The sequence below is a fragment of the Sarcophilus harrisii genome, chromosome 4 (assembly GCF_902635505.1).
Source record: "Sarcophilus harrisii chromosome 4, mSarHar1.11, whole genome shotgun sequence".
In the NCBI taxonomy this organism is placed as follows: domain Eukaryota; kingdom Metazoa; phylum Chordata; class Mammalia; order Dasyuromorphia; family Dasyuridae; genus Sarcophilus; species Sarcophilus harrisii.
This window is the reverse complement of record NC_045429.1, coordinates 314,486,043-314,558,131: the sequence shown is the minus strand read 5'-3', so window position 1 is coordinate 314,558,131 and position 72,089 is coordinate 314,486,043.

Genomic DNA, 72,089 nt, shown 5'->3' with positions numbered 1-72,089 from the left:
AAAATCTGGGTTCACTTTTTGGCTTTGCCATTTACTATCTATCTCAGCTACTTTGGACAAATCACTTAACTCTCTGACTTTTAGTTTCATCTATAAAATAAGAGATTAAGACTAAATTATTCATGTATCCCTCTGAGCTCTAAATCTCTGTTCTCATTCGTCAGTACGATTAGTGTAGAAATAGTGAATAAAATAGATTAGAATTAGGAAAGGCTGCAGATATATAGAGTGGTTAAGAGGTTGTTAGAGTTGAAACAAAATGTATCAAGATAAATCAGGGTATTAGTATGGGGGGTGTAAAAGGAGAGATAAACACAAGAAGCATTGAGAATATAAAGTAAATGATTCAAGGGGAAGAAGTCAAAACTGAATCTAAGGTATTGCACCTTTGCTTATTGGGAGTACTAAAGAAGAGAAAGTAGACTGGGAAAGAAGATGACAAATTCAACTTTTTATATGGTTATGAGACAAATTATTATTTCTCACTTGTGTTAATCACATATTATTGAATCAGGACCCAAGTCCTCCCCCCTCCCCAACTCCCATCCCCCGCCCTTTTTCTACTCCCTCATCTAGAAATCACCAAGTATGGAAAATTTTCGCAAAGCCCTATCCAAGCTAGTATCTACTCACTCAGTAAAAGAAATTCTAAGTTTGAGATTAATTGGAGGATTTCTGATATTGCATTTACACAGACAGGTCTGGGAAAATGTACATTCTACCTTTTGTCAAACAAGTACTACTGAAATTGACAAATCTGTTTGACCTAGACTTGGATCAGCCAAGTCAGATACCCTCAAGACTATCATTGAAATATAGCTTACCCATCATTATAATATTAATTCTCTCATTTTTTAAAATCAGATTTCCTTTATTATCCCAAATTTTAATACCCAAATTCAAGATGTGTCTATAATGTAACCATATAAAAGAATAAAGAGCCACTATTCAAAATGGTGCACTTAAAATAGACCAATTCATCATTATTGGTTTTGTTGGTTTGATAACCAAATAGATCCAATGGCTTGTTTTCATGAGAGCAATTTTTGAACACTTACATATGCATAAATTTTCTTCACCAATATGAACCTTAATAAAGTAGTGTGTTCCAGCAACCAGGTAACTTTTAAATTCCTTAGTCTTAAAGATAGGAAATTTTCTATTCCCTTCTCTTCAAACTGTGTCTTTATCTGTTCTACAACTTATGCATTTCAGCCATGTCCGGTTTCACAGCTGAAATACCTTCCCACATCATTCTTGCATGTTCAGTGGCAAAGACAGAATCTCTTTCATTAATTGTTAACCAATATTTATTGCCAAACTCAGCAATACGTCTTCTTCCAAGGAAATATGTAATGTGAGTCCAATACCATAAGGGGTCTTTTGCATTCAAAAGTGACAATGACCTTTTTTTTTTATTAATAAGTATGTTAATCTTGGTAATAAAATGATTTAATTACTCAGAAACCATACTTCTTGATATTTGAAATATTAGTTTTATTTTTCTATTTCAAAATGTCATTGTCAATATAGAAACATATAAATGGATGACATCTTTGGGTGACTAGGTCAATTACCAAGAATCCACTTGCCACCCTTACAAAATGTACTACCAAAATAACAAGAACAATTGGCATCAAATGAAATCAAAAGTGATATCAATATTTCCCAAAGCAGAATCATATAATGTATTCTGGGCATATAGTATATATTTGATAAGTGCTTAATGAATAAGTAAATCTATAACTGAAATAATTTGGGCAAAAAAAGTTATTTTATTTATTCTTTGTGCAGTGCCAAGTGTTATGGTTGGGATACTATTTGGTAGTTACTGACATCCTAAAATGTTGTTTTTGCTAATTAACAATTTCATTGTTTTGAAATATTGTTTAATGCTTTCCTAAAAATCTTCCACTTGGCTCAGCTGTTCCATAGCACAAAATCATCTAAAATTCATTAAATATATGGGATATGATGCATTTAAATTCAGAAGAGGGTGTGGGCAGAGGAGGTGGTTCAGTGAATCTGACTGCAGGTCTTTACCTTGACCCAATAATTAATTTTCTGCCCCCCAAAATAAATAAAGCCTAGGGAAAACCCATAACAACCTGAGCATAAGAAGAGTGGGATACATTCGATACTCATAAAACTGAATTAAACACTTCCTGAATTAATGATGAAAGAGATTGGACTAAGCTATAGAAGACTATTTCTTATTATGTATCATAGAGTTTTGGGGAGAAAAATGAGATAATGTACATAAAACTGATTTGAAAAATCTAATGTACATGCAAATGGATGATACCTTTGGGTGACTAGGTCAAATATTTTATTCAAATTCTTCATTTTGAGTATCCTCTTCTCTGTCTCCTCTGAAACTTTTTATTTAACTATTTTCTGAAGTAAATTCAAAAACCAATTTTAGCTCTTACTCTTTGTAACCTGGGTATTCTCAGAACTCTGCTTCTTCAAATGTTAAGGAAACTGGGTAAACTTGTGGTGAGAAAATTGCTTTTAACCTCTCCTATTATACTGCTCTTTTCTATACAAATTATAAGGGGTTGGGTTAGATGAAGAAGATTGAACAGAGATTTAAATTTTGCTTCACTTTTTCCCAGTAGCAAATTAAAACCTGTTTTCTTTCTGGTTTCTCTGGGGAAAATATTTTATATACATACATACATACATATGTATGTATTACATATACATACATATGCATATATATATATATATATAATATGGATAGAATTTTTTAAAGTCAAGTAAACTTCAGATTAAAATTTCAAATAAAATATATTGTTCACCTTTCATTTGAACTGACAGGTTACTCAATCTGGAGTAATTAACCTTCCCCAAAACTTATGGAATATGTCTTACAAAGCAAAGAAAAGTGAAGCATTAGATAATTATCCAATTAACTCAATCACTTTAGACAATTGATGTGAATGATCCAGGAAAGAGGAATAGATATGCATATTTTAGGGTGTTTCTTTTGCTTTCAAATTCTGGATCCAATTGTTTCATCTTTTTCACTCAGAGAATTTTTTTTTTCAAATCTTATCTTTAGCTTACTTGTATAGACACAGCTTTAGAAAAAAAACAACAGAAACATTTGGTACCTATTAACATGTCCTAACCATTTGAAATGGCAGTGCCCCTGCAGATGTCATGTTGTTAGTCTAATAACTTCCTGTACTTACCCTTTTCTTTATCAGTTTCAAGGCTAATTAAAATGAGCTCAATTATTGGAAAATTTTAAAATGTTGTAGTTTTCATATGTAGAAGAATGATTTCAAGAAGTAACAACATGTAAAAACAAAAACAAAAACCATAAGCCTCTATCCTCTGTTTTCTTTCACTTCAGACAAATGAAACTAAACAGTAATATTTATGTTTTTGCAGTCTACTAGTAACAGTTTGAAAATAGACTGACATGTTGGTTATAAAGTAAAATCAATGGGAATTTGACTAGAAAAATTGTATAAAAACCCATCTGTACTACTATACCAAGTATAATACCAGCTAGAGGGCACAGTGATAAAGTACTGGGCCTAAAGTTAGGATTATTCATCTTCATGGATTCAAATCTGAACTGAAACACCAGACACCTGCCCAAGTCATTTGATCCTGATTACTTCAATTCCTTATCTTAAACAAAGAATGAATTGGAAGAGGAAATGACAGGTCAAGTGAATATAATAAGGATGACAATACTAATCTATTTATATAAGTATATATGCATATATATATATATATATATATATAATTATGACTAATCTATTTATTTAGTGCTATATCAATTAAACTCCCAAGAAACTATTTTACTGACTTAGAAAAAAAATAACAACAAAATTCATCTGGAAGAACAAAAAGTCAAGAATTTCAAGGGAACTAATGAAAAAAAAAAAATCAAATGAAAGCAGCCTAGCTGTACCAGATCTAAAACTACATTACAAAGCAGCGGTATTCAAAACCATTTGGTACTGGCTAATACACTAGTTGATCAGTGGAATAGGTTAGGTTCACAGGACAAAATAGCTAATAACTATAGCAATCTAGTGTTTGACAGACCCAAAGACCCCAGCTGATCAAGGCATAACGAATGATATTATAAATAAATTAGAAGAACATAGGATTGTTTATCTCTCATAGCTGTGGAAGAGGAAGAAATTTGTGACCAAAGAAGAATTAGAGATCATTATTGATCACAAAATAGATAATTTTGATCATATTAAAATTAAAATTTTTTTTACAAACAAAACTAATGCAGACAAGATTAGAAGGGAAGCAATAAAATAAGAAAACATTATTTACATTCAAAGGTTCTGCTAAAGACCTCATTTCCAAAATATTTAGAGAACTGAGAAAAACAATTGCCCTTAAAAATAGATCTAGGGGAGACAATCTAAGAATTACTGGACTACCTGAAAACCACGATGAAAAATAAAAGAGCCTAAACATCTTTGAAGAAATCATCAAGGAAAACTGCCTTGATGCCTTAGAACCAGAGGGTAAAAATAGCCATTGACAGAATTCACTAATTACCTCCTGAAAAAGACCCAAAAAGGAAACTCCAAGGAATATCATAGCTAAATATCAGAATTATCAAATCAAAGAAAAAATATTGCAAGCAGCCAGAAAGAATCAATTCAGATATCAAGGAGCCAAAATCAGAATTACAAGGGACCTAGCAGCTTCCACTTTAAAGGATCAAGGGACCTGGTATATGATATTCCAAAGAGTAAAGGAACTTGGATTGCAGTCAAGAAGCAACTATCCAGCAGAATTAAGCATTGTCTTTCAGAAAAAAGATGGAAATTTAAAGAAATAGTGAATTTAATTCATTTGTGATGAAAAGATCAAAGCTGAACAGGAAATTAGATATTCAAATGCAGCACTCAAGAGAAGCATAAAAATGTAAAAAAGGAAAGAAAAAAATAACTGTTTCTTTAAAAACTTATAAAGTTTATATCCCTATATAGGAAGATGATATATTTAACTCTTGAGAATTGTATCTCTGTTATGTATATACATAGAGAGTGTGGCTATAATTTGATTTTATGGTGCTATGAAAAAGAAACTATAGTTGGAAAGGGGATTGTACTGGAAGAAGAGGAAAATGGAGTTAAAGGGGAAAATTACATCTCATGAGAGGAAAAAAAAGAACTACTACAATTGAGGGAAAGAAAGGAGAAGGATAAGCATTCTGTGAAACTTACTCTCATCAGATTTATCTCAAAGAGAAAATATCAGTTATTTTTAGCTTCACAGAAAAACTTGCCTCACCCTATAGGGAAGTAGGAAAAAAGGGGGGGGAAAGGAAAGGGGGAAGCTTACAGAAGGGAGAACAGAAGTAGAAGAGGAAAGGGATAAGAAAGGGGAAAGAGCTGTCAAAGGGAATTACTAGGGAAAGAGGGAAAAAAGGTAAAGTATAACTTAGGGAAAATAAGATGGCAGCAAATGAAGTCAATAATTTTAATTGGGAATATAAAGGGGATGAACTCTCCCATAAAATGCAATGGATAGCAGACTACATTAAAAGCCAGAATCCTAATATGTTGTTTACTAGAAACACATTTTGAACGGGGTAAACTCCCCCATAAAGAGGAAGCGGTTAGCAGAATGGATTAAAAGCCTTCTGAATCCAATTCTCCCTGTGCAACAAGAGAACTGTTTGATTCTGCACATATATATTGTATCTAGGATATACTGTGACATATTCAACATATATAGGATTGCTTGCCATCTAGGGGAGGGAGTGGAGGGAGAGAGGGGAAAAATCAGAATAGAAGTGAGTGCAAGAGATAATGTTGTAAAAAATTACCCTGGCAGGGGTTCTGTCAATAAAAAGTTATTATAATAAATAAATTTTTTTAAAAAAGAGACTTGTCATTGCTGATTCACTTTTTTTTCCCTCTTCTGTCAGTTGTGGGTTTTTTCCTTTGAATGCTATATGTTTAGCTGTTAGAATTTTCATTTCTCATTTACACTTGATGAGGAAGACCCTGTGTATCCACAGGGTCTTCCTCATCAAGTGTTGAGCCTTTTTTTTTTTTTTTTTTCATTTTGAAGTGTTTTTTTTTTCATGAATGTCAAGTAATTTGCTATATTGAAAAACCATATTTTCTTCTGATATTGTTTATCAGCTTATACTCAAGAACACTGAGCTTTCATAATTCTGAGATTTAGGGTAATTTTGGTCTTTCAAGACTTCATTTTCCTCTATTGGTCACTTGCTGACTCTTTCCTCTCTAATGGTGATTTCCCTGCAGCTATATTTTAAAGTTTCTCAGTCTCCTTCTCATATTTCACCAGCCTAGATCTCTATCCAAAGTGACATATGGTGGAACAAAAATTACCACAGATAGCTGCTGTTTTTTTCCTCCTCAGATTTAGCCAGTTGGAATAGAATCCATTAGTGTCCAGTCTCATTGTTTCTCCTGTTATCTGGCCTGATATGTTAGACTGCTGCCACAGTGGTAATACTGAAGGCAGCTTGATTTCTGTCCTTTGAGATTTTGGTCTCAAAGGCTCTGAGCTTTGGGGCAAGACAATGTGTAGGGTTGAATGTTATTTCAGTACAAATAGTGTCCTATTCCATTCTTCTGTTCCTTTGTTCTCCTGTGGAGATCTTTTGCAAAACAGAATATTGCCATCTTACTGGCTATTGTAGCTTCAGCAAATTTCTATAATTTGAAAATTAGATTTCCATGATACTGGAAAGAGAGAGGAGATATAAGGGTATAGATTTTGCTTATGTTTGCAAGACAGTGGTTTGGGTGAGAGAGTGTAACCTTGCTACTATTAAGCAGTGGTTAGTGGTTAATCAGTGGTAGAAGGAGTGATGAGTGAGTATAAGTTAAGCATTAGTTAATTGAACTTAATGGCTTTTGGGGTTTCTGGAAACAGTTAAAATTCCTTAATTTTTCATATGTTTTTACTGGTTTTTGTTGAGAGTTTGTGTCTATAAGAGAAAATTTCTAGTCCTCCATTTTATTGTTCACATGATCTGGAATCATATATAAATTTAATGTCACATCAAATATTCTAGCAAAGGAATTTACAAAGCTAAGCAAATTAATAATATTAATTTAGAAATAAAATAACTAGAATATTTAATGAAATAATGTGAAATAATGAACAAAAAGAGAATAGTTCTTCCTGACTTAAAACTATATCAAAAAGCAACAATTGAGATTACCAACCAATATGGCTTCCTGAAGAGGGGAACGTGGTTCAGCTCCTACAACACCTGCTTCAGTAAACTCTTCAGCATCATGCTGCCTCAATAATGATCAATATACCCATTAAGAAGCTGTAATGACTTTTTCTATTCCAGAATATGCAAAAATTAATATTAAAATTCACATACAACAACAAAAACAAACAAACAAAAAAGAATGTGCCAGAAAAACCAGTCATTAAAGGCAAAATGTCATATATGGAAATGTTTTGCATAACATCACATGATGGATTCAATAATTGCTTGCTTTCTCAAGGAGTGAGGGAAAAATGGAAAAGAGGGAGAGAATTTGAAACTCAAAATATTTACAAATAAATATTTTTTTAAAGTATAATTGGTGGAAATTAGTATGGCAGAAACTAAGCATTGACCCACACTTAACACCATACATCAAGATAAGGTCAAAATGGATTCATGACCTAGGCATAAAAAATGAGATTATAAATAAATTAGAAGAACCTAGGATAGTTTACCTCTCAGACCTGTGCAAAAGGAAAGAATTTATGATGAAAAAAGAACTAGATATCATTATTGATCACAAAATAGAAAATTTTGATTATATCAAATTGAAAAGATTTTGTACAAACAAAACTAATGCAAACAAGATTAGAAGGGAAGCAATAAACTGGGAAAACATTTTTATAGTCAAAGGTTCTGGTAAAGGCCTCATTTCCAAAATAATAGAGAACTGACTCTAATTTATAAGAAATCAAGCCATTCTCCAATTGATAAATGGTCAAAGGATATAAACAGATAATTTTCAGACAAAGAAATTGAAACTATTTCTATCCATATGAAAAGATGCTTCAAGTCACTATTAATCAGAGAAATGCAAATTAAGACAACTCTGAGATACCACTACATACCTGTCAGATTGGCTAGAATGACAGGGAAAGATAATGATGAATGTTGGAGGGGATGTGGTAAAACAGGGACACTGATACATTGCTGGTGGAGTTGTGAACCAATCCAATCATTCTGGAGAGCAATCTGGAATTATGCCCAAAAAGTTATCAAACTGTGCATACCCTTTGACCCAGTAATGCTACTACTGGGTTTATACCCCAAAGAGATAGTAAAGAAGGGAAAGGGACCTGTATGTGCCAAAATGTTTGTGGCAACCCTGTTTATAGTGGCTAGAAAATGGAAAATGAATAGATGCCCATCAATTGGAGAATGGTTGGGTAAATTGTGGTATATGAATGTTATGGAATATCATTGTTCTGTAAGAAATGACCAGCAGGATGAATATAGAGAGGCCTGGAGAGACTTACATGAACTGATGCTAAGTGAAATGAGCAGAACCAGGAGATCAATATACACATCAATAACGGTAATGTATGAGAATGTATTCTGATGGAAGTGGATTTCTTCTACAAAGAGAAGATCTAACTCAGTTTCAATTGATCAATGATGGACAGAAGCAGCTACACCCAAAGAAGGAACACTGGGAAATGAATGTAAACTGCATTTCTGTTTTCTTCCCCAGTTATTTTTATCTTCTGAATCCAATTCTTCTTGTGAAATAAGAGAACTGTTTGGTTCTGCACACATATATTGTATCTAGGATATACTGTGACATATTTAACATGTATAAGACTGCTTGCCATTCAAGGGAGTGGGTGGAGGGAGGGAGGAGAAAAGTCAGAACAGAAGTTAGTGCAAGGGATAATGTTGTAAAAAATTACCCGGGCATGGGTTCTGTTAATTAAAAGCTATAATTATTAAAAAATAAAATAAATAAATAAACTTTTATAAGCCCCCCCCCAAAAAAAAGAAATGTAATAGGATACTATTGTTGTATAAGAAATGTAATAGGATACTGTTGTTTTATAATAAATGATGATCAGACTGAAAAAAAAAAGAAATAATATGGGACAGATACTGAAAAGAATAATAACAAGGTCATAACCAGAAATGGATGTCAAGAATGAGTCAGAAGGCAGGAATGGGAGATAACAGATCTGGGTAAAACCAGACATAGAATCCTAGAACAAAACAAAACTCATGTACTGGCTATTTATTGGTAATAATAATAATAATAAATGATAATAGTAGTAGTAACAAAAAAACCATGTAATTGGGAGTAGAAGAAAAAGTTGAATAAAAGAAAAGACAAACCAGAAGCTTCTCAGTATAACTAGTGAATTGTTAGAAGCATTAATTGCATTAACAAGGCCCTGTATCCCAAGGTTGTAAGAGTGGAAGTTTTCCTGAGAAATATTCAATGGGTTTGGAAAACTTAAAAGCAGTCAGGACTGGAAAGTTTGCCTGCAGTCAGTAGGTTCACATTGTAGTGCACAGAGTAGAACACACCTGAGTGAAGTGATTTAAAGTCCTTAAAATTCTTACTTGTAGTTGCAGTATTTTGAATCTCATAGATCCAGTAAAGCCAAATCCTATGAAGTAGAGATCCAGAATGAGATCAAATGGAACTAACTACTCCAATTTAAAAAAACAGAAAAAAGTCAAGTCTTGCCCTGGGAAAAGCTTTAGTTCTTAAACTAAGCCAGGATAGATGATTAAACACACACACACACACACACACACACACACACACACACACATCAATATAAAGAATTAGAAAACATTTAAAGATACTACCAAATCCAACCTAGAAAGGGGAGAAAAGTAACTTTCTAACAAACACTGCAAGGGGGGAAAACAGATTTTCTACAAACATTATTTAAATGGTGAGAATAGATTAGGCAAGATTTTTTTTTTAATATTCTGGCAGGAAAAAGGAGGAGAACAAATAACATAATTAAAACAAAAAAAATCAATAAACCTTATGTCGGTGACACAGTATCTGAAATTTAGGATAGAATAAATAAAATCAAAGACTTGATTAGATACCAAAATATGCCAGTATAAAATGAAATAAAAAATTTAAGGAAATATAAGGTTTCTGATTTGTATGTGCATATGTGTATGAAAAATAATTTAATAATTTTAACATGTTCAAAACCATGATTTCAAAAATAATTAAGCTTGCTCCCTATATTCTTAGTCCAATCTGAAGAAAAAAAAATTATCAGTCATTTTTCAACAATCAATTCAGAGACACCCTGAAATGATTTTTTTTTTTTACATCAAACTTATCAAAGGCTTAATTAGTTTCTAAATGAAAAGGCTACTTTAGCTCAGGAATATATTTTCTATAAAACTAATTTAGTTAGTGATCAGATTAAGAAAAGTAAGAATATCTTGGATTAAATCAATTCATAGTGCTTCATTCTAGTTTGTCATTATGTGTTTAATAGAAACATAGAAATCATAGAAAAAAAGAAAAAAAGGAATAGTTAGAGAACATATTGAAAGGAGAATTTAGTGTTTTTAGGAAAATGATTCTTCCTGTTACAGAAAAAGTTAAGTGATTGTTATTTATGTGATGAGATAAAAATATTACCTGAGCTTTACAACTATGTTTTATCATATTGTATGATTTTTTTTCTTTCCAGTTAGAAGACTATTGAGACAGTTCAAACAAAAGATAATGTAGATTTAAACTAGAATGGTGTTTGAGTGAAAAGGAAGGGATGGATACAGCATATATTATGAAGGCAAAAATGACAAGATTTGACTCCTAATTTTATGGGGTGGAGTGAGTGGGGTAGCTTGTGTATATCCTTTAGGAAGTTTCACAAATGTCTGGACCAAATTATATTCTCAAGTACAAGCCCTGCTCTGTTAGATCATTGGCAGTATGGGAAAGAACAATTTAAAATTTCTTGAGTTAATGAGTCCGGGAGTCAATGAAAAATACAAAATTGAAAGTGAGGGAGAAAGGAACAAGTCTTCAGAACTTGTTTCCAGGAACAAACTCTTGGAAGAGACAGAAAGTGATGGGATTAGGAGAACAAACAGAAAAATTGTTCTTTGTAAGGAGAAGGTTAATATTTTCCTTATAAATTAGGGGGGTGGGTAGAAGAACATAATAAGGAATTACATGGAGATAAATTCAAAAGATCTGAGGTGTAGAGTATTGCAGGAGAGCATTTGGTTGAGAATCAGAGTGAGAATACTCACATAAGATTCTCTTTAAATCAAAGCTTTATTTTGTCAAAATGGGCAGCCAAATAACATGCGTAACTAATTGGCAATTAAAGTTAGGGAGGAGAAATCATATTGACCATAGTTAGGGTTCTAAGCCATGTTGGGAATATTAAGATTACTACAAAACAACAACAACAACAACAACAATAACAATATCATTTTACATAATAGCCTAGCCATAGGATCTATTGGAAACAGGAATAGTCAAGACATAGATGTGGTTGCCTGGGTTCAAGGAACATTTACTCAGGAATCTTATTTTCTATGGCCTTAACAAGTCTAAACCTGTTTATGTTAGTGATGGTAGAAAATGTTTATGTTAGTAATTTTCACAGGTTAGCCTATGGACCAGAGTCAGGGTCCAACATGCCCCCTAGAGAAGTTGTGAAGAAAAAAGTGTTTTCATTGATGACCTCAATTTTTTTCAGTTACATATTGGCTGAGATCCTTTCCTTTGAGGAAAATGATAGAGGGAGGTTTAATGCGTGACTTGTGCATGGTCACACAGGTAATAAGTAGAAGAATCAGGATTTGAACCCATGTCCTTTAGTTCTGGATCTATTGCTCTATTGATTGTACTATGATATAAAAAAAACTCTTTTAATTTGGCACTTGGTGGGTCTTTAAGATCTGATTTCAATTTAGTTTTTAAGCTTCCTATACATACAATCTTAAATTAGATCTCTAGAAATTGCCCCAAACTTAAGATAAAAACTCCTTCTCCTTGCATTCCTGAAGTTCATTCTCAATGCTTAGAATATATTTACCCTCCAGAATCCATTTCATTTTCCAAGGATCAAATCAGGTGCAATTTTTTAGAAATCTTCCCCAATTTCCTTGGTGAAAGTAAGCTTTCTCTCTTCAAATTAAGCCTTGAGCTAAAGTGAAAGATAGTTGAGTAAGAGTTTGTTAGGTCCATGAATTCCATTTTATCAAGGCCTACATCTAGAATGAAATCTAACCCCCTGTATTAAGCCAGGGTTTTAGAAAATTCTCATATCTGAAAATAAAAAACTCAACTGAAAATCTTTGGCAAAAAAAATCTATTTCATCCTTTCTTCTAACATAATTTAGGAGACATATTGAAGGGCCTATTCAGGAAAAGTAGAATAGGGAAGAAAAAGAGACCTTATCAGGGGGTCCTTAAACGTCCCTCTCCATGCTCTCAAGGGTCCTAAGACTATGACCCGTGGGCCAGATGCAGCAGCTGAGGACGTTTATCCCCCTCACCCAGGGCTATGAAGTTTCTTTATTTAAAGGCCCACAAAACAAAGTTTTTGTTTTTACTATAGTCTGGCCCTCCAACAATCTGAGGGATGGTGAACAATACCCCTATTTAAAAAGTTTGAGGACCCCTGCAGATCATTTGCCCTTATTTCATTTCATAATTAGTATAAGATTTTTATTTGTTTGGGGGCCATTGTTCTTATAGAATTCATCATCATATAAGTACACATACACACACACACACACACACACACACACGCACACACACACACACAATTTCTTTTCCTTGGTTTTTTCCAGACAAGAACTTGATACCAAACTTATTTAACAAAGTATAGGTTGAAGGTAATGCTTCACACAATTGTTAGGTTTATATTGTTGACCTCAAAGCTTCTTTTTTCTCTTCAGTGTCACTTATTTAACTCTAATTTCTTAACTTGTACTAATTATTATGCAGTCAATACTGTCTTCCAGTTAACTACCATTTAACAATGAACCTTAATACTGCAATTATATGGTCCAGATATATCCTATCCTGTTTTAGAATGTTTTAAATGGAAAGAGATTTCTTTAAGAAGTGAACTAATAATAATGTCTTTTTTGTCATCTTCCCACTCCCATTCCTTCCTATCCCCCCACAGATAGTCCTTTAAAGTTAGACTGGAATCATTGGAGAGACAGAGGTACTCAAACATTTCCTATTGCAAGCAAGGGAATGGATGAGAGGAAGGAAAATAATGTGGTGTTTTCAAATTTGAAACCCTTTCCTCTGGCTGACTTGTATTATATTGGCATTTGCAAAATATGTGCTGTCAAATGCTTCCAAAAAACAATCCAACAGAAAAGTTATAGGGGGGAAAAGCCTCTTTGCAATTGAGTATTTCAGAGTTACTGATGTCAGTAAATGTCAGGATCACTTCAGTCTTCTATTTTCTAGTTTATCAGGCCTTGGACTTGATAAAAGATTATGGCCAATGATAAGTCACACTTCAAAGAAACTTCATTCATCACTACAAGAAAGACAAGACAGATAACCCTCAACTTACAAACTGGTTGTGTTCTGAAATCCCATTTGCAAATGAGTTATTTAAAATTTTGAAATTGTCTTCCCTTAGGAAAAATATAACATAGGGTGGTTAAGTTTCCAAACCATATAATAAAACTCTACTTAACCCATAATAGACATTCCCTGAAGGAGATAAATTGAGAATATTTGTGAAAGGAAAACCCATTAAGTCAACTTGATAAGAACCATAGCCTTTCACATAAAAATGTTAAATTGAGACACAGACAATTCTGAATAACTAAGAATTGTCCTCACATAAATGTACTAACAGGGCCTGAATGAAGGTAAAACACTAATTGAGGTAAAGACACTTTCAAGATATTGTGCTCTAATAGTTTACTCCAATAGCAATATAGCTATTTTTCATATATAGCTGTCTGTGTAGCAGAAATTATGAAATTAAAAAACAAAACTATTGGGAAATCATAGGAAGATTATATAATGGTTATCATTCCTATAAGAATTTTGCATCCTTTTATTTTTATATTATAAGTTAGAAATGGCATATTTCTTATGGTGATGCCATAACTGAAAATATTGGAATATAGAAAGAATGGTAGAGTGTTAAGAGATAAGCATATGAGAGAAGCAAAAGATGATCAGCATAGTAAAACTTGATGACAGAAGCATGGGAGACAAAGAGGGGAGATCTTTATAAAGTTCAGAATAGTAGAGATTATTGTAGTTTATTTTTAAGAGAAATCAATTTAAAGGAAGAATTTAGCTGTTTCTAATGTGGATTGGAAAATATGCATTGATATTCTCAGTTGATTGTTCGAGGAAAGGCAGAATTACCCTGTTTCTGTATTTACAGCCCAAAAGAAGAGAAACCTTTCAAAGGTTTTCACCACTCTCTACACTCCCACCCTTCTAGCCCCCAGTCCTAGCCCTTTACAATCCTATCTTGTTTCTGATTTGAGAGGGAGAAATAAAGTTGGAAAGACAGGCTTGACATATTCTTTGCTATGAGAAGAAGCACGATTTGCCCGAGAGCTGATTAGAAAGAGCAAAGATCCCCAAATATGAATAATTGGCTGGATAAAGGTTCCATAGCCTAAACACTTTTTCAAATTATTGGGGTGGGGGAAGCCTTCTCAAAACCCCACATCAGATCTGAGAAACTTGGCATGCAACTTGTCCATGACTGATATCCTTATAAAGGTTGCCAGAACCCTTAAAAATAAAGTAACTTTTCCATGGTCACACAGCTAATATGTGTCAGAGAGAGGGTTTGCTCTATTCCTTGTAAACTACACATGACATTTCTGGATTTTTTTAATCAGTTCATGAATTCTTTATGTCTTAGGACCTGGTCAATTTTGTAAAATTGTCATGCAAAACCAAGAGGTATCCCTATTAAATATTCTATGAAGTAATAAACAGAGATCTAACATTTCTATGATTCTTTTCAGGTTCCTAACTACTTTATTTATCTTTCTCTTAAATGCTCTTAAATTTTTCTGGATTGTACAGAAATCCAAAATAGTTATTACTTTTTAATCTATTTCTCAATGGAGTATAAATAGTTTTTCTTTTAAGTAATCAATCCCACTTATACCACTCAATGCATACATATATATATATATATATATATATATGCTTTAATAAATATATTGTAATCTCCTTATCTCTTAACCATACATAATTTATCTCTTTGAACCATATTTATATTTATTGTTTTTTTGAGTTTTGATTTTTACTCCATTATCATCGCTATTCATAACTTTGTGTGTATACATATATAAAGTATGTATATATATATATATATATATATATATATATATATATATGCCAGGTAATTTGGGGGGAATTTTTTAGTGTAGGGGCACATAAATATATGTATGTTTTTATATAGATAACAGATAACATAAAGCTAAAGAAAAGGTAATTTAGGAGTTAGAAAAAATACTTTGGTTTTAGAGTCAGAATCACACCTTTGATATATTTCAGGCAACTGCTGGAGAATAGTTATTCTATATAGTTAATAGAGATTCCATACAGTTAAAGAGGTTTTACCAATAATATTTCCCTATATCATTAAAATCAAAGGTCTGAAATACGGAAATATTTTTAAAAGATTTTCACATACTTAAACTAAATCACATTTCTTGCTGTCTTGCAGAAGGAGGGAGGTAAGGAAGGAAAGAAAAAAAATTTGGAACACAAAGTCTCACAAAAATAAATTTTGAAAACTATTTTTAAAAGTATTTAAAAAAAACAAAACACTATTGAGCAAATAATAATAATAATAATAATAATAATCACAAGTCTGGACCAAATAATGTACACACACATATACAAACATGTAACAAAAACAGCAGAAGAAATCTTTGTATTAATGATTATTTTTCTCATTTTAAATTAGTTTTTTTTTTAATATCTCCAACAGCAAGCATTATATGTAATGGAAATAAACTAGAATCATTCCCAATAAGATAGGGGTGAAACAAGGCTGCCCAATATCATCACTATTATTCAATATTATATTAGAAATATTAGCTTTGGCAATGAGAAGAAAAAGAAATTAAATTAGAGTAGGTAATGACAAACCCATAAACAAATGAGGAGAACAAAGGATAAGTTATGTATCAGATCTTTGGAGAAGGGAAGAATTTATGACCAAAAAAGAACTAGAGAATATTATGAAAGGCAAATAGATAATTTTAATAACATTAAATTAAAAAGTTTTTACACATACAAACTGACAGAAAAAAAGATTAAAAGTAGAAAGCTGGGAAAAAATCTTTACATGGACACGTAGGTTGCACAATGGATAGAGCACCATCCATGAAGTCAGGAGGACCTGAGTTCAAATCTGTTCTCAGACACTTAACATTTCCTAGTGGTGTGACCCTGGGTAAATCACTTAACCCTAATTGCCTCGGGGGGGAAAAAAAGAAAAGAAAAGAAAAGAAAAGAAAAAAGTGGTAGTGTGGGGTGGGCAGAGGCAAGATGGCAAAGAGAACACATGTTTCTTTACGACCTTCTCCTACAGCCCACAGACTAATTAGCAGATCCTGCCTCTGAATTAGCTCTGGACTGTCAGAATCCACAAATATTGAGAGTGCAACAAATTACCAGCAGAATATAATTTCAAAGATCACAAAAAAGGTTTGTTTTAATCGGGAACAGAAGGATGCAGCCAAGTATAAAATGGCTGAGCACAAATGCCAGTGCCAGCAGCACAGAGTCCCAGGGTGGGGCGGACTCCATAGGGTAGTACAAACTCTGCATGGCAGAGAGTCTACAAGGGAAGAATGTATAGCACTATTGGCTACTCTGCCCTGGTTGCAAGCAAGTAGATCAGCAGAAAAGTTATAAAATATCCAACACAAATAAAAAAGCTAAATAGTGAAAGCCAAAGTGCCAGAATCTCACGGGACCTGGCCAAGACCACAAAGCACCAGGAGTGAGTCAGCACTGACCCAGCACAAGCATGGTTGCTTATAGAGGAAGCCAACAATTATAAAAGAACCTTGAAAAATCCCCCCTGCCCTAAAAGCAGATATTAACTTTTTGAAAAAAAAAATGAGTAAAAAAGCAAAAAGAACTCTGACAATAGACAATTTTTATGGTGAAACAGAAGAACAGACTTCAAACCCTGAAGAGACAAAAAGTAGATCATCTCCAAATGAAGCCCTAAAAAGTGTTATCAAACAAGGCTCTTCTAGAAGAAATTTAAAAGGCTCTTAAAAGAGAACTAGAATAAAAATGGGGAAAGGAAAGAAAAACTTTACAAGAGGCATTAGAAAAGGAATATAACTCATTAAAAGATAGATTTAATAAAACAAAAAAAGAAAACAACTTTAAGAAGACCAGAATTTGTGAAACAGGTTTAAAAAAACTCTTTAAAAACAGAAATTGTGAAATGGAAAAAGAAAATAACTTCTTAAAAAACAGAATTTGTGAAATGGAAAAAAAGTCCATAGGGAAAAAAAAACAACTAATTTAAAAATTCAATTGGACAAATACAAAAAAAAGTAAATGAAAACAATTCACAAAAATTCAGAACTGAACAAATGGATATGAATGACTGAATGAGACAGCAAGAATCAGTCAAGCAAAACCAAAAAAAGAAAAAGAAAAAAAATAGAAAAAAATGTAAAATACCTAATTAGGAAAACAACAATTAGATCTAGAAGAGAAAGTCAAAGAATTATTGGACTCCCTGAAAACCCAAAGAATTATTGGACTCCCTGAAAACCATGATAAAAAAAAAGAGCCTAGATGCTATTTTTCAGGAAATCATCAAAGATAACTGTCCAGATGTCATGGAACCAGAAGATAAAATAATCATTGAAAGAATTCACCAAATGCCTCCTGAAAAAGATCCCAAAATTAAAACTCCAAGTAATATTGTTGATAAATTTCAGAACTATCAAACCAAGGAACAAATATTACAAGCAGCCAGAAACAATTCAAAGATCAAGGAGCCCCAATAAGGATTATCCTAAATCTAGCAGGTTCTCCTTTAAAGTATTGAAGGGCCTGGAATGTGATAATTTGAAAAGGGGAAGGTAACTTGGAATTCAGAAAAGAATAAACTACAAACTAAACTGAGCATTTTCTTTCAGGGAAGAAGATGGACATTCAATGAAACAGGTGAATTCCACTTATTTCTGATGAAAAAACCAAAGCTAAACAAAAAGTTTGACCTCCAAATATAGAACTCAAGAGAAGCATGAAAAGGTAAAAAGAAAAGAACTCTTGAGAACTGAATTTCTGTTATGGGTATACATACAGAGTGCATATCCAATCTGATTTTACTGTTATAATATAAAAGAAAAACTAGAGGTTGAAAGGGGATTTTAATGGAAAAAGGAGAAAGTGTAGCTAAAATGAGGGAAGTTACAAGTGATTGGAAACTAAATAATCTCATCCTAAAGAATGAATGAGTGAAACAGCAAATCATAGACACCATTAATAATTTCATGCAAAAGAATGACAATAATGAGCTATCATATTAAAATTTCTGGGATGCAGCCAAAATAGTAATAAGACAATGATTATAACAGTCTAGTACTTGATAAACCCAAAGACCATAGCTTTTGGGATAAGGAGTCACTACTTGACAAAAACTGCTGGAAAACTGGAAACCAGTATGACAGAAATTAGTCATTGACCGACACTTAACACCATATACCAAGATAAGATCGAAAATGGGTTCATGATCTAGGCATAAGGAATGATATTATAAACAAATTAAAAGAACATAGGACAGTTTACCTCCCAGATCTGTGGAGGAAGAAGGAATTTCTGACCAAAGAAGAAATAGAGAAAATTATTGATCACAAAAAAGACAATTTTGATTATATTAAGTTAAAAAGGTTTTCTACAAACAAAACTAATGCAGACAAGATTAGAAGGGAAGCAATAAACTGGGAAAACATTTTTACATTCAAAAGTTCTGATAAAGGGCTCATTTCTAAAATATATAAAAAAATTGACTCAAATTTATAAGAATTCAAGGCATTCTCCAATGGAGAATGGAATTCTCAATTCAAAGGAATTGAGCAGACAATTTTCAGATGAAGAAATTCAAACTATTTCTAGTCATATGAAAAGATGCTCCAAATAACTATTGATCAGAGAAATGCAAATTATGACAACTCTTAGATACCCCTACACACCTGTCAGATCAACTAAGATGTCAGGAAACGATAATGATGAATGTTGGAGAAGATGTGGGAAAACTAGGGCACTGATACATTGTTGGTGGAACTGTGAATGGATCCAACTATTCTAGAGAGCAATTTGGAACTATGCTCAAAAAGTTATCAAATTGCGCATACCCTTTGATCTAGCTGTGTTTCTACTGGGATTATATCCCAAAGAGATCTTAAAGGGAAAGGGACCTATATATGCAAAAATGTTTGTGACAGCCCTTTAGTGGCAAGACATTAGAAACTAAGTGGATACTTGTAAGGCGTGGGCTAGCTCCCTGGAGGGGAGCCAGAGTCAGAATAAATCAAAGTCATTGGTCTTTAGGGGGAGATATGAAGGAGACAGACGAGCTGCCACAAGGCTTGCCAAAGAGGTCTCCCTGGATCCTAGAATCCAGAGTCACCAGCCTCTCTCCTCCTCCTCCTCCTGCAGTGATATGACTCTCTGGCCCCCCTCTCTCTGCCCTCCAATCCTTGCCTATGATTATCTTAACACCAAACATTCAGCAAGCATCAATGGTGAGAAGAGCCATTTATCCAAAGATATGCTAATAGAGTCATTGTCTCACATCAAATAGGTAATTAGCCATAAGTGCTTTGGTATTCAAGGAATAAGGTATTCAAGCATACTTTTTTGGAGTTTCAGCCCTCTACAGATGCTCATCAATTGGAGAATGGCTGAATAAATTATGACATATAAATGTTATGGATTATTATTCTTCTGTAAGAAACTTCCAGGATGATTTCAGAGAGGCCCAGAGAGACTTACATGAACTGATGGCAAGTGAAATGAGCAGAATCAGGAGATCATTACTATACATGGCAACAACAAAACTGTACAACATTCAATTCTGAAGGACGTGGCTCTCTTCAACATTGAGATGATTCAAACCAATGCCACTTGTTCAGTGATGAAGAGAGCCATCTACACCTAAAGAGAGGATTGTGAGAACTGACTATGGAACACAACATAGCATTCTCACTCTGTTGTTGTTTACTTGCATTTTGTTTTCTTTCTCAGTTTTTTCTTCCTTCTTAATCTGATTTTTCTTGTGCAGCAAGATAACAGTATAAATATGTATACATATATTGGAGTTAACATATATTTTTAACATATGTATATATATATATATATATATATATATATATATATATATATATATATATATATTGGATTACCTTCCAGCTAGGGGAGAGGATTGGGGGAAGGAGGGAAAATTTGGAACAAAAGGTTTTGCAAGAATTACTCATGTATGTGTATATATATATGTGTGTGTGTGTGTGTGTGTGTGTGTGTGTGTGTGTATAAAATGCTTTAACTGAAAAAAAGAAAAGAAAAAATAATAGAAAAATTATTTACAGACAGTATTTCTGATAAAGCTCTCATTGCATAAATATATAAACTGTGTCAAATTTATAAGAGTACAAGTTATTCCACTATTGATAAATTGTCAAACAATATAAACAGACAATTTTCAGGTGATGAAATTAAAGCCATCTATAGGTACATGAAAAAAATGCTCTAAATCACAATTGATTACAGAAATGCAAAGTAAAGCAACTCTGAAATATGACCTCACATCTCTGAGATTAACATGACAGGGAAAGATAATGATAAATGTTGGAGGGGATGTGGGATATTAATGAATTATTGCTGGAGTTGTGAAATGATACAATCATTCTGAAGAGCAATCTGACTGAGTCTATATCTCAAGGAAATCAAAAAGGAGAAGAAAGGTTCCACATGTGCAAAATTGTTTGTAGCAGCTTTTTTGTGGTAGCAAAATTGGAAAATGAGTGGAAAATTAGTTGGTAAATGGATGAACAAGTTGTGGTAGATGAAGGTAATGGAATATTATTGTTTTATAAAATATGATGAATAAGCTGATTTTAGAAAAGCCTAGAAAGATTTATATGAATTGATGCTGAGTAAAACAAGCAGAATTAAGTACCCAACTATGAAAGGCTTGGATCTTCTCAGTGGTTCAGTGATCCAAAGCAATCCCAATAGACTTTGGACAGAAAATGCCATCTTTAGCCAGAAAAAGAAATATGGAGACTAAATCTTAATCAATACATGTTATGTTCGCTTCTTTTTCATTTTTTTATCTCTCCCATGTTTGTTTTTTTTTCCCTTTTGCTTGTATTTTTCTACCCCAACATGATTCATAAAGGTATGTGTATTAAAAATAGATGAATTGACTACAATAAAAAATAAAATGAAAATGAAAAACTGAATTAAATACTAAATTTGAAATTCTGAAAAACAAAATGGATTAATAAATTGAAAGTAAGAAAAAATAAAATAATTATTAGTTTTACATAAAAACTGATAAAATAAATAAGCCTTTAGTTAATTTGTTTAGAAAAAGGAAAGAAAAAATGAAATTGACAGTATTAAAAATGAAAAGGGTGAACTTTCCATCAATAAAAAGGAAATTAAGACAATAATTAGGAGCTGTTTTGCCCAACTATATGCCAATAAATCTAGTAATCCAAGTGAAATGGATAAAGACTAATAAAAATATAAATTGTCCTGAATAACAGAGAAAATAAATTACCTAAATAGCCACATTTAAAAAAAAAAAATGAGCAAACAATTAATGAATTCCTTAAGAAAATATTTCAAGGAGCATATGGATTTACAATTTAATTTAACCAAGCATTTAAAGACCAATTAATTCCAGTACTATGGAAACTATTTGGAAAAATTGTGAAATAAGGAATCCTACCAGATTCCTTTTATGCCATAGATATGGTGCTGAGACTAATTCAGGTAGGGCCAAAACAGAGAAAGAAAATTATAGATCAATTTCCCTAATGGATATTGATGTAAAAATCTTAAATAAGTTATTAGCAAAGACATTACAGCAAGCTATCACCAGAATAATACACTATGACCAAGAAGGATTTTTACCAGGAATGCAGGGCTAGTTCAATATTAGGAAAACTATTAGTATAATTGACTCTATGAATAATCAATGTAACAGAAATCATATGATTATATCAATAGATACAGAAAATAATTTAACAAAATACAATACCAATTCCTGTTAAAAACACTAGAGAGATAAGAATAAATGGAACTTTCCTTAAAAAGATAAGTAGCATGTATCTAAAACAAACAGCAAAACATCATCTGTAATAGGCTAAATTAAAAGCATTCCCAATAAGCTCACAGATGAAATAAAGTTCCCATTATCACCTTTACTATTCAATATTATATTAGAAATGTCAACATTAGGAATAATAGAATCAGAAACTGAAGGAGAATAGGTAATGAGGAAGCAAAGTAATCACTTTATCACCAGTGATAAAATGGTGTATTTAAGTGATTCCTGAAAATCAACCAAAAAATTACTAGATAGAACAACTCTAGCAAAGTTGCAACATACAAAATAAAACCACATAAATCATCAGCATTTCTATATGTTACCAACAACGTCCAATAGCAAGTAATACAAAGAGAAATTTCATGTAAAATAATTGTAGATAATATAAAATATTTGAGAGGCTAACTATCAAGATAAAACCTGACACAATTATATACTTTACACACAAATAAATTTAAATCTAAACAAGTGGAAGAATATCAAGTTCTTATGGGTAGGACAAGCAAATACAATAAAATTGACAATCCCACCTAAATTAAGCCACTTATTCAGTGCCATAATAATCAAATTCCAGAGAAATTACTTTACAGAGCTAGAAAAAAAAATAGTAGCAAAATTCATTTGGAAGAAAAAAAGGTCAAAAATTTCAAAGAGATTAATGAAAAAAAAAAAATGTACATGAAGGTGACCTAGTTCTGCCAGACCTAAAACTATATTGTAAAGCAACAGTCATCAAAACCATTTGGTACTGGCTAAGAAATAGAATAGTTGATCAGTGGAATAGGTTAGGTTTATAAGACATATTAGTCAATTACTAGAGCAATCTAGTGTTTGAGAAACCCAAAGATTCTAGCTTCTAGGATAAAATTTTTGTCTATTTGACAAAAATTGTTGGGAAAATTGGAAAATAGTAATGCAGAAATTAGGTATTGACTAACGCCAAATAACATATGCCAAGATAAGATTGAAATAGGTTCATGATTTAGATATAAAGGGTGATATTATAAGCATATTAGGAGGATAAGGTATAGCCTATCTCTCAGATATGTGAGAAGGAAGGAATTTATGGCCAAAAAGAACTAGGGAATATTTTGAAATGTAAAATAATTTTGATTATATTAAATTAAAAATGTTTGTACAAACAAAACCAATGTAGTCAAGATTAGAAGGGAAGGAGAGAACTGGGAAAATTTTTTTAGATATTTTGGATAAATACATCATTTCTAAAATATATAGATAATTGACTCAAATTTGTAAGAACACAAGCCATTTTTCAATTGATAAATGGTCAAAGGATACCAACAGACAATTTTCTGATTAAGAAATTTAAACCACTTGTAGTCATATGAAAAAAAAATGCTCTAAATCACTGATTAGAGAAATGAAAATTAAAACAACTCTGAAGTATCTCTACACACTTTTCAGATTAGCTAAGATGACAGAAACAGATAATGATAAATGTTGAAGGGGATGTGGGAAAACTGGAATATGAATATATTTTTGGTGAAGTTGTACATACCCATGGATCTAGGAGTATCTCTACTGGGTGTGTATCCCAAAGAGATCATAAAAAAAGACACATTTGCAAAAGTGTTTGTGGCAGCTCCTTTTGTAGGGGCAAGAAATTGGAAACTTAGTAGATGCTCATCATTTGGAGAATGACTGAATGTTATTGTATATGTATATTATAGAATATTATTGTTCCATAAAAAATGTTGAACAAAATGATTTCAGATAGATCTGGGGAAATTTACATAAAATGATGTTAAATGAAGCTAGTAAAAATGAGAACATTGTACACAGTGGGAACAAAATTATGTGATGATTAACTCTGATGGATATTGGTCTTTTCAACAATGAGATGATTCTAGCCAATTCCAATAGACTTGTGATAGAGAGAGACATCTCTATGCAGAAAGAGAACTGTGGGAATATAGTATGGATCACAACATAGTATTTTTTATCACTTTTATTGCTGTTGACTTATTTTTTTTCTTTCTCATTTTTTTTTCCTTTTTGATCAGATTTTTCTTGTCCAGCATTAAATATGTAAAAATAAAGTTAGAAGAGTTGCACATGTAAAACCTACATTAGATTACTAGTTTCCTTTGAAATACTCTATATTTTTAACATTAAAAAACTAGTTATGAAAAGGAATCTATTGGCTTTACCAGATAGATTGACAAAGGAATCTGAGAGACAGGGATGGGGAGAAGGAAAAAGGGGGAACAAAGAGGGGGAGGAAGGGGAGAAAGGGAGGGAGAGAAAGGTTAAAACTTCTACTCTAGGCTAAAAAAGAATACACTTGAGGTTGGAAATTATTCTAAACTGTGTGAATACAGAATTAAAATAAAATCTTTGATGACCAATAGTTAATGGGGAGCTCTCACTCAGAGGCTCATGTGTTTTGAGTATGTGGGGGTCTGCTATTTGAATATTATTGTAATAAACTGACCCCTTTGCTGATGAAAATCACATCAGATCTGATGGAAAAGAAGTAGAGGTAAGTTAAAAAATCATGATGAATGTGTATTTGTTACTTAGAAACTCATTTCAAAAGAAGTACCACTAACAAAAACAATGGCACACTTGAAACAATGCCCCTAACTACTACCTCTGGTATGAAAAGGTAGGTATATAACCTCAGTGTATCCACACCCGCAGCCATCCATGAAGAAGGCTGGTGCATGGATGTGCTCACAGCCCGGGTGGTCGTCTGTGTAGAAAACTTAAAGCAAACAAGGGCAAGCTATAGCCAGATGTGTGAAGCTTTCCAGTTTACTTAGAATTCCCTGGGCACTCAATGCCATAGCAACAAATGCATGTTCTTGCTCTCCCCAAGAAAACATGGAAGCAAAAGGAATCTCAGTAGATAAAGATCTCACAATAGAAAGTGCACTATACTTTGATTTCCAAAGACTTTGCAAGAAAACACCAACATTTTTAAAAATATCAGCAACAACAAAATTTCTCAAGATATAAAACTACTTTAACAGGAAGTACAATATGGAGGAATCCCTTAGATTCTAAACTGGGCTATCCCCTGTATATCTGGGTATATATATTCTGATTCTGGTTCTATGGGAATGGATAATGCTTTGGTTTAGAACTGATGGACTTAAGCTTTGAGGTGTTAAATCAGTCCTTTATATGGCTTGGAGGTGGAGATGCCATGTTACATATTGTGACATGACTTCTGAGCCAAGAAGACCCATTACCTCAGTAAACTATGAAATAAAAGAAAACACTCTATCTGTCTCTATCTTTATATCATATCACTCTCTTGTCTCTCTGTCTCTGTCTCTCTTTATCTCCATTTCTCTCTTTCCCTCTGTGTCTTTCTCTCTCTTAGTACTCACATTATTATAGCACAAGCAACCTCTGTATTTATGGTGATGAGTGATACTTTTTCTTTCTCTCTTTCCTCTTCCCCATAGAGACCTCAAAACTATGATGAAGACATAGCAGTAAGAATATATGCTTGCATAGGTGAGCCTCAGAATGGAACTAAAGTTCTTTCCTGGCTCTTCTATTTTATATTTCCTGCCCTAAGTCATAGGGCATTCTGTTAAGAGTAGCATTCTGAGATGTAGACATCTCCATCCTATTGATGAACTCATGATTGAGAGTTCTGATGTTTTAATATCACCTGTTTTATTAAAGGTAGTTCTTATAGCTCACAGACAAAGAAGATCCACTATTGTCAGAAGAAATTATCAGGAAGATATTGCAACTAAAAGGACTAATGAAGAACAAGTTGTGCCCTGGATAACCAAAAGAGCCAGACTCTTTCATTTACCAAGTGCTGAGCACTGGATATACAAAAAAGAGGCCAAAGCTAGTCCCTGCTTTTAAGGGGATTACAATGTAATGGGGGAGACAATAACCAATATATACAAAATACACTATATATAAGATAAATAGTAGATAATTAAAAAAGGGAAGACATTAGAATTAGAGAGGTTAGAAAAGGCTTCCTACAGAAGTAGATTTTTAGTTGGGTCTTAAAGGAAGGCACAATAGGTGTTGGGTAATAGGCAGAGATAAAGACAAAGAACATTTTAGGTATAAGGTTCCACCACATAAAATGTCCAGAGCCAAGGGATTAATTTTCTTATTCATGAAACAGCAAAGAGGTAAGTGCCACAGGTTTAAAGACTACTTGGTGGAAAGTTAGGCATAATACTTTGTATTGCTCAGATAGACAAATCAGAACTTAGAAATGTCTGATAAGCAGTTCCATAATGTCTTTGCCTTTTAGAGAAAATACAATGATGAAGGATTATTATTTAAAATATTGTCAATGCACTTTTTCTAAATTTTTAAATACTTATTTTATAATGGCTGAAATAAGCAGATGTATAATATCTATTATATAGTCTGTATACTCAGTATTTTTTTTCCTTAAAAGGGGTATTATAAATCACTTTCAGGGAAAATTATTTTTTTATAATAGCTTTTTATTTATAAGATATATGCATGGGTAATTTTTCAGCATTGACAGTTGCAAATTTGTTCCGAATTTTCCCCTCTTTCCCCCCACCCCTTTCCCCAGATGGCAGGTTGATCAATACATGTTAAATAAGTTAAAGTATAAGTTAAATACAATATATGTATACATGTCCACACAATTATTTTGAGGTGCAAAAAAGAATCGGACTTTGAAATAGTGTACAATTAGCCTGTGAAGGAAATCAAAAATGCAGGTGGACAAAAATTAAGGGATTGGGAATTCAATGTAATGGTTTTTAGTCATCTCCCAGAGTTCTTTCTCTGGGCGTAGCTGGTTCAGTTCATTACTGCTCCATTGGAAATGATTTGGTTGATCTCCTTGCTGAGGATGGCCAGGTCCATCAGAATTGATCATCATATAGTATTGTTGTTGAAGTATATAATGATCTCCTGTTCCTGCTCATTTCACCCAGCATCAGTTCATGTAAGTCTCTCCAGGCCTTTCTGAAATCATCCTGCTGGTTATTTCTTACAGAACAATAATATTCCATAATATTCATATACCACAATTTATTCAGCCATTCTCCAATTGAGGGGCATCCACTCAGTTTCCAGTTTCTGGCCACTACAAAGAGGGCTGCCACAAACATTTTAGCACATACTGGTCCCTTTCCCTTCTTTAAAATCTCTTTGGCATATAAGCCTAGTAGTAACACTACTGGATCAAAGGGTATGCACAGTTTGATAACTTTTTGAGCATAGTTCCAAATTGCTTTCCAGAATGGCTGGATGTATTCACAATTCCACCAACAATGTAGCAGTGTCCCAGTTTTCCCACATCCCCTCCAACATTCTGCATTATCTTGCTCTGTCATTCTAACCAATCTGACAGGTGTGTAGTGGTATCTCAGAGTTGTCTTAATTTGCATTTCTCTGATTAATAATGACTTGAAGTATCTTTTCATATGACTAGAAATAATTTCAATTTTGCATCTAAGAACTGTCTGTTCATATCCTATGACCATTTATCAATTGGAGAATGGCTTGATTTCTTATAAATTAGAGTCGATTCTCTATATATTTTGGAAATGAGGACTTTATCAGAATCTTTGATTGTAAAAATGTTTTCCAACTGTATTGCTTCCCTTCTAATCTTGTCTGTATTAGTTTTGTTTGTACAAAAACTTTTCAATTTGATATAATCAAAATTTTCTATTTTATGATCAATAATGATCTTTTTTCATCATAAATTCTTTTCTCTTACACAAGTCTGAGAGATAAACCATCCTAGGTTCTGCTAATTTATTTATAATTTCATTCTTTATGTGTAGGTCATGAACCCATTTTGTCCTTATCTTGGTGTATGATGTTAAGTGTGGGTCAATGCCTAGTTTCTACCATACTTATTTCCAATTTTCCCAGCAATTTTTGTCAAACAGTGAGTTCTTATCCCCAAAGCTGGGGTCTTTGGGTTTGTCAAACACTAGATTAATAAAGTTATTGACTGTTTTGTCCTTTGAACTTAACTTATTCCACTGAACAATTAATCTATTTCTTAGCCAATACCAAATGGTTTTGGTAACTGCTGCTTTCTAATATAATTTTACATCTGGTACAGCTAGGCCACCTTCATTTGATTTTTTTTTCATTAATTCCCTTGAAATTCTTGACTTTTTGTTTTTCCATATGAATTTTTTTGTTATTTTTTTCTAGGTCATTAAAATAGTTTTTTTTTTGGGGGGGGGAGTCTTTTATAACACTAAATAAATAGATTAGTTTAGGTAGTATTGTCATCGTTATTATATTTGCTCATTCTATCCAAGAGCAGTTAATATTTTTCCAATTGGTTAGATCTGACTTTATTTGTGTGAAAAGTGTTTTGTAGTTTTGTTCATATAGTTTCTGATTTTCCCTTGGCACACAGATTCCTAAATATTTTTTTTACTATCAGTAGTTACTTTAAATGGAATTTCTCTTTGTAACTCTAACTGTTGGATTTTGTTAGTGGAATATTAGAATGCTGATGACTTATGTGGGTTTATTTTGTATCCTGCAACTTTACTAAAGGTGCGGAATATTTCTAATAGCTTTTTAGTAGAATCTCTCGGTTCTCTAAGTGTAGCATCATATCATCAGCAAAGACTGATAATTTGGTTTCCTCATTACCTACTCTAATTCCTTTAATCTCTTTCTTGACTTTTATTGCCAAAGCTAGCATTTCTAATAAAATATTGAATAGTAATGGTGATAGTGGGCAACCTTGTTTCACTCCTGATCTTATTGGGAATGGTTGCAGTTTATCCCCATTACATATGATGCTTACTGATGGTTTTAAATAGATGCTACTGATTATTTTAAGGAAAAGTCCATTTATTCCTATACTCTCAAGTATTTTTAATAGGAATGGATGTTGGATTTTATCAAATGCTTTTTTTTGCATCTATTGAGATGATCATATAATTTTTGTTAATTAGGCTATTAATATGGCCAATTATACTGATAGTTTTCCTAATATTGAAACAGCCCTGCATTCCTGGTATAAATCCTACTTGATCATACTGAATTATCATCATGGGGATGATTTTCTGTAGTCTTTTTGCTAATATCTTTTTTAAGATTTTAGCATCAAGACTCATTAGGGAGATTGGTCTATAATTATCTTTTTCTATTTTCAACCTACCTTGTTTAGGTATCAGTATCATGTCTGTGTCATAAAAGGAATTTGGTAGGACTCTTTCATTCCCTATTTTTTCAAATAGTTTATATAGCATTGGGGCTAATTGTTCTTTAAATGTTTGGTAGAATTCATATGTAAATCCATCTGGTTCTGGGGATTTTTTCTTAGGGAGTTCTATTTCTTTTTCTGAAATGGGATATTTAAGCAATTTACTTACTTCTCTGTTAATCTGGAAAGCCTATATTTTTGGAGGTAGTCTTCCATTTCATTTAGATTATCTTTATTGGCATAAAGTTAAGCAAAATAACTCCTTATTATTGCTCTAATATCCTCTTCATTATTGGAAAGTTCTCCCTTTTCATTTTTAAAACTAACAATTTGATTTCTCTCTTTCCTTTTTCTAATCAGATTTACCAGAGGTTTATCTATTTTGTTTTTTCATAAAACCAACTCTTAGTTTTATTTATTAATTCAATAGTTTTTTTTACTTTCAATATTATTAATTTCTCCTTTTAATTTTAGAATTTCAAATTTAGTATTTGATTGGGGGTTTTAAATTTGGTCTTTTTCTAGCTTTTTCAGTTGCAAGCCCAATTCATTGATCTTCTCTTTCTCTATTTTATCCAAGTAAGCCTCTAAAAATATAAAAGTTCCCCTTAATACTGCTTTGACTGCATCCCACAAATTTTGGTATGATGTCTTATCATTGTCATTATCCTGAGTGAAATTATTAATTGTGTCTATAATTTGCTGTTTCACCCATTCATTTTTTTAAGATGAGATTATTTAGTTTCCAATTACTTTTTGGTCTATTTACCCCTAACTTTTTGTTGAATGTAGTTTTCATTTCATGGTGATCTGAAAATAATGCATTTACTATTTATGTCTTTCTGCATTTAATTTGAGGTCTTTATGTCCTAATATATGGTCATTTTTTGTATAGGTTCCATGAACTGCTGGGAAGAAAGTATACTTCTTTCTGCCACCATTCAATTTTCTTCAAAGATCTATCATACCTAATTTTTCTAATATTATATTTACATATTTAATTTCTTTCTTATTTGTTTTGTGGTTTGATTTATCTAATTCTGAGAGTGCAAGTTTGAGTTCTCCCACTATTATAGTTTTGCTGTCTGTTTCTTCTTGCAACTCTCTTAACTTCTCCTTTAGGAAGTTAGATGCTATACCACTTGGTGCATATATGTTTAGTATTGATATTGCTTTATTGACTATAGTACCCTTTAGCAAGATATAGTTTCCTTCCTTATCTCTTTTAATTAGATCAATTTCTGTTTTTGCTTGATCTGAGATAAGGATGGCTACCCCTGCTTTTTTGATTTCACCTGAAGAATAATATATTCTGCTCTAGCCTTTTATCTTTACTCTGTATGTATCACCTTGGTTTAAATGTATTTCCTATAAACAACATATTGTAGGATTCTGCCTTTTACTCCAGTCTGCTACCCACATCTTCTTTATGGGAGAGTTCATCCCATTCACATTTATGGTTAATATTACTAATTCTGTATTTCCTGCTATCTTATCCCCAGATTATGCTTTTCTTTTTCTTGCCCCACCGTATCCCCTTTCCTAGTATTAAACTTATGGACCCTACTTGCCTCATGCAGCTCTTCCTCTTTTAGATCTCTCTCTCCCCACTTTGAATCCCTTCCCCTTTCCTGTACCTTTCTCAGGGTAAATTCTTAATGGATGACATACCAAAACTTTGCTTAAGAGAATGTAGTTCAAAGAAACCAAATGGATGCTTATCAGTTTGGGAATGGCTGGAAAAGTTACAATATATGTATGTAATGGAATGTTATTGTTCAATAAGAAGCAATCAGGAGGATGGTTTTAGAAAGGCCTGGAAAGACTTACATAATTCAATGCTAAGTGAATTGAGTAGAACCAAGAAAGCACTGTGTATTGAAACAAAATTATGTGATGATCAACTGTGATGGATATGACTCTTTTCAAGAATGAAATGATTCAGACTAATTCCAAAGATGTGATTTGAGAGAGCCATCTACATGCAGAGAGACAGCTAAGGGAACTGAATGTGGATCGCAACATAGTATTTTTACCTTTGTTGCTGTTGCTTGCTTGCTTTTTTTTCTTTTTCATTTTTTTTAATCTGGTTTCCCAACATGGCAAATGTGGAAATATGTTTAGAAGAATTGTACATATCTAACCTATATTGTATTTCTTGCTGTCTAGGGGAAGGAGGGAGAAAAATTTGGAACTCAAAATTTTGCAAGAGGGCAATTTTGTATCTTTACATTTATTTTGAAAAAATAAAAGCTATTATTATTATTTTAAAAAGAAAGAGAAGGTATTTCAACACTTGGAATTGAAATATAATGAGAAAATAACAAAAAAAACTGATTATTAACAACAATTAGCATTTATGTAGTGCTTTCAAGTTTGTAAAATAATTAACATTTGATTCTCACAACAATCCATGAACCATATGCTATTATTATTCCCATTTTATAGATAAAGAAATAGAGGCTGCAAAAAAAATAGAGGCACTTTATTAAGTGATTCAATAGTAAGTACAGGGATATAAAGCTAGTAACTATCTAAAACAAGTTTTGAATTCAGTTCTTCCTGACACCAAATACAGAACTCTCACCACTAAGTCACCTGTCTGTTTCATTGAGTACATGAAAAGCACTTGAGTTAAGATTTTGTTGTCCTTTTTACTTGAAGAGAACAAAAATGAAATCATGATGTCAGAGTTACTAATGTTACACATGTTCAACTGTGCCTGATCACACCAATATAAGTTCAGAAGGCAGAGGAATCTTAAAGGTAGGCAGGTTAGATATTGCCTAACGGGCAGAAGTGAAGATAGAGAGCCCTTCTTTAAAATGAAAACCCCATGAAGAACTCATCAAAGGTCTAAAATTGTTGAGGGATATTCTAGGGTGAAAAGGGTGCAGTGGCAGGCACAGATGGAGCAAGATGGAGTGACCCAAGTATTCCTGAGTTAAATAGCAACTGAGGTATGCTAGTGCAGTATAGAAAGATAGATGCAAAGCTAGAAGGGTAATGAATTTTGGCTGGAATGAACTCCTCTCCAAAATGGGGTCTCCATGCTGTAAAATTTGGAATATTAGAAAAGAGAATCACAAGAACTAAAATGGATAATTTTGATTGAAAAAAATAATCAAAGGTTTTGCATGCAAAAAAAAAAAAACAATGTAATCAATGCAAGATGAAAAATAGCTAGGGGAGAGGGGAGTCTTTGCAGCAAATTTATCTGATAAAGGTCTAATATACATAACATATAAAGAATAAATATGAAAAACATAAGAATAAAAGCCATTCCACAGTAGATAAATGGTCAAGGGATATGAACAGGCATTCTCAACAAATGTTAGGCAAGCCATGAACAACTGTATAAAGAGATCTTAAAATACAAGAAAAATGCAATTAAATAGGAACACAACAAAAATAGCAACACCTTGCATTTCTATCTCACATCCATCAGACTGACAAAATAGTAAAAGAAAATGACAGTTCTTTGAGTGGATGTGGGAGGACAGGCACAGTAATTCATTGTAGGTGAAGCTGTAATTTTGATAACCCATTCTAGGCAGTAATTTGTAACTTTCCCTCAAAAATTATTAAACTATGCATACTTTTTAACCCAGTACATAAAAAGCACTTTTTTGTTATAGAAAAGAGCTAGATACAAAGTGAGTACTCATAATGTGAAAAAAGCCTGGACTTTATTCATTACAACAAATGCTGTATGACACAATATACTGAACTCTGGGAATAGAGTCAAAAACATCCTGCCTCAGATACTTACTTAGGTGATTCTGAGCAAGTCACTTAACCTCTGTCATTTTCAGTTTCTTCATCTATAAAATGCATATCACTGACATCATCCATCTCACTGTATTATTGTGAGATTCAAATGGCTTAATATGTTCATGAATTGTGTTCTGGGAACTTTAAATAGCTACATAAATTCTGGTGAATATTATTTTTGAGCATAATAATTAATGAAATATGTAATTAGAAGTTTAAAAATGACTAATTTAGAGAAATCTGGAAAGTTTTGTATGAAATAAACACATAGTGAAATGAACAGAATTAGAAAAATTATATTTAGAATGATATAAAAATATTCTAATGATCAATGAAATAACCAATCCACACAATTCCAGAAGAGTAATGATGAACTTTTCTTTCCATTGGTGGTAGAGAGACAAAAGGTTAACATTACATTAAAAATAAGACCAAATAAAACAAAATTTGTTTTGTTTTATGATATGGAAGGGATGGATTTGTATTGTAAAAGTGTGAGAAAAGAGAGAAAAAGGAGGGAGGGAAGAAGGAAGGAAGCAAGGAAGAAAAAAGAAAAGAAAGAAAGAAGGAAGAAAAAAGAAAAGGAAAGAAGGAAGAAAAATATATCAATGAATATTTAAAATACAGAGAAGAGAGCAGGAGGAAGTTCAGGAAATATAAATAAATGGAGAAATTTTAGTATCATCTTAAATTTAAATCATGCTTTAAAAAACATATCATCTTTCAAATATAATCCTTTTTTCTATCCTTTGTCTAAAGAAAATTTTTTGATAATTTATGTTAGTCAAATTCATAAGAAAGAAAGAGGAAAATAAGAATAAATGAAAAGAGACTTTTTAAGAACCAATGCACTTGGAACCTTGAAACCTTCCCTGGCTCTTAGGTAAGTGCCTCAGATTCAGAAGAAAAAAAATTCTCTGAGATTTTCTGGGAATTTGCCATTTTCCTATCCTTTAAAGGAATTATTTGAGAGCTCTCTATGTAGATTGTCAAAAAAAAATATCCATTTTCAATGCCATATCAAGAAAGTTTGGTTAAAGCTTATAATTTATCTATCCTCACATTTAAGACTATTTTGAAATCTCCATTAACAATATGGTATTCCTGAAGCTTCCTAATATTGATCTTTATATCAGGTGTCTCCAACATGTCCACTCAACTCAATTCAAAAATAAATTAGTGTCTACTGTGGGCCAGGCCTTGTGCTAAGGATTAGGAAGGCAAAAATAGTCTTTCCTCTTTTAAAATTTGTCTTCTATTGTAAAGAAGCAACATAGTCACAGATAAATAATATTGTTTTTCCTTTGTTCTCAAAAAGGACTAAGACATCAGGGAAGTGGTGTCATCATGTACTTGTGAGACCCATCTGGGGCCAGAAACATGATATACATTAGGACAACTAGAGATGGTCCTGGATGCAGTGGGAGACCCTGAACTTTTTAAGTTAAAATCTTTGACAATTCTCAGTTTCACTGAGGCAACATCCAATAAGTGATTAAGGCTAGATAAGAAATTATGATCTTTTTTAACTTTTTCCAAAAAAGAAAAAAATTAATCTGGCAGATTTTCAGGGTTTCTGGCCAAAATAGAAACAAATGTTATTTGCATTTACTCCGATATAATCAGGGCCCAAGTAATGGCTATAAGGGGCTTCACCTGGGAACTATAGGAGCTGCCCTTCTGTGAACCCAACTGTAACTTGTCAATTGAGCAATACAACTTTTTTTTCTTTTTTTCCTTTCTTTTCTTTTCTTCTCCTCTATCTCTTCTCTTCTCTTCCCTTCTCTTCTCTGTTTTGTTTTTTTTTTTCTTTCAACTCTTCCTGTGAGTGCTCTGACCAAAGGAATATAAATTTTTATTGCTGAAACTTCCCAAGATATCTTGGAGTTTACTAAAGTATAATGATGCCTTAAACCCACATCATTATGACTTTCAAGGACTGATCAACAATAGGTCCCAGACCAAGCCTCATTTGGTCATTCTTTGGGCCCAGATTGGCAAAGTGTAAATATAAATAGCAATTGTTTCTGTTTGGGTTAGAAACCCTAAAGGTCTTTCCCTCTCAGATTTTTTTTTTTTGACTAGGTAAAGGAGAACATTTTCTGCCTCATTTCTTACCTAGCCTTAATTATTGATTGGATGTTGCCTCTGTTAAAGAGTTTAACTTTAAAAAGCCAACATTTCCCACTACATCCAGGGCTACCTGTGGTCATCCTGATCTATATCTTGTCACTGGACTCAGATAACTCTAGAGGAGAAAGTGAAGCTGCACAGCCTTCCCTCATTTAAATCCAATTCACAGAGCAATAATATGATAAATATGAAATATATACATATACACATGTGCATAACATTTACAGACATCCATACATACCCATATATGTGCAAGCAAGTATATGTGCAAATGCTAAGGAACATTGCCCCCCAAAACACCATTGGAATGTTTACCTTTAAAAGAAAACAATTAGTTCACAGAACAAACCTTTAGTTAAATAAGATAATAAGCAAAGTAGGATAAAACATTTCAATCATAAACTTAGGGCATGCTCTCCCACAATATGTACACTGTGGAAGAAGAAACACATGGAAAAAACACACATGGAGAGGTATGTGCATATGGCAAACACATAGGGACATGGCATGTTTTGAGGAGGGCAAGTTTATCTTTGATAATTCAGGGCCTCTAATATCTTCTAGAAAGAACTAACTGGATCCCCTTACTGTTTATTTCATAGAATCTACTAGGCTCATCTTATAGATGCCATCAGATATCATAGCATCCTAAAATACTCTTATTTATTGTATGTGACTTGTATGTATGTTATTTAGTCTCCATTATCTCAAAATTTTGTTTCAGCTAGAATAAAAAATATCAATTTTTTTTTCTGAGGCAATTGGGGTTAAGTGCCTTGCCCAGGGTCACACAGCTAGGAGGTGTTAAAATGTCTGATGCCATATTTGAACTCAGGTCCTCCTGACTTCAGGGCTGGTTCTCTATCCACTGTGTCACCTAGCTGCCCCCAAAATATCACTTTTCAAGTTAAGACAAGATGATACTTGTTTTTAAATAATAGCTTTTTATTTTCAAAATATATGTTGAGACATGTTTCAACATTCACCCTTGCAAAATCTTCTTTTCCATATTTTTCTCCCCTCCTGCTCTAGACAATAAGTAATCCAATATATGTTAAACATGTGCACTTCTTCTATACATTTATCATACTACACGAGAAAAATCAGATCAAAAAGGGGAAAAATGAGAAAGAAAACAAAAAGCAAGCAAACAGCAACAAAAAATATGAAAATACTATGTTATGATCTACATGCAATCCCCACAAGTCCTTGCTCTGGATGCGGATGGCTCTCTCTATTACAAGTCTATTGCAACTATCCTGAATCACCTCATTGTTGAAAAGAGCCACATCCATCAGAATTGATCGTCACAAAATCTTATTGTTCCTGTGTACAATGTTCTCTTGATTCTTCTCACTTCACTCAGCATCAGTTCATGTAAATCTCTCCAGGCTTTTCTCAAATCATCCTACTGATTGTTTTTTATAGAACAATAATATTCCATTACATATAGCATAACTTATTCAATCATTTCCCAACTGATGAGCATCTATTCAGTTTCCAGTTCCTTACCACTACAAAAAGAGCTGCTACAAACATTTTTGCACATGTGAGTCCTGTTCCCTTTTTTTATGATCTCTTTCAAATACATGCCCAGTAGAAACACTGCTGGATCAAAGGGATATGCACAATTAGATAGCCCTCTGACTATCCATGGCCTATCTGCTCTCTAGAATGGTTGGATCAGTTCATAACTCCAAGCACAATTTTTAGTGATGATAATTTTTAGGCTCAAAGAAAAAAAATTTCCCAGTTTTTTTAAAGCAAAAATCTTAATGTGAGAACTAACAACTCCCTTCAGATTCTCTTGTGTTGTTCTTTTAAATTATTAACAAGTGAAGCTTTTTATTTCCTCATCTAGATGTTCTTTGCTGTAGGGTTCAACCTCTTTACAAAAATAATCAGGATCATCTTATAACAAATGTTCCCAGGTTTAATACTATTTTTGGATTCCTCTTCTTTGATCCCAAGATTATCTAAAACTTTTAGTCCCTTTGCCAAAAACTTTATCCTAGCTTTTGGTGAGCATTATATCTACCTGCCAACTTTCAGTTTCTGAAAATCCCAGTCAATAAAGTCAGTAAAGAGTAAGTGTACAAAAATCCATTAGTTCTGAAATTCAATATTTCCCAGTCTTCAAACTCCAAGTCTGTTCTACCAACATGAATGGATAGAGAAAATGCATGTTAAATTCAAGAACAAGATTTTTTTCTCCTCAACCTGTTCTGTCCCTTTCACAAGCAGAAACAGCCCATTCCCAAATCTCAGAAGGCCTTTGAGACACAAACACTCATATCTGTACCTATGTCTATGTTTACATCTGTATCTATATATAAATAAAAATTAATTAAGGGAATTAAAAAAGCAGCCCTAATTTATAGTGATTCAAGGAAAGCCTATAATAGGAGTTGTCACTTGTGATATTTTTTTAAATGAAAGAATCAAGATTCCAAGAGATGGAGAGAAAAGATAGAAAGGATTGTAACAATTATAGGAACTAGAGAATTGCAAAGATAGAGTCTATATTGGAAACAGAAGGCTATATATGAGGCAAAACAAATAGACATGTTTAGCTGAAGACTACAGTGTATAAGAGTTTAGATAGAGCTAGATTGAGAGAGTTTTTATGAAAATACAACTTTTTATATGTATCAAAGCTCTTCAAATCCACAGGTACATTAACAAGTCAGATTCCCAGAATTAAGTTTACATATCCAGATGTCCTGGAGGTGGTTTCTAGGAACCTTTTTGTCTCTAATGCCACAAGATTCCCTATACTGTTTTTCTAGTTTTTCTAGTAAGCTGATGGGTGATTAGTACCCCAGTTCCATTTAGCAAATTAAGAAAATTAGATTTACAAAGGAATATTTTTTGCAAATATGTAGTAAAATAAGAAATATTAATACTTCACTAAAAATATACTGGTGGGGAAAAAGGACCCACATGTGTAAAAATGTTTGTAGCAGCTCTTTTTGTGGTAACAAAGAAATAGAAAATGAATAGATGCCCATCAGTTGGAGAATGGCTGAATAAGCTGTGGTATAGGAAGGTAATGGAATATTATTGTTCTATAAAAAATGATGACTTTAGAAAGGCCTGGGAATATTTACATGAACAGGTGAACAAAACAAGCAGAACCAGGAATACATTGTATGCAATAACAGCAAGAATGTGAGATGATCAACTATGAAAGACTTGATTCTTCTCAGTTGTTCAGTGATCCAAAGCAGTCCCAATAGACTTTGGAAAGAAAATGACATCTGCATCCAGAAAAAGAACTATGGGGACTGAATATAAATCAATACATGCTATGTTCATTTCTTTTTTCTGCTTTTTTTTCTCCCATTGTTTTCCCATTTTAAGCTAATTTTTCTCTCTCAACATGATTCATAAAGTAGTATGTATTAAAATAAATTATTTAATTAAAATAATACTCTAAATAAAATAATAAATTAAAAATACTCTTGGTGTTCCTGGTCTTCACTACACTACTTTAGTTACTTGAGAGAATGGGCTTGAGTGTAAATTAGTTTCTACCTAGAATTCACTCCTGGACTCTGACTCTCCACCTGCACTCCCACCCAAGTTTATTTCTGCATTTACCTTACTTAATAAATGAATTGCTGTAGAACCCTCTTGGCTTCCTTCAAACAAATTGTTCAGGATCCTGCTTCTCATCTGGATTATGGAAAATCCTGTCCCTGGGTTCCTAATGATTCACTCTTCTTATGTTTCAAAGTTCATAGTGCTCCAACTATCTTCAACAATCCTACCTAGAAGAGGTTGTTAAAAATTGGCAAAGATCATAAATTCATATTCATAGCCCATGTGGGACTTGGGCTATGAATAGGAAAGATGTCTCCCTTACATGGATATTTTACTCTATTCAGCTAGGGAGGAAAAGAGCAGAAACAAGAACTTTACTTTGTCCATTTGATGACTTTTGAATGACTCTCCTGTACTCAGTTCCAGCTCCTTCACCAATCAAGTCTTTTCTCTTCAGAAATCAAAATGCTGTCCAGGACCCAGATTTACCTAATCAATCACACTTACCTAATTAATCAGAATGTCTTCTTACTACCATATGTTTGCAGACACCATTGATGCTAGAAACTGGAAAAGGATATGAGGGAGAGAAATCTTTTCTTTTTTGTTGAAAGTCTGAGAAAGTATGTAGGAAGCATTCCAAAAAGGACCCCCCAAAACAATAGAAAAAGCTATTTTCACAATTCTTATAGAGTCCTTCCTCCTGACTCATAAGAATCAATCATCTTATCTAGACCCAATCTTTTTTTTTAAAATATTCAATTACATTCATTTCATTCTCATTTATTAAGTGGTAGCAACTATGGGATAGCTGTGTTGTAGTGGGTAAAGCATTGTGCTTAAAACTAGGAAGACCATTCCTAATGAATTCAAATCCACCACAGACATTACCTGTGTGACCCTGGGTAAATCATTTAACTTTGCTTGCTTCAGTTTCTAATCTGTAAAGTGATCTAGAGAAAGAAACGGCAAACCATTCCAGCATTTTTGGCAGGAAAACCCCAAAATGTGGTCACAACGAATTGGACATAACTGAAAATAATGAACAACAAGGCACTAAATGCCAGGCACTGTGCTAAAAAACACTAGGAATATAGATAAGCAAAAGAAAAGATAGTCCCTGTCCTCCAGGAGTTTACAGTTTGAAGTATTAAGAAAATACACACAAAAGGATGCTAGAAATTAGGGACAGTTGAGATAAATTAAGATACCAGAAGTTGCTCTGTGGAGTTGAAACTCAGCAGAATTACATATGGGGAGTGGATTGATATGATCTATCAGTTACAAGAACTCACACATAGAGGAAATTGTTCTTCTAATGCAGCAAGAAGTGTAATTCTTCTTTGATATTTCTGTACAACCCCATGTTGTTGCTGTTGTCATTGTTTTATTTTGTTTCATTCTGTTTTTTTTTTTCCAGTAAGGAACCAGAGAAAACACATGAATTCTAGGGGAAATTAAAAAAAAATTTTTTTGCAAAGGTCTACATTTTGAAATCTCATTCAATGGATTAGGAAACTCATTTTACAGGGATTGACCTGTTCACCACTTTCTCATTAAAAAAAAAAATTAAATTGTCTATATACACTTTATGTTGTTGTTTTTGTTGTTTGTCTTTTCATCTTGAAGAGGACTATGATTTCAGGGATGTGATGCCATGAAATGCAAGCAAATTGGATTTAAGTGAGGGAGAGCTGTGCAAGGTCACTTGCATCACTTTCCCTTCCAAAGGTGTTTGGGTCCAGTGACCAGATATAGATCAGGATGACTAGAGAGGCCCTGGATAAAATGGGAAACCTCAGCTTTCTTAAGCTAAGGTCTTTAACAGGTTTCAGTTTGACTGAGGATGGATCTATTCAGTGATTAAAACTAGTTAGCAATTGAAGCAAAGAATCTCCTCTTTTACCTAGTCCAAAAAAAAAATCTAAATAATAAATACACAAATGAATGAATCTATGTTGTATTATAACGTTCTGGTTAGCTTTCTAGAGGGTCTTCTGACCAGCCTTGGTCTCAGCAGAATAATAACCACAAGAATGGTCTGGAATAGAGTCCTAAATCTTTATTATTTCCTTCAGTCTCCCAGTCTGAACCAGTCTCTCCCAAAGTGCAGGAAGCAGGAGAGCCACCATGAGGCTGAACAAAGATGAAATGTCTGTGGCTGACTTTATCCTCATTTTATATACTGTATTACAATTATATCAATTGTAGAACTATTAGATCATCATGCTAAGTACTAAGTATATGTAAACTAAATAACCATTTTCTCATCAATTCCACTGAGTTAACACCTCGTTGGAGGATTAAATCAATCATACTGAACTAGAGAATTATTAATCATTATGCTAAACTAGATAACCATTGTCTTATCAATTTCACTGAGTTAACATCTTGTTATAATCCTTGCCTCAAGAATATTTCTCCAGAGTTCTGGCCCATTACACTGCATGACATCAAAGAGAAAACCAGACACATACTAGATGTTAGGAGGAAATCAGAATGCAATTCAAATTTTATCCAAAGGGAGTATCAACTTCATGTAATTATTATCTTTACCATACTGATAAGTTTAGCTTTAAATGACTATACAAATTTAGACTGCATCCACATAGTACTTAAACATTTGGGTAAGAAGGGAAACATCCAAATAATGTTAACTCATTAATATTTATTTGATAAATGTTATAACTCTCAAATAACTTTATTTGAGAACATTGTAAACAGCCTCAGTGAGTCTCTATCTTTCTTAATTCATTTATCTTTCTACTTTTATTCATTACTTGGGTTAAAAGCATCATCTCATGATGCATTTTGTGTAAAGTTTATTTTGGAATAGTTCTTTTTTTTTTCCCCCTTTCTTCCTATACTTCGGTATAAGCCTAATTCTTATGGTAATGCTGCCATCTTGTGACTACAAAAGAGAACTCCAATTTCTTACATTCAATAAGAGATGATAGAGTAGTACTCTCAGAATTTAGAAAAGAAAATAGTCACTAAATCATTTAATGACTATTTTTAAGATTATGGTTTGAAGTGTTGACCTTTGGGTGATTCTATGTGATTTCTTCCGAACCGATATTCCCTCATTGTTCCATATCTCTGTACTATCTTAATCTGTGTGATCCTTCTCCCTTATGTATCAGACTTTCTTTTCTAACATTCTCTCCATAAAATATCTCCCCAAATCTAGGAACTTTGCTCTAGGTCTTTTAATATCTTTAAGATAACCAGGCTTTTCTGCTGGTTTTCTCCTCTTCTTACAACTGTATTGGGATGGTATATCTCCAGTTGCTCTTTCCTCCCCTTCCCCAAAAAATGGTATGGGCAGAGGGGTGCTTTCAGTAACTGCTTGGTCTTTTTTGACTATTTAAAGCAATACTTTAGCACCTTTATGTAACAATATGTAGAATTATTGTGAGTTGTAGTACTGAAGAAATAAATACCAATGTTGTTTTCTCTAAGAAATGTTAATTAACCAAGGTAACATTTTTTTTTTTAATCTCATTTTTTTTGTCAATTCCCTTCCATTTTTATTCTCTTTATTCTAATTTTATCTTTTTCTTTTACCTTTGTTCTAAATAGTGAATGAATCTGACAGCATGCAGACAAGTTATTCTAAAATGACTCCTGAATGTCTGATTCCTATATGAAATGGCATTTCTATCTAACTAGCTATTTCCTGTCTCTTAAGCTACAGTAAGTTTCATTTTTCATGATGTCATTTGGGGCTCATCAACTTCAATGCCTTCTGATTTTCTCCTTGAATAATAACTGCCATTTATATAGCTCTTATTAATTTTGAAAGCATTCTCCTTACAATAATCACATGAAGTAGACAACATAAGCATCATTTTATCCTTCCCCCCCCCCCCTTTTTTTTATCTCCAAGGAAATTCAAACAATAAGAGTGTGGCTTTGTATAGCTAATGCCTCAAATGGGATTTTTAAATAATGTCTTCTGAGGTCAAGCAAGCTAACCACTGTACGGCATCCTTAAAAGAGAAAACAAAGCAAACAGAAAATTCATATTGATAGACATATTCATAAGATTTCAAAATAAATTATATGCTTTCAACTCCTTTCACGTCTTCATTCTTCAATTAATTTTACAGGGAAATCTCCTCTTCTCTTTGTATATTTTCATTTTAGTTTGAGAAAACTTGAAAAAAAATTTTCACAGATTTTCACTACTGCCAATATTGGAAAGATACCCTTCATTATCTCCAAAATAATTTGCTTCCTTTTAAGTGCTTTATGACCCCTGCAAGCCACAATGATCAAATGCCATATGAAATTATATTTTGTCGTTGACTTTTGAATGTATAACTTACTTTTGCCAAAGAAATTGGAGAGAAACTGAGATGAATACCAGTAAGACAGAATAGAAATCTTCAGTCTTATTCTGATTCAACGATTAAAAACACAGTGACGATATCAGAAAAGAAATTTTTTGTCTTCCTCTTACCTTAAAAGGGGTAGGGGAGGACCAAAATCTGAACAGAATCAAGAAGTGTAGAACTCTGAGCTTATTGGAGGACAAGACTCATAAGAAATAACAGGGGAGAAACAGAGACTGACAGTACTGGAAAGTTGTCCAACATTTCAGATGCTAAGGATTCCACTTCTTCTGTAAAAATTAGGTGTAAGACACTGTTATCTTAGCAGAGTCTAGAAATGAGGCTAGGGAAATACTAATAGAGAATAAGAGTGAAGACTAGAAGACTAATTTGAGTCTATAGAAACCATATGAACATCTTATAAGTGGGTTGTAGCTAAATATATTGTCTAGAAAGAAATTTATGATATTCTTTCTTTAACCTCATTCTGATTTTTTTTTCTACTGAGCCAATATCATACTTTCATTCCTCTGCATCTATTGATTTTCTCTGTTTGCCATATGTTTAAAAAAAATGAATGTCAGATGTTTGGGAGGGATGTGCATGTGTGTGCACGCTTGTGTGTGTGTATGTGTGTGTGTTTATCCCTGAACGATTAAAAGTAGATGACCTAGAGGCTATTGTTGACCAGCTATATAGAAGAGAAAAATACATTTGCTTATTGCTAAGATCACAAAAAGGAACCTGGAACAGAATATTGTTGTTCATTCTTTATTTTCAAAAAGGATATCACAAGGTGTTGACTTATGCTTCAATTAGATTTGAGATGCAGCTGAGTACTATAATTTCATTATTATATAGAACTTCCAAGTGAGAAAAATACCTCTAACAATGTTAAATAGGGCCTTCTCTAAAATTTATAAGCAGAGCATCAAAAAGTTAAGTGACATATAGTCAGCATGTATCAGAGCTGAGACTTCAATCCAGCTCTTCCTGCTTCAAAGACAATGCTGGCTCTAACTTCATTTGAAAAGCTGCATTTTAAGACACTGTGTTGTTTAAACTACCAGTATGATATGACTGCTATCACTGTGCATACATACTCTTATCTGCACAATACCCCCCCCCCCAAAAAAAAGATTCTCCATTGATCTATTTCCACCAGCTTTCACACTCTATCTCTTCTTCCTTTCATGGATGAACTCTTTCAAAAGGTGCTTCTTTTTCCTTTTCCTTTCAATCTTTTAAACTCTTGCATTCTACCTTTTGACCTTATCATTTAATTGAAGCTTATTATTGTCGTTGTGTATCAATATTTTGAAAATATCAATGTTCATTTGGAGTTGGAAAGAAATTAAATACATATAGACCATATTACTATTAGCAAAAATATGTTTACTTAGGTATAGCATAGAAAGGATACTTATAAGGCAAGGATACCTTTGATTGACTTGAGTGAGAACCTTTCTAGGTTCTGTGTTGACCATGCTAGCATTATGTTTAAGCATGAAGGAGAGCTATTCTTATTTCATCATGAATTAATTTTTATACTTAAACTACCAGGAAACTAAGTTAACAGTTTGAATCTTGGTTCCTTAAGAACATTTAGTCTTCAGGATTATTTCCATACCTAAACAACAACAAAAACAAAAACCAACAAACAAAAAAAAAAAACTTTGTATATCTGATAGAAATTTCTTCTACCACATTAGGGAACTACCAGTATTTGGAGTAGAATCTGTGTATGAATCTGAAAGTAATATAAAATATTAAAGGATGTAGTAAAACAAAAAAGTTAGGGGATTGTAGAAGAGTTTATAAGTGGAACAAAGTCTGGAAAACCCATTAGGCACATGTTCTATGAATTACTAGGACCATTTCACCTCTGGTAAATTCCTGAAAAAAAAAAAATATCAATGTAGAGAACAGTGCTTAGGAATTGGAGAAGTCTTGATGAGTAATAGGAGAAACCAATCATAGTAGTTAAGGGGTAGATTTAGACCTCCACTAGAAGCTTCATGTTCAGAGAGATCTATGGCAAGAATTTGTCATCAAACAACTCATTTGTGAATGAGGTTAATTCTATGTACCTGTTCCTAGAAGGCTATTTCCTAAGCTATTTGGTTGTAGTTGGAGGGCAAATACATACTATGAGAAAAGACAAAGTTAGGTAATCCATGGCAAAAATAAATAGTTCACCTATTTCTGACTCATACAAAAGTGCCACTATTAGGTAAGGGCTAGATACCTTGAATTGCATAAAGAAGTTTATCTGGGGGCAGTTCTGAGATTAGATACTATAGATACTATAATTATAGGCAATCTTTAAGCTTTAGGCTTTTTCTCTGAAGAATATTTTTGCTCCCCTGGGAAAAATTTAGAATTTGTCTGAGTTGAGCATACAACAGAGCCATTTAGTACTGGACTGGCAGGCATCTGAGAGGAAGAAGAGGAATTGTTTTTGGAAAGGATCAGAGCCCTTACATTTGAATATCTGTGGTCTTTAAAGAAAAGATATTCTAGAATCACATGGTAGTAATGCTGGCAAAAGTTCATGTGGTTCTATAGGGATGGCCTAATAACTGGTGTGTTTTTTATTGTTCGGTAATACAAAAAGGGAACTGACATCCAAAAATGGCATTATGATTAAGCTGAAAAGTCAGTCAAAGTACTACAGGTTTGGATTTAAGGTCAGCCTTAAAAACTGGTAGAACAAAGAAACACTGTTTAACCTAAGAAAAACATTTAAACCACATGAAAGAATTTGAGCAATTAATTCCTTTATCTGTAATAATCTCAAAAAATTTACAATCAGTGGCATTAATATACAGTCCAGTAATTGGTCATATAGTAATCATACAGAAGTGTTACCAGAACTTTTAAAAAAATATTATTTTAGTAATTTTTGTTATTTGGGTGGATCAAATCTGTTACTCTTAATTATGAGATTATTAATCCCATGGCCCCTTCCATGGGATATAGGCCTCAAACATTCCTCAGATAAGAAGCCAAAAGAAGGAAACCAGTTGTCCTTGATTTCTTGGTTACCTGTTTGATGTGTAAATATTTCCCCTTGATTGACTCATTATGAGCTAACTGAATATGGTTTAATCTATAATCTGACTTTAGAAGAGGATGAAGTTAAATTCAAGCATTGGATCTGAAGTCTACTGGCATGGAGAAGGTCAAAGAAAATTTTTATTGAATAAAAATGTAAGTGTAGACTAACAATAATCTACTGTCATAGTCTTATTAATGCCAAATTAATCATTATTGCCAGAAATGGGTTACAGCAGCACTCAGCTATGACTTCAACATATACATAGTCTAAGTGGTTTATTTGATCATAAATGCCTTGTTCTAAAGGCCATAGTTCATTAAAGATATAGTGATACCTAAAGAAGGACTGAAAACTATACATGATAACTCAACATCTGAATTATAATCATATTGTACAGTTGAGAGTTTTGGACTTTTGCCACACAACAAAGCAGAATATATGCAAATATTGACTCATTGACCCATTCTTCTCTGCCTTAGCTGTATAAGGATGCCTGGTGGTAGAATAAGATGATTGATGAAGGAGTAGGATTGGGGATAAAAGTCAAAAATTCAAGGAATGTGTAAGTGTCAGGGGAGGAGCCTCGCATAGTATGAAAGGAAGTACAAAGGCACCCGGATGTAATTTCTGCAGCCAGCAGACATCTCTCTAGAAGGAACTCTGGTCGTTTTGAGAATGCATCAACAGGAGACGATTCCTTCTCTTACTGGCTGTGTGTGTGACCTCATAGACCCTATATAAGCAGTGGGGACCAGAAAGTAGGTAGGGTTCATTAGGAGTTCACTAGGAGTTTGGAAGGAGTTCAGTGGTAGTACAGGATGTGATTGCACAGAATAAAGACTTGTGCTTGGGAGCAGTTGTGTCAGGGTGTTCTGTTGAACAAGAACCACTGTTCAGAGAGGTAGCATGGCTGGAAACACCCAACATCAGGGATTTGGAAAACCGGCAATCAGTAACCTCTGGGTGGGAGATTACAAGTGGCAGCCTAACACTGGAGGCAGAACTTTCATGATTGTTAGATCCCATAAGGGAAGGTTCAATAGCCTCATCGAGAAACAGAAGGCAGAGAAACGTGATGGATCTGGGTTTAAGTTTACCTGTGATCATGCCCTAGAACGCAGCTGTGCTTGCAGCTCAAGTACATAAATTAGAGAGCCAGGCGAATGATTCCCTAGTGGAGAACACTTCTGATGAGGGGCAGAGGGCTTGCACCCCGAACAAGGCATTCACTTCCATGCCCATTAAGTATAGATCAAGGAAAAAATCAGGAGATGAATGAGGTGATTAAGCAGTTAGTAACAAAAAATGCAAAAGTTATAAGTTGAGTAACAAAAACTTACTTTACAGAACTTAGAACAAAAAGTATAAGACCTCAGAGTACTGGCTGAGGCAGAGAACAAAATCTACTATGCAGTAGTTAATAATGGGAGAATCAAGTTAATACAAAGGATTTTAAAATTTTAAAGTTTTTAAGATTTTAAAGTTTTAAAACTATGGACGATTTTAACTTGGGCATCCAAACAAGAAAATATCAGGAAAAAAGCAAGCAGAGAGTTGGTAACTGTAGCCCAGAGAGTAGAGCATGTGGGACAGAATTTTTAAAAATCCCTTTTAGCATTTTACTGATATACTTTGCCTGCTAATGCTTTAGGGGATCTGCAGAGCTTAGCCATTTGAGTGAGAAAAGAGTTAAGTACTTCTCTGAAGAGAAGGGGTTTGGTGCTTTTGACATACAAAGCTTGGTTTGGGTTTCAATTCTACCTATAGCTGATCATGTGCCCTAAAGGTATTCCCTATTTCCTGACCATCCTCCCTGAACTCCACCTTTGTGGGAGGGAAGAGGAGGAGGAGTAGTGGGAGGGACAACGACATCATCAGTACTACCCACAAAGCGTCCTGTCCAACCTCTATGATCTCATTACAAGAGGCAGAGCTAGGCTTTATGGCCCCAGGCAAAAGACACTTGTGGTGGCTTGATAGCAATTACACTCGGAGAGTCTTGAAAATGCAGCCCTCCAACCTGATCAGTCAGTTTTTAAGCAAGCCTGTGGGGGGAGGGGATTACAGTTAGAGTGAGTAAAACTGTATGCCACTGGGACTATTGAGATTTTCCCTGGAGAGCTGAAACTTGTCTTTGTTCAGCTTATAGATCTGTTGCTTCCCCACACAGTTAGCTTGACCATTTCACTCCCCGAGAATGCTTATAAGACAGTGTCTATCTATATACTGATTTGGGAAACTGAGGAATATATAGTTATTGTTCCAGTCACTAATATAGGTAGACAATGTGTGATGTATGATCCAGGAGGAGTAGCATCAGGTTTACTGATTCACACTTCTGGAATGCAATTTGGTAATATTTATTCAGATTTTGACTTCGGACAACAGAATTCAGGAATATTATGTACTGCAGCTATTACAGCTGAATGTCCTATGCTCATTATTTATATAAATGGCATAGCATTGAAAAGATTAGTAGATACAGGTGCAGATTGTACAGTCATTAGAGGTGCCACATGGCCCAGTCATTGGCCAAAGATTATAGCAAACACCTATATGTCTGGCATAAGAGGATCAATAGCAGCTGAAATTAGTACTACCCCTTTGAGATAGGAATTTGAAGACAAGTCAGGAGTTTTTATTTCTTTTGTAGTTGAAAAAATCCCCATCAATCTGTGGGGAAGAGACAACTTACAAAGTGAAAAAAATTCAGGCCTTGTTAGATATAGTGCAAGAACAACTTGACCAAGGACATTTACAAGCTTTTCTAAGTCCTTGGAATTCCCCTGTATTTCCTATAAAAAAGAAATCTAGAAAATGGAGAATGCTGACTGATTTAAGAAAAGTAAATGAACAGATGGAGACAGTGGGAGCTCTTCAGGTTGGGCTTTCATTTCCTACCCAGTTGCCTAGGGAATGGCTTCTTTGATTAAGGACTGTTTCTATACTATCTCTCTAGATAAAGAGGATATGAAAAGATTTGCCTTTTCAGTATCCAGCATTAATTTAGCTGAATTTAATTATAAAAGATTTGAATGGACAGTTTTGCCACAGGGAATGAAAAATAGCCCTACTGTGTGTCAAAAGTATGTGGCTGCTGCTCTAACTCCTGTAAGAAAAGTATTTCAAAAGTTATGTTGTTGCAACCATTATATGACATTTTAAGAAGAGACAGTGCTTTGGACTCACCATGCCAGCTTACAGAAGAAGCTCGAGAGGCTCTAAGAAAGATTGAACTGGCTTTATCCAATGTGGCTCAAAAAATCTTGGAAATATTAGTTTTTGCTACAAAAGAGACACCCACAGCAGTCCTTCATCAAGGAAACAGTGTGAGTGAGTGAACCTCCCAGGACAACCAGAAAAAAGTCTTATTCCTTACCCAGTGCTTGTGGCTAGAATTTCATTAAAGGCCATTAAGCGAGCAGTACAATTATCTGGGATAAGACCTGACAAAATATACACCTTTTATACCAATGTACAAATTGATGTATGTGGTGAAACTATCCCAGAGTTGAAAAATTTATTGGCTACAGCTCCAAATTTTGTGCATGGTTCTCCATTAAAGATAACCTATTACATAATTGGCAATGAATTATTAAAGAAATGGTAACTAAGGTTCCTCTTAAAGAACCAACTATTTTTACAGATGCATCCAAACATAAAATTTGTGCTGTATAGTCTAGTGACTTAACTATAAAGAGAGTAGTCAGAACTCCTTTTCAGTCTACTCAGCAGAATGAATTGTATGCAATCATTCTAGCTCTTATTATCCAGGAGATATAAATATAATATCTGATTTGGCTTATTCCGTAGATGTGGTACAAAGAATCGCCACAACCCAAATAAAATTTGTAGATTCTAATATATATCAACACTAAATAACTTCAAGAGCAAGTGAGAAAGCATCCAGATAAGATTTATATCTTGCATGTCCACTCTCATAGTGGACTTCTAGGTCCTATTTTTCATGGAAATTCAAAGGCAGATAGCCTTCTAACTATGTTGGCCAATACTCCTTTATTTCAGGAAGCCCAAGAACCTCATTCTAAATATTGTAAGGCTACTCAAGCTTCATGTTTGCAATTTGGGATAACAAAAGAAGAAGCTAAGAGCCTGGTAAAAACCTGTACAGCTTGCCTTCCTTTCCACACTCCTATGCTCCCTATAGGAAAGAACCTTTGTGGTTTGACACCCAAAGAAATCTGGCAAATGGATGTAACCCATTATAAATCTTTTGGTCATCTGTCTTTTATCCATGTTGTAGTAGACACCTTTTCAGAATTTACTTTTTCAATACAAGCATCAAAAGAGACAGCACAAGTGTTCACTGAATTCCTTATACAAGCTTTTGCAATCATGGGTGTGCCATGCTCTTGTTGTTCCAGATACAGACCATACAGCAAAGGAGTAGATCCCAATCAGAAACACCTGGGACCTGGGGAATCAAAAAGAAAAGGACCAGATGAAGGCGTCGCAGCGGCCAATGGCCCAGAAAGATCAGACGGACATCAGCGGCCCTTCAGATGCTGATGACAGCCATGATCCTCCTGAATGTGACACCAGAGACAGCAGACACAGCACCAGTATAGCAGCTGAATTGGTCTGTCTTGGTTGATGTGCAATACCTAGAAACTGACAATACTGGCCAAAAGGCTTGTGAACTTCCCCCATGGCTTCCTGTTATATGGTAGCCTAGGGAGAGGCTTCACCCTGTTTTCCACTTGTAGGTAAGGCCTCTAAATTAGCGAGTGAAAAACCAACAGGCCCACTTGCCAAAAGTTAGTGAGGCAGTGCTACTGCACATGACTTTGCTTGTATACACCTTCCTCTGTACCTTTCTTTATTAGATACCAAAGAGTATAACCACAGATTTATGACATCCTCCTTGACTATGACTTTCTTGAGTGGGTTGAACACTTTGTTATTTTTTCTTGGTTTTGGCCCCTGTTGGGCCTAGTTCTTACTGTTTTACTTTTATTTGACTTTGTCTTATTTTTATACACCTTGTAATGCCATTAATTAAGCAAACTATTGTTAGTTTGATGTGATGAGCGATCCCTGCTAAACAAGAAAAGGGAGTTGTAAGGGTCAGGGGAGGAGTCTCACATAGTATGAGAAGAACTACAGAGTCCTTGAAGCCTGAGGCACCCAGATGTAATTTCTGCAGCCAACAGGCATCACCTCTTGAGTGGGAACTCTGGTTGTACTGAGAACTCATCATCATTGGAAACGTCTCCTTCCCTTATTGGCTGGGTGTGTGACCTCATAGACCCTATATAAGCAATGGGGACCAGGAAGTAGGTGGAGTTCATTAGGAGTTTGGAAGGAGTTCAGTGGTAATGCAGGATGTGATTGCACAGAATAATGACTTGTGCTTGTGAGCAGCTGTGTCCAGGTGTTCTGTTGAACAAGAACCACTGCTCAGAGAGGTAGTATGGCCAGAAACGTCCAAGAGCAAGGATTGGGTAAGCTGGCAATCAGTAACCTCTGTGTAGGAGGTTACAGAGTGGTTATAAACGGTCTCAAGATCTGTTAAAGAAAAGATTGTGCAATATGAATCCAGACTGCCCAGAGCATGCAGATTCACCTGGTAACAAATAAATAAGCAGTGGTGTTAGATGGGAGGATACTTTCTAGTAATAATAAAACTAATAACTAACATATATAAAATGCTTTAAGATTTGCAAAGCATTTTATAGATATTTTCTCATTTTATTTTATAACAGACTTGGAACTAAATCCTCTTCTTATCCCCATTTTGCAGATAAGAAAACAGACTTAAAAAGGTCACATAGCTAATTGTTCAAATCTAAATTTGAATTTAGATCTTTATGACTTGAAATAGAGAATTTTGGGGGGAGAAGTTGTTTTATTTTTATTTGGTTTTTGTTTTGTTTTTGTATTTGTTGTTTTTTCCTCTAAGACCCTCTCAAACAGTGGTCTTAAGTAACTCTCCTTTCCTATTATTCCATATCATGGAAGTTCAGTAAACCTAGAGAGAGGTAAGGGAGAAGATAGAAAAGAATGACTCTATCTACCTTAGGTCAGCAGTCAAATAGAAGTACCTAGTATTCCTCTTTGGCCAAAACCTTCAACTCACAGTAAATGTTATGCAAATTGTGATCCAAAATCAAATTTGTAAGGGAAAAAAAAACCCCAAAACTTATAGAATGTCTTATTTAGTCATTGAATCAAACTTGGAAGGAACTCTACCACTCATTTAGAAAATCATCTAGAACAATCATAAATTCCATATGAAATATTCCAAGTGCTTATTTGTCTACCAAAAATAGTTATTTATATTCATTTAAAAAGTACTCTTGTGTCTCAGTTCTGGTGCCATCTTATCCTTGCAAGCCTTCCAGATAACTGGCATTCAGTTATAATGAAATATTCATTTTTCTCTCATTTAAATACTTTTTAAAATGTGGCTACTCTTTTTTAATACCTTTTAATTCATAAAACATACACATGGGTAATTTTTCAACATTGGTCCTTGCAAAAATGTTTATTTCAACTTTTCCCCTCCTTTCTTCCAACCCCTCGCCTAGATGGCAGGTAGCCCCATACATGTTAAATATGTTAAATTATATGTTAAATACAATATATTTATACAATTGTCTTGCCAGACAAGAAAAATCGGATTTAGAAAGAAGGTAAAAATAACCTGGGAAGAAAAACAAAAAATGCAAACAAACAATAAAAGAAAGAGTGTAAATGCTGTACTGTAGTCCACTCATTTCACAATGTTTTTTTTGCTGGGCGTGGCTGCCCACTGGGCATGGGCAGTTCTGTTTGTTACTGATTTATTTATCCCTTTTTTGTTGTTATTGTTATTTTTTTTATTATAGCTTTTTAGATCTATTTATCTCTTTAACTTCTTTCTTATTTATTTTGTGGTTTGATTTATCTAGTTCTGAGAGTGCATGATGAAGATCTGTCTATTTCTTCTTGCACCTCTCTTAACTTCTCCTTTAGGAATTTAGATGCTATACCACTTGATGCATATATGTTGAGTATTGATATTGCTTTATTGTCTAGGCTACCCTTTAGAAAGATATAGTACCCTTCCTTATCTTTTTGAAATTAGATCAATTTTTGCCTTTGCTTGATCTGAGATCAGGATGGCTACCCCTGCTTTTATGACTTCACCTGAAGCATAGTAGATTCTGCTCCAACCTATCACCCTGCTTCACGTGTGTTTCCTGTAAACAACATATTGTAAGATTCTGGCTTTTAATCCAGTCTGCTATTTGCCTCCACTTTATAGGGGAGTTTACCCCATTCACATTTAAGATTGTTAAGATTGGTTAAGATTACTAATTCTGTATTTCCTCCCATTTTGTTAACCCCAGATTATGCTTTTCTTTTTTCCTTTTCCTCTTACTCCCCTCCCCAGTATTAAGCTTTACTTGCCATATAGCTCACCCTCTTTAGGATCCCTGCCTCCCCCTTAGAGTCCCTTCCCTTTTCTTAAACCTTTCTCTTTCAATTTCTGTATTCCCTTCTATTTAGCGTACCCCTTCCCTTTTGATTTTTCCCCTCCCACTTTTCAATGAGGTGCTAGAAGTTTCTATGCAAATCAAATATGTCTAATATTTTCACTTTGAGCCAATTCTGATGAGAGTAAGATTCACACTATGATCATCCCCCTCCCTTTTTTCCCTCAGATAGAATAGGTTTCCTTTGCCTCTTTGTGAGATGTAGTTTCCCTCTTTTTACCTCCACTTTTCCCTTTTTTCTGATACAATTTCGTTTCCACCTTTAGATCATTTTTATATTATATCAGTGAAGCAAATTATACATGTTCTTTTATGTATACCCATTACAGAAATACAGTGCTCAAGATTTCTTTTTGCCTTTTTATGGTTCTCTTCAGTTCCATATTTGGAGGTCAAACTTTTTTGTTTAGCTCTGGTTTTTTCATCAGAAATATATGGAATTCACCTATTTCATTGAATGCCCATCTTCTTCCCTAGAAGAAAATGCTTAGTTTAGCCAGATAGTTATTCTTGGCTGCATACCAAGTTCCTTGGCCTTTCAGAATATCAGATTCCAGGCCCTTTGATCCTTTAATGTGGAAGCTGCTAGATCCTGAATGATCCATATTGTGGCTCCTTAATATTTAAATTGTTTATTTCTGGATGCTTGTAGTATTTTTCCTTGGTCTGATAGTTCTGGAATTTAGCCACAATATTTCTTGGAGTTTTAATTTTGGGATCTTTTTCTGTAGGTGATCATAGAATTCTTTCAATGTCTATTTTACCTTCTGTTTCTTTGACATCTGGACTGTTCTCTTTGATGATTTCCTGAAAAATAGTGTCTAAGCTCTTTTTCATCATGTATTTCAGGGAGTTCAATAATCCTTAGATTGTCTCTCCTAGATCTATATTCCAAACTGGTTGTTTTCCCCATTGGGTATTTTACATTTTTTTCTTTTTTTTTTTCATTTTTTAGGTTTTGCTTGACTGATTCTTTTTGCCTTATTGAGTCATTTGTTTCCATTTATTCAATTCTGAACTTAGTGTGTTATTTTCTTCATTTTTTAAATTTCTTTTTGTATTTGTCCAATTTAATGTTTGAATGAGTTGTTTTGTTCTATGGAAATTTTTTTCCATTTCAAAAATTCTGTTTTTAGGGAGTTATTTTCTTTTTACATTTCACAAATTCTAATTCTGTTATTCTGGAAGTTGCTTTCTTTTTTCAGTTTATCAAATCTATCTTTTAATGAGTCATATGTTTTTTCTATTTCACTATGTCTATTTTGTATTGCCTTTTCCAGACTCTCTTGCAAGGCTTTCATTTCCTTTCCCCATTTTTCCTCTAGATCTCTTTTAAGATCCTTTCTAATTAGGAGAGCCTTGTGTGATGGGTATCCGGTTATTTCACCCCTTGGAGCTTCATTTGGAGACAATCTGCCTTTAGTGTCCTCAGGGTTTGAAATCTGTTCCTCTCTTTCGCCATAAAAGCTGTCCATTGTTAAAGTCTTCTTTACTTTGTTACTCATTGTTTTTAAGTTAAGTTAAGATCTGCCTTTAGGGTGGGAGAGGTGTTCCAAGCAACTGTAGCTGAGCTGGGTTGTGCTGATTCACTCCTGGTGCTGGCTCTGCCACGTGGAGTTGTTAGTAATGCCTCAGGGCTCTGTGCTACCTGCCTTGGTGTTTGGTTGGAGTCTGCTCAAGCACCCTGAGATTGCACTCTTCCCAGTCTCTGAGCTATCTATGCTGGCATTTGTGGTCACCTGCCTTGGCCTGGCTGTCTCTCTTCAGCTTCTGATTGAAGCAGAACTTCTCTGGTCCTCCCACAAGTTGACCCTTGGAAATTGCACTGCCACACTGACACTGTTCTGCCCTGGGGCCCTATTCTGTCTTCCCTGGTGTTAGTGGTCAGCTGTTTATGCTTCACTGCCTCTCTCCCATCTTTTCTGGTTTGTTTCCTCTGCAAATTATCTGCCCTTGGACACTGAACTATCTGTGCTGGCATTTGTACTGGTTGCCCTGGCTGCCTCCCTCCTGTTTTCAATTGAAACAGACCTTTTTTGGGGCAATCTTTGAAATTATTTTCTGCTGATAATTTGTTGCACTCCCACTATTTGTGAGTTCTGACCATGCAGAACTAATTCAGAGACTGGATTTCATAATTATTGTGAGGGTTGTAAAGAAAATCAGAGAGAAATGTGTGCCGTCTCCACTATCTTGGCTCCTCCCCGGAAGTCTAATGTCATTTAAAAACTTTTCTTTGGCACATCCCACATACTCCCTTAGATTATCAAATTTACAGGACTTGACTTTTACTAAGTGTACTAAAGATCCTAGGAATTTTGATCAGGAATGGTCTTTAGAGAGCCTCTATTCTTTACTGAGCTGAGAGATTGCATCTTTCACACTTCAGAATACAGAAGACCATTCTTTGGCTTTGAGATTATTCCTGACCTTCTCTCTTGTCCAGAGTAGAGGTAGTGGTGGTATAAAGTCCATGACCAGTCTGAGGAATCAGATTAATTGAAAATATAGGACAGACAAAAAGGTGAAAGAAGTGGCTGTTCTTTTTTTTTTTTTTTTTTTTTTTCCTGGCAGGACTCTTCCTAGGGTTAGACTCTATGTTACTGCCACCTTTAATTATTTTTGTATCAACTGAAAAAACACATCCTATTTCTATTTTTCTCTTTTCCTCCAATCTTTCCATCCCTCTTACCCCATTTTCTTCATATTAACTCACAAATATACTTAACTGTGCTCTTTCCATCCTAAGAACATAAATCATAGCTCTTAGTTGTGTTCCTTCACCATATAGAGTACGACATTTAACTTCTCTGTGATGAAACTCCAGCCCTAAAGCTATGCCCTAATTCTGTTAAGTAGGTTCAGAAAATAGCAAACACCTGTTTTCTCTCTCCTGCCTACACTGTCTTCTTCAAACACAGAGACTGTTCCTTCTGCTCCCAGCCTCCTAAAATTCCCAACTTGTGAATTTCTCTCCTGAATTTCTTTTTCCTCCTTTTACTCTAGGTATGGGAAGGGAGAAAATCTTCGTCAAGGCCTCAGAGGTGTAATAATATAGTTTCTTGCTGGATCAAATAGGACAAAGTATTAGGAACCTTCTTAATAATTTATTGATGTAAAAATTTTCCTAGGTTTTTTTCCAGTCTTTCTTCCTTCCTACCCTATTCATTTAGGGCTGAGCATAGCTGAGAACCAGCCCAAACCTTCCTTCCTTTAACAGGTCTATATAGAGGCTTTGAATCCCCCAAGAATGGGCTATACCAGGTGAGCGCATGTTTTTTGATGGGGCACCTGGACCCCTTCCCTGTTAATGCAGACAAAGGAAACCTGGGCAATGATCTCTTTTGAAAACAGGCTCTGAGTTGTAAAGCTGAAATACCTTCCTGACAATAATAGGATCCAGGGTTGCTAATGATCCAAAGGAAGTAAGATGGGAGAGGGCTAAAGGTGGATTGTATCAGGGTCTTTATAGTGAAGGGAAGCTATTACCTCTGAAAATAAATCACCAGGATATTTTAACATGTATGAGACTGTCTGCCATCTAGGGGAGGGGGTGGAAGGAAGGAAGGGAATAGTTGGAACAGAAGTGTTTGCAAGGGTCAGTATTGAAAAATTACCCATGAATATGTTCAGTCAATAAAAAGCTATAACAAAAAAAGAAAAGAAAAGAAATCACAAGGGGTCCTAAAATAGACCTGATAAATAGAAAGGAAGCATCAGACTTGTTCTTAGGTTTAGTACTAAAAGACAGAAATGAGTTTTGATATTTGAGAACTATTTGAGCTTGGGAAGGGAGGTGACATTCATTGTTTTTTTTGTCCTTTGTATTCTCACCGTTGGGTACAGTGTCTAGTGAATAGCAGGTACTCAATGAATGGTTGTTGACAGACATAATGTGTTTTTTTTTTTTTTTTTTTTGTTCTGTTTTGGTTTTTTTGTTATTTTTTGAAGATTTTTAACTGTCTGAATGCAGTTTTTTTTTTTTTTTTAATCTACCTAGCAGGACTCACTGACTCTTACAATTCTGATGGACAAGTTTTATCTTGATAAATAAATAAACTATTTGGCAGTAAGTGGGGGGAGGGGGAGAAAGTAGGCATGAGGTCCAAAACAATGGGACTTGGAAATAGAAATAGGCAAGAAAATTCAGCTTATACAACTCTTTAGATTTAATATTCCAGAAAGTAGAATCATGGAATGTCTATAGACATTCTTAACTCCCAGGAGTGGGTTTTATCACTAGGCCCTCACTCATGTTTTTTGAAGGGGGCACTTGGACCACTGTGCCTATAAGTACAGGCAGCATTTACCTCCTCTAGTAGGAAACTAAGAGTCAGCCTGGTAATTAACCTACAATATCTTATCCGCTATGAAGATAAACAAGCCCTTCATAAAATACTAAATCAAAATATTGCAGAAGAACAGAATGACCTCTGGATCAAAGGCATTCTTCCAACCCTGAATTCAATTAGAAAATTGCAAAGTTTGCCTGAGCCTGTTGTACAGCAAATAACATATTAATTATATGTACTTTGAACAGCTTTGCTGTTCTTTTTAACTTAAGGACAGTTGTACTCAAAGCCAAGAGAAATTTTGGTTCAGCTCTATCTTCATAGTAAAAGGTCAAGAATGCTGCTAAGCAAATGGAATACTTACTCCACTCCCCATTCTCTTCCCCTCCTTGGACTTGATGTTCTCTCTGACTTTTTCCACTTACACATAGAAGAACAGAGCAGAGCTGGATTTGAATACACTTCTACACCTGCTTACTCCTTGAGGCTGCCAGATAGAGAAAGATTCTTTACCCCTTTACACACCATGTCTGGACTATTTAAGACCTAGCATCTCCTGTATGTGCCTACCATGCAGGAAATAGAAAATGAGATTTGGAGGTAAATGATGCTACATTTATGAGATCACATAAGGAACAACAGTACAATAAGGGAAAATCTTCACCTTTTAATTACCTGAATGTCTTGCTGACTTCTTCCGGTCTAATGTTCAGATTCAGTCTTCTAAAGTGTAAGATACTGAACTCCCAACTAATGAATAACACATCCCAATTCCATCTACTTGTTCTTTTACTGTCCACTTTAACCTAATCCAAGTTAAAGTCTCAATTTGTGCCTGCCTGCTCCTCTATCATTTTGTCCTCTGGAATGTTTAATCCATAATTAACAAACTCACTTTAAATCCCTCTCTTGCTTTTTTCATCTTCTGGAATTCACATTATATAGCAAATCAATTTTCAACTCTATTTCTACCTGCAAGGAATTCTAGTGTAAAACCACTTTTTCTACGTGCACAGTCACCTGTGTTTCAACAGTTTCATTAGCTTTATACTTAGCCACTTTCCATCAAATTTTTCTTTATACTAATGCTCCACACAGTTATTAAACTGATTTTCCTAAAGTTTTAGTTTAGACAAATCCCTACTCAATTAATGCCAGTAGCTTTATATTACCTCTTGGATCAATTATAAATTCTTCTGTTTACCAAAGTTTTTCATAACCTACCATTATCTTCTTTTTTTTAGCCTTCTAACTCATTAGTGTCTTTCACATCCTTTACAATTTGTTCATACTGGCTTGCTTATTGTTTCTCACACTAGAAATTTCATCTTGGATTTGCATGTCTTTTCACTGGTTGCTCCTCATTCCTGGAATACTCTTTCTTTTCATGTCTATTTCTTAGAGTCACTGGCTTCCTTCAAACACTAGGTTCTGCAAGAAGCCTTTTCTAATTTCATCAGATTAGATTCTTGAGAATTAGAAGTAGTTTTGACTTTTTATTTTTTTAATAACCAGGACTTAGCGTAACATCTTTTGTACAATCGATATTTATTAAATGCTTGCTGTTTGATTGGAAATTGGTGAGCCTTTAAACCCCACAAATATTTGATATTTATATGACAAACAAAATCATTAGCTGATTAAAATGTTCACTATAACTGAGGAGGGGGTCATTGTAAAAGGAATGGAAGCATTCAAAACAAGAACAGAAGGAAAAGATTAACCCACAAAAGCATTATTTACCTTAGAGGATTTTGTTCTTTATTTTAAAGGAACTTTCTGCTTCTGAGTAGGAATCACTTTCTGGGGAAATAAAAATATTCCCTTTTTTTAGAGGAACAATATAGGAGAAGAACCAGGAGAAACTTTTTGCTAATTACTTTTACTGAGTTGCTGCCTTTTCTGATTGAACTGTATAAAAATATCATATAACCTTTAATTTGACAGAGTATAACACCTGCTTTTTCCTTACACCTGTTTTTGTCTAGCCATAACTGAAGCTAATCGCCTAATAATTTAGATTTTTTTTTTATTAAAGCTTTTTAGTTTTCAAAAGATATGCATGGATAATTTTTCAACATTAACCCTTGAAAAACCCTGTGTTCCAATTTTCCTCTCCTTCACCCTACCCCATCCCCTAGATAGCAAGTAATCCAATATATGTTAAATATGGTAAAAATATATGTTAAATCCAATGTAGACATAAATATTTATACAATTATCTTGCTGCACAAGAAAAATCAAATCAAAAAAGAAAAAAAATTAGAAACAGAATAAAATGCAAGCAAGCTACAACAAAAAGAGTGAGAATGTTGTTGTGATCCATGCTCTATTCCCATAGTCCCTTCTGTGGATGTAGATGGCTCTTTTCATCACAAGGTCTGACTCATCTCATTGTTGAGAAGTGTCACAATAATGAGAATTGATCGTCATATAATCTTGCTGTTGCTGTGTACCATGATCTCCTGGTTCTCTCTCCAGGGCTCTCTGAAATCATCCTGATTATCATTTCTTATAAAACAATAATATCCAACATTCATATACCATAATTTATTTAACCATTCTCCAAGTGATGGGCATATATTCACTTTCCAGTTTCTTGCCACTACAAAAAGGGCTGCCACAAACATTTTTGCACATGTGGGTCCCTTTCCCTTCTTTAAGATTTTTTGGGGAAAAAAACACAAAAAAAGATCTCTTTGGGATACAAACCCAGTAGAGACACTGATAGATCAAAGGGTATGCACAGTTTAATAGCCTTTTGGGTATACTTTCAAATACCAACAATGTATTAGTGTCCTGAGTTTTCCCACATCCTCTCTAACATTCATCATTGTCCTTTCGTGTCATTTTAGCTAATCTGAAAGGCATGTAGTAGTATCTCACAGGTTTCTTAATTGGCATTTCTTTGATTAATAGTGACTTAGAGCACCTTTTCATATGAATAGAAATGGTTTTAATTTCTTCATCTGAAAATTGTCTGTTCATAGCTTAAATTCTTATAAATTTGAGTCAATTCTCAATATGTTTTAGAAATGAGGCCTTTATTAGAACCTTTGAATGTAAAAATGTTTTCCCAGTTTATTGTTAGCCTTCTAATTTTATCTGCATTTGTTTTGTTTGTACAAAAAAAGATTTTAACTTAATATAATCAAAATTATCTATTTTTTATTCAATAATGATTTGCAGTTCTTCTTTGGTCACAAATTCATTTCTTATCCACAGATTTGAGGTAAACTATATTTTATTCTCCTAATTTGTTTGGAATGTCACTTTTTATGTCTAAATCATTAACCCATTTTAACCTTATTTTGGTATTGGCTGTTGAGTATGATCAATGTCTAGTTTCTGCTATAATAGTTTCTAATTTTCCCAGCAGCTTTTTTTCCCCCTGAGATAACTAGGGTCAAATTACTTACCCAGAGTCACACAGCTAGAAAATGTTAAGTGTCTGAAGCCAGATTGCAACTAGGATCCTCCTCACTTCAGGGCTGGTGCTCTATCCACTGCAACACCTAGATGCCCCTTTTCCAACAATTTTTGTCAAATATTGAGTTTTTATCCCAAAAGCTGGGGTGTGTGGGTTTGTCAAAAACTAGAGTATCATAGTCATTGACTTTTTTATCCTATTCACCTAACATGTTCCACTGATTGATTACTCTATATCTTAGCCAGTACCAAATGGTTTTGATGACCACTGCTTTGTAATGTAGTTTACATTTGGTACAGCTAATCCACCTTCATTCGCATTTTTTTCATTAATTCCCTTGAAATTCTTGGCTTTTTGTTCGTTCAGATGAATTTTGGTAGAATTTTTTTTTAGATCTCTAAAACAATTTCTTGGGAGTTTGATCGGTATGTCACTGAATAAATACATTAATTTAGGTAGTATTGTCATTTTTATTATATTAGCTCAGCCTACCCATGAACATTTGAAATTTTCCCAATTGATCAGATCTGACTTTATTTGTGTGGAAATTGTTTTGTAGTTGTATTCATATAGTTCCTGACTTCCCCTTGGCAGTTAGACTCCCAAATATTTTATATTATCAAGAGTTATTTTAAATGGAATTTTTCTTTGTATCTCTTATTGTTGGATTGTGTTAATGATATATAAAAATGCTGATAATTTATATGAATTTATTTTGTATCTTGAATCTTTGCTGAAGTATAATAGTTTTTAGTTGATTCTCTAGGGTTCTCTACCATCATATCATCTGCAAAGAGTGATGATTTTGTTTTCTTCATTACATAATCTAATTCCTTTAATCTCTTTTTCTTTTTTTTTAATTGCCAAAGATAACATTTCTGATATAATATTGAATAATAATGATAATAGTGTGTAACCTTGTTTCATTTTTGATCTTATTGGGAATGGTTCTAGTTTGTCCCCGTTACATATGATGCTTGCTGATGGTTTTAAATAGATGGTACTGATCAATTAGAGGAAAACTATATTTATTCTTATACTCTCTAGCGTTTTTAATAGGAATGGATGTTGGATTTTACCAAATGCTTTGTCTGCATCTATTGAGATAATCATATAATTTTTGTTAGTTTAATTATTGATATAGACAATATGCTAATTGTTTTCCTAATATTGAACCAGCCCTGCATTCCTGGTATAAATCCTACTTGGTTGTGGTGTATTATTCTGGGGATGTAATGTCTTTGCTAATATTTTATTTAAGATTTTTGAATCAATATTCATTATAGAAATTGTTCTATAATTTTTTTTCTGTATTTTCATCCTACCTGCTTTAGGTAACAACACCATATCTGTTTCATAAAAGGGTTTTGTTGGGATTCCTTCTTTCCCTATTTTTTCAAATAGTTTGTGTAATATTGAAATTATTTGTTCTTTAACTATTTAGTAGAATTCACATGTGAGTCCATCTGGCCTTAGAGATTTTTTCCTTAGGGAGATGATTAATAGCTTGTTCTATTTCTTTTTCTGAAATGGGTCTGTTTGAATAATTTGTTTCCTCTACTATTAATCTGGGAAATTTATATTTTTGTAGTTATTCCACCATTTCTCATAGATTATCATATTTATTGATATATTGATTGGTAAAATAGGTCCTAAATATTGCTCTATTTTCCTCTTCATTGGCAGAAAGTTCTTTCTTTTCATTCTTGATACTAACAATTTGATTTTCTTCTTTCCTTTTTTTAATCAAATTAACTAAAGGTTCATCTATTTTGTTTTTTTCATGAAATAAACTTTTGGTTTTATTTATTAATTCAATAGTTTTATTTCTTTCAATTTTATTAATCTTTTATTTTCAGAATTTCAAATATGGTAGTTAATTGGGGGGGGGGGTTAATTTGTCCTTTTTTTTCTAGATTTTTTAGTTGCAAGCCCGATTCATTGATTTCTCATTTTTCTATTTTATGCAAGTAAGCATCTAGAGTTATAAAATTGCATCTAATGACCACTTTGGGTACAACCCACAAATTTTGGGTATGTTGCCTTATTGTTATTCTCTTGGATGAAATTATTAATTGTGTCTGTGATTTGTTGTTTTACCCAATCCTTCTTACAGATTAGATTATTTAGTTTCCAATTAATTTTTAGTCTATTTCCCCTTGGCCTTTTATTGCATGTAATTTTTACTCATATATAAGAGAGATGCATTTACTATTTTTGCCTTTCTGCATTTGATCTTAAGGTTTTTATGCCCTAATACATGGTCAATTTTTGTATAGGTTCTATGTACTTCTGTGAAAAAAAGGTATATTGCTTTCTGTCTCCATTCAATTTTCTCCAAAGTTCTATCATCCCTAACTTTTCTAGGATTCTATTTACCTCCTTAACTTCTTTCTTATTTATTTTGTGGTTTGATTTATCTAGTTCTGAGAGAGCAAGGTTGAGATCTCCCACTAGTATAGTTTTGCTGTCTAATTATTTTTGCAGCTCTTAACTTTTCTTCTAGGAATTTAGATATATCACTTGGTGCATATATGTTTAGTACTGATATTGCTTCATTATCTATGTTACCTTTAAGCAGGATGTAGATTCCTTCCCTATCTCTTTTAATTAGATCTATTTTTGCTTTTACTTGATCTGAGATTGGGATTGCTACCCCTGTTTTTTGTTTTTTTTTAACTTAGATGAAGCATAATAAATTCTGCTCCAGCCTTTTATCTTTACTCTAAATATATCATTCTGCCTTAAATGAGTTTCTTGTAACAACAAATTGTAGGATTCTAGTTTTTAAACTAGTATGCTATTCACTTCCATTTCATGGTAGAGTTCATCCCATTCACAGATGCTGTCTCTATATTTCCTGCTATCTTGTTTATCCCCAGTGACATTTTTCTCTTTTTTGAATTTATGAGAAAATGTTTTCTTGTGATTTTATATTATGATATTTAATTAAATGCTTTTTCTTTGAATAATTTTGCCTTCTACTTGACTGTTAAATGAAATCATATTGTGTGGACTCTTGAATTAGGGTTTTTAAGGGTGTGAATGCAGAGGATACCTTGAGCAAAGATAACTCTACTCTGGCAGCTACCCATTTTGATTAAAGGAATGCTTTTAGGTACTGCATTAATATTAATATTTTTTCCTTTAGTATCCTTTTCAATATTAGTTAAATTGTTTGATAGAGTTAGAGGGTTAATTTAAATATATAGGTTGTTGTTATGGATTAAATAATAAAGATAGATGAAATGTTTTCTCTCTTTTAATGCTAATTCATGTGAATGTATTTGTGTTTGTTAAGCTGTGTATGCATTGTTTTAACTTTGATTACCAGACCTCTAAGCAGAGTGTTAATACTTCTAGCACAAAGATCTTTTTTTTTTTTTTTTTTTTTTTTTTTTGTCTTGGTCTTCCCATTACCTAGTAAATCAACATGTACCTTATATCTGGCAGACACTTAATAGATATTTACTGACTAGAAATATTTCTGTCATATAAAATGATATAGACACAGCCTTAGAAATTTCCTCATTTCTCTGAATTTTTTATTACTCAACTGTTAGAGAGACATGTCCAATGCCAAATAATTAATTAATATCATAGTTATTCCTCTTAAATAATATTCCAATCCTCTTTATGTCTTTATGTCAGATTGAATTGATAATTGTCAGATAATTATAATGTTAGAAATAATTGATCGTCTATAAAATTTTTTCTCATTCTTAGCTATATTCAACTGTTGCACCAACAACTAGTTTTTTTCTGATTGTCTATATTCAATTCTATCTATATTTTCTCATCATGCCTTCTCCTCTCTAAAACTTAATTATTTACTACTCTGCCCTTTTTACAGTGGGAAATTCCTTCCTGAATTGATCTATTACCTCTAAACCAAAGGAAAAAAGAGCAACTCAGGAGTCCTAGACCCACCTGAATTTATTCTTCCTTTTCTGGCCCAAATGTAACTTTATCTAATATTCCCTACCAACATCCTTGGATCTGCAGCTTTTCTGTCCTTTTCATTTGCTTTAGTGTTGTTAAAGGGTTAAAGAGGTCCTTTCCATTTGTATGTGTGAGGAGGTTGATAGGTTACCCCAGTTTGAAGGAATCAGCTTTGGCCCCACTGTAAAACTGAGCTGTGATAAGAAATCAGTGGAATGGCTTAGTATCTGTCATTCTCATTGTGATAACTGCATTAGCACTTTGGATACTTTAGAATCAGCTGGAGTCAGAATAGGCAAAAGTCCTTGATCTTTATTCTTTGTGGACATGAAAAGGAATGGTGATAGGAAATGAGAGCAATTGCAACACAAATCTGCCAGGAGTGACTCTGGCTCTGTCACTCCACCTGCTAAATTCTCCACCCAATCTCCTATACAACAGATCAAACTTGCACAGAGTAGTGGGCAGGGCCATTCTTTCTCCAAGCATATACTAATAGAGTATTATCCAATTGGTAATTAGCCTTAAGTGCTCGGCCCTCAGTGCATCTGCTCAGTTTCAGCCCATTATACTCATACTATTCCTGCTTCTTCTTCCCTGAGTTTCTCCAGTTCCACTATGTGTACTTCTTTAGACTAGCCTTTAAAAGCAGCAAATAAACAATTCTAGGGCTTTCAACTTGTTATTCTTATTCTGCAAATCCCTTATTATTAGTCTGGTCACCAGACATAACTTCAGTTCAGGGGGGTTATTATTAAATGTTGTTTATTGCTATTGTCTGAGGGTATCCCTTCTTGAAGAAGGAGGAAACAATGTACTCTAATTCTTTATATTTTAGGAAGGCACTTTTATACTACTTTTTCTTCTTTCACCCTTTGTTTACTTTCTGCCATTTTTTATTGATTGTTCTCATAGTTTTTAGGCCTATGTGCATGGTGAATTAATACTGCCACTTTTCACCTTATAGCACTTGAGATATTCAATCACTGAACACAATTCATTTTAGGACAGGACAAATTATGAAAATTTAGGCTTTAGCTCATATCATATCTTTAGCTCATTTGCTTTTAGTGTCTACTTAATTTACTTAACTCTTATCTGTGACTCTAGGAAGCCATAACATGTGCAGTAGCTACATCCCAATAAACTATCTTGGTAGACTTTTAAAATCATATTAATAGTAAGTGACAGGGTTCAAACCTGTCTAGGATATTTACCTTAAGCATGTGGTAAAGTGGGTGCATAAAAATAATTTGCTGCAAAAGTCATAAGGGTGATTGAAGTAGATTCTGAGAACTGTGTAGAGCTTGCTTAGGCATCAATAAAAGCAATTATCCATTAAATCCAGAGCCATCTTTTTTCCTACTACTGGACTTCAATAACTCAGGAAGAGATAGTGAGGTTGATGACTGTGTGCAACTCTGCCTCACTGAAATCCAATTCACATATAAATCAAGATATGATTCAGGATGGCCTTAGTCTTCTTTAAAAACAAATGACAAACAAAGCATTTATCTGTACTAGCTCTGATCAAATTTGAGTTATCTTATTGGTCACCCCAGTAAGAAGAATAAAGTTCTCTGTACCAGGTGCAACATGAGATAAGAGTAAGTATACTATATTTGAAATTAAGTTCTGGGTTCAAATTTTGGTTGTGTCATTTGCTATCTCTGGAATCTCAGACAGTTCATTTCCTTGGGCATTAATTTTCTCAAATGTAAAATGAACGGTTAGACCTCTCCTAAATTTTAAATCTATGATTTTATTGATTTTTTTAAATCCAAATTGTGATTATCAGTCAAGAGAAGTCCCAGGGATAAATTCTCTCTACTAAATCAGTCAGCACCTTTTCTACACTTTATAGTTTTACAATTTCTTAGGTAATTAAGAAATTAAGTCACTAAACTAAAATGAAATATTCAGTCTGGATCAAAAAGAGTACTTGAAAGTTTTCATGAACTTGAGAGTAGTTTACCATTCACTTTGTCATGTTGCCTATGTATAAGCAGTGTACTTGAAAACAATGTGAAAATTTTGAAAATTTGAAAAAAATTGAAAAAATAAAAAATGTGACAAATGCAAATAATTTAAAAGCACAATACATAAAAAGACACTTTAATGCAACAAACACTAATTACAGGTCTAGTATACACAATGCACTATGCTAGGAAGCTAAAACTATTACAGATGAAACAAGACAATATAATGGAATCATAAGATTTAGATTTAGATGAGATAATCTAGTCTAATATCTCACTGAATAGGCTGAGGTCTAGGGCCTGATTTTTCAAAAGACTTGCAAGTTTTCCTTGACCTCAAAAAGTTTCCATTCTGTCAACAGAGCTAAGGCAAATAAACAGACAATATATTATGATGGGTTGAGAAGGAACATTATAAATCATAGTCCAACTGCTTCATTTTATAGATGAGAGTACTAGTAGAGAGAGAATAAAAGAAAGTCACTTGTCTAAGATCACACATAAAGTATTATGCTCAAATTAAGGGCAAAGAAATATGTGAAACCCTAGATGCGTCAATTTCACAAATACAAATTTGAATATGAATATGACCCAAACAGAGGCTTATTAAAGTGTTTTTCAAGGTTGGGGGAGAAGGGACAGAGCAATGACTTCCAGCTATTTTTATCTGTCAAACAAACAAAACCAAGAAAAAATTCACCAGTTGAAATCAAATTCTTTTTTATGAGTCAGGAAGCTTATGTCTTTCTGTATTATTTTTAAAATAACTTTTTTCCTCTTTTAATCTTTCCTCTTATATAAATATTAATTTGGTATGAATGTTACTCTGGTATAAATGCTACTACTGTTCAGAAATTAGGAAAGCACATAAACCCTGGTAGGGCTGTCAAATTCCATCACAACACAAGATGGCAGCAGAGCATCATTTCTTCAGCAAATTTTACAAGGTCTTCCATCTCTATTATAGAGCAAATTAATATCAAGTGGAAATTTTCCAAATAAATGAAATATGAGAAAAAATGGGCTAATGTCATCTATGCCAGATCTTTTTGGTTGTTCAAAGCTGGTTCTTCCAACTTGTGCTCAAAGCAGGTACAGCTTTTTATAAAGATATAATGGTTCTGCGTAGAAGGGGATGGTCTAGTACACACCTTTAAAAAAGTTTTACAGATCGGTAAATAAGAGCCTAACAAGGGATCTTTTCAAATTTATATATACAATAACAAGAACAACTAGGATCTTATTTATTGTATCTGCTCATCAAGGAAAAAGCATGGGGAAAGTATTTCAATTATTAAATTTTAAAGTGCTCAAATATTAGGTAATAATTCTAAAGAATTTTAAAAGTTGCAAAATATTTTCATATAACTTATCCTATTTAAGTTTTACAATAACCCATTGAGGTATCTTCTTAGGTGTATTATCATAGACAGCTATGTGGTACAATCAGTCAGTATAAAGAACTTTGAACTTGGGGTCAGAAATACTTGAGTTAAAGGTGCCATCAGATATTTACTAGCTTTATATTTTATCCAAAATAAGTAAATCACCTAATGTCTCTGCCTCTTTTTCCTCATTTGCAAAATTAGGGTAACAAGGGCACCTACTCATTAGGTAGTTGTGATTAAAGAAAATAACATATTTAGTGCCTTGGAAATTTTAAAGCATTATATGAGGGATAACTATTGTTATTGGTATTTTATCAAAAAAGAATTCGGGTTTCAAAGAACTAAGTGATTTTTTCCCATAGTCACAGAGCTAGACAATCTCAAAGATTGAATTTGAACCTGAATTTCCAGACTAGTCTACTAATTTACCATTTGGCTTTGTCGTCTCTCAAGTATAAAAAGACAGAGTAATATAATTAATACTCCAAATTTTCCTTCATAGTAAAAATACTGTAGATTTTTTTTTTATTTAAAAGACTATATTTTATTGAAATATTTTATTTTTACATAGCTATTTCTTATAACAAAGAATAAAAGTGATGGGAAAAATAAAGTTCTGAAACTACTACAAATCTTGGGAAAAGTTTGACATACATGATATTCTACATCACAGTTTGACACACATAATATTCTACATCACAGTTTGACACCTGTGAAAAGTTAAAGAATGTTTTCTTATTTTCTTAAGCCTTAAACTGTATTGATGTCATTTCAACCTGGAGTTGTTAATACCACATAGGCTCCCTGTTTCAATGAGTTCCTCATAAGGAAAACCATTCCATTTTCCTCATTTTCTTTTCAAAAGCAGACTTGTTTACTATAATCCCATTCCATTCCTTCCTATCTATCCAACACAACCTTGTTGCTAAGTCTTTTTGTTGTGTATGACACCTTGTGAACTCATAGATAATATTGTCCATTTGTCCATGGAATTTTCTTGGCAAAGATACTGAAGAGATTCACCATTTCTTTCTCTAGTGGAATAAGGCAAACAGAAATTAAGAGACTTGAACAGGATAACACAGCTCATAAATGTCCAAGGTCACATTTGAACTCAGATCTTCCTGACTCCAGGCTCAGTGTTCTATCTACTAAGCAACCAAACTACTCCTCTTCACTATATAATTTCCCTTAATGTGCTATCTTTCCTCACACAGAATATAAGATTCTTAAAGGTAGTAACTTTTTCTTCCTTCCTTCCTTCCTTCCTTCCTTCCTTCCTTCCTTCCTTCTGTTGAGGTTTGGAACCAAATGTTGAGGTGTAGACCACATGTGTTGAGGTCTACATTTGGAATACCTAAATGAAATTAGGGTTTAGTTAGGTCTAGTGGCAGGTTTGGGGTACAGGGAGTCAAACAGAGTTCCCCTGCAACCCCCTTAGATTCGGCGCAAGGATACGGCGGTATATGAGGTCTAGAAGCGCTGGATTCCCAATAAAAAGCATTTATTAGCCCAGAGAGCTAGATTAATAAAAGAGGTTTATTATTGAGTTTAGAAGTAGGAGATAGGTGAAGGTAGAGATAAGGAGGGCACTGGACAGAGGGTCCAGTGGACAGAGGGTCCTCCCATGGCGACCATGTTTGGAATCTCTGCAAAGAGGGGTTCCCAGTGTGGTCCTTTTAAGTCGGAGACTTAGCTGGAGGGGCTTTGGGGTGTAGCCCCAAAGTTGGCTCAGATTTGGGTGGGGCTGGGACAGGTCCGGATCTTCTATTGGAATTCAAAGGGACCAGGATTTGTGAGTCAAAGGGTAATTTACATTAGCTAGGGGGGTTGGGAATCAAAGATTGGAATCTTTCCCGCATCACTTCCTTCCGTCCTTCCTTCCTTTTTTCCTTCCTTCCTTCTTTACTTCCTTCCTTCCTTTCTTCCTTCCTTCCCTCCTTCTTTACTTCCTTCCTTCCTTTCTTTCTTCCTTTCTTCCTTCCTCCATCCCTTTTTTCCTTTCTTCCTTTCTTTTTCTTCCTTCCTTTATCTTCCTTCCTTCCTTTATCTTCCTTCCTTCTTTCCTTCCTTCCTTCCTTTCTTCCTTTCTTTCTTTCTTTCTTTCTTTCTTTCTTTCTTTCTTTCTTTCTTTCTTTCTTCCTTCCTTCATTCCTTCCTTCCTTTCTACCTTTCTACCTTTCTTTCTTCTTTCTTTCTACCTTTCTTTTTTCTTTATTTCGACCTTTCTATTTTTCTTTCTTTCTTTCTTCCTTTCTTTCTACCTTTCTATCTTTCTTTTTTCCTTCCTTCCTTTCTACCTTTCTATCTTTCCTTTTTCTTTCTTCCTTCCTTCCTTCTTTCCTTTCTTTTTTTCTTTTTTCCTTCCTTCCTTTCTACCTTTCTATCTTTCTTTTTTCTTCCTCCCTCCCTCCCTCCCTTTTTTCCTCTTTCCCTCCCTCCCTCCCTTCCTTCCTTCCTTCCTCCCTCCCTTTCTTTCTTTCTTTCTTTTCCTTGGGCTTAGCAGTCAACCATTTCCCATTTTATTCTAACACACTAATTTTGTTCATGAAAAGGCTTTTTCATCAAAAGAGATTCTGAATAGAAAGGAAGGACTCTAATTGGGTTTTTAACTACCTTTTATTCTGACAAGGTGCTACATCATGCTGGCCCTTTGTCCCATTTCCTCCTTTTGCTCTTCACCTTTTCTTTTCTGCCTTGGCTGAATATGTACCTGCTACCTTTTCATAGACTATGTGTAAAAACAAGATAATGCTCTTCAGATATTCTCCAGCCTTGGGGCTTTCTTCCTTAGGGCTAGCCTTAGATTCCAAAAAGCATTTTTTCATGTTTCCCTTTCCCCTTTTTCTTCCTCAAATGTCTAGGTATAAAGTACATGTTTAACACTTCTTAGTGGGTGGGGGTTAGGCAGAGGATATTGAGAACTTGCCAAATCTCTGCAGCAAGGGGGAGGGGGAGAGGAAGAAATAAAAACTGGGTACCAGTCAGAAGTAATTTGAATTTTCCTGTAATGAATGTAAGGCTAGTGCAGGAGATAAGTAAATGAATACCTGAATGAATGAATGATTTTATGTATTTGTTGGTTTATTAATTTATTTTTGATTAAACAAAAAAGACCATTCTTTTCCTTATTTCTTTCTTACCTAACCTTGATCACTGA